At 35.9% G+C, this 60,948-nt stretch overlaps 4 protein-coding genes, 1 long non-coding RNA gene and 1 other non-coding gene across 7 annotated transcripts; 3 read left to right on the top strand and 3 right to left on the bottom strand.

Annotated features, from left to right (window-relative positions):
- Positions 1-909: 909 nt before the first annotated feature.
- Positions 910-5,665, bottom strand: LOC110682422 (formin-like protein 6). Its single transcript, XM_021858754.1, has 4 exons — positions 3,482-5,665; positions 3,182-3,384; positions 2,195-2,436; positions 910-2,120 (listed from the first exon to the last, which is right to left on the bottom strand). Exons 1-4 carry the CDS (start codon positions 5,041-5,043, stop codon positions 1,329-1,331), a joined length of 2,799 nt encoding a protein of 932 aa, XP_021714446.1. The 5' UTR covers positions 5,044-5,665; the 3' UTR covers positions 910-1,328.
- On the top strand, positions 4,909-14,485 carry LOC110682423 (glucan endo-1,3-beta-glucosidase 12-like). Of its 2 annotated transcripts, none has more exons than XM_021858756.1 (3): positions 4,909-4,999; positions 12,904-14,022; positions 14,119-14,485. In XM_021858756.1, the coding sequence occupies exons 2-3, from the start codon at positions 12,978-12,980 to the stop codon at positions 14,148-14,150; spliced, it is 1,077 nt and encodes a 358-aa protein (XP_021714448.1). In that variant the 5' UTR covers positions 4,909-4,999; positions 12,904-12,977; the 3' UTR covers positions 14,151-14,485. The 2 variants fall into 2 exon arrangements, with proteins under 2 accessions (XP_021714448.1, XP_021714447.1); XM_021858755.1 differs by lacking the exon at positions 4,909-4,999 and adding an exon at positions 12,487-12,812.
- Positions 14,486-14,681: 196 nt separating this feature from the next.
- On the bottom strand, positions 14,682-14,753 carry TRNAM-CAU. Its single transcript has one exon. It is a non-coding gene; the product is annotated as a tRNA-Met (tRNA).
- Positions 14,754-16,607: 1,854 nt separating this feature from the next.
- On the top strand, positions 16,608-17,530 carry LOC110681720. Its single transcript, XR_002503342.1, has 2 exons — positions 16,608-16,838; positions 17,303-17,530. It is a non-coding gene; the product is annotated as an uncharacterized LOC110681720 (long non-coding RNA).
- A 2,699-nt stretch (positions 17,531-20,229) lies between these two features.
- Positions 20,230-23,671, bottom strand: LOC110682421 (protein YIF1B-A-like). Its single transcript, XM_021858753.1, has 5 exons — positions 23,560-23,671; positions 22,473-22,649; positions 21,918-22,016; positions 21,651-21,802; positions 20,230-20,865 (listed from the first exon to the last, which is right to left on the bottom strand). The coding sequence occupies exons 2-5, from the start codon at positions 22,638-22,640 to the stop codon at positions 20,478-20,480; spliced, it is 807 nt and encodes a 268-aa protein (XP_021714445.1). The 5' UTR covers positions 22,641-22,649; positions 23,560-23,671; the 3' UTR covers positions 20,230-20,477.
- Positions 23,672-31,324: 7,653 nt separating this feature from the next.
- On the top strand, positions 31,325-36,438 carry LOC110682420 (BTB/POZ domain-containing protein NPY4-like). The gene is made up of 4 exons (XM_021858751.1): positions 31,325-32,226; positions 33,731-33,800; positions 34,198-35,376; positions 35,556-36,438. The coding sequence occupies exons 1-4, from the start codon at positions 32,165-32,167 to the stop codon at positions 36,123-36,125; spliced, it is 1,881 nt and encodes a 626-aa protein (XP_021714443.1). The 5' UTR covers positions 31,325-32,164; the 3' UTR covers positions 36,126-36,438.
- Positions 36,439-60,948: the final 24,510 nt, after the last annotated feature.

Raw genomic sequence — 60,948 nt, 5'->3', positions numbered from 1 at the left:
CATTGACACATGAACATCATGCTAGCTGTTTTTTTCGGGTCGATTTAATAGCTTATTCATTATAGTAGCATATGCTTAATTTCATGAGTGATTTAAGAATAAAGCAAGTCCACAAGGTTGTTGTGCTCATTATTCCTAATAATGGGATAAACCAGCTAATTTCTTGAAAATAATTTTGCCCAATAATAATTCCTTCCTCTTTTCATTTTCTTCCAATAATTATGCAATGTACTGTATACTATAAATGTAATAAATTGATAGAAAAAGAAAGCAAGTAACCAGACAAATCAACAACAAAGATAATCTTTAATACACTCACCCCATTCGTCAGAACATCTATTATACACTCGGGTATACTTAGATTTAACAATTAACATCTTACTCCGTGTTTCCCTAATGCATGTACCATGTAATCCCAAAATAAATGGAAATTCGTTAATGACACAAAAGACTTCATCAATTCATACCTAGAAAGCCAATCAAAGTGAAATCAATTGCTTTCATTTCCAAATCAAACCACTAAAATACGAGTATACAAACCCTAAATTTTCCGGTTTCTTTTCGAAAATCCAAACACAATTCAAAAAGAAGTTGAACTTGAAATCTCCCGCTAATCGGATCCATCTGTCACCGCCAAATTCCGCAGTTTCCGTCGCTATTTTGGTAAGCATTTTAACCTAAATTTCCTTAATTATCGTTAAACTTTAATTTTCTGGGTTGAAATTTACAGTGTCTAATATCAGAATGCAAATTTTCCAACTTTATTATGGTTACTTTCATATCTTTTGATTCACTGCTCATTCAGTCATTTTCACAAACATGTGGTGTGCACTTCTTTTAATCCCATCAATCATTGTTCATAAATTGCACTTCTTTATGAACAACTTTAGTGTAATATTGTACAAATTGTAACAAATCATGCTTCATTTATTAAGATATTTTGGTAGAATAAAATTAATAATAATTTTACATGGAATAGGAAGCAAACCTATTTTCAAAGTAGGCTGTAGAAAAAACACTAATTAACCTGACTACTGTATAATTCCTCCATTAAAAGCTCAAAAAATCTGAAATTATTGAGCCTTTGATTGCTGGGTCTTTTCAGAAGATGCTATATAATTATGTATTTTCAATAGATTCTTGTCAATGCTCCTGAAGAATCGATTTGTCGACCGACTTTTTTTGTTGTATATTGTTGCTTGCCTCTCAAATGGAAATAAATGAATGGCTTCTTAGGCATGATTGCCTCGTTTTTATATTCCAATTTGATTATCTGACTCATATACAACCTGTGGTTGTGTAGACTGTGGAGGCATTGTTCTCTTGTATCATGAGGACATGCTTTCGTCTCCTGAACTGTCATCTCGTCGAACATTATACTTTGTGGGGACTGGTGCTGTTGCATATGCTGATATTCGAAATGATCTAGCCGTTCCCATTACACTTCTGCTTTCCATTGTTCCAACTTCCTTGCACACATTGTCTAGTACGGCAAGGAAGTCTCTCACAATTAGAAAGATTCTGAATGGGTGTGCTTCTTCCTTTGCTGTGTCACCGTGGAAGTATTCAGTCACTTCTCTGACATGAGCCAATGCTCTCCTTTCGTGAGCCTTGACTCGTGCAATTTGTTCTTCGGATTCCTTAAGAAATTTCTTCATTGACTCGAAGAATTTTCCTTGCATATCTGGTGTTTCAAGTTGCAAAACTAGCTTGATCTTTTGGAGCCCCATTTCTAGCTTTGACACATAGCTACTTAGGACATCTGAGTCCATCCCAGCTGCACCTCTAACACTTCCTAGCTCTCTACTTAGTCCTGACACAATCTGCAATCCTTGCTTTCTGAATGCTTCTTCCTTCTTTGTGGAGCTCAATTGATCAGCTGTCTGAGGATTGACTTCAGAGCCAATGCCTTCAGACTTTATGATTTCTTGGACGACAAAGTGGAGCAATGTGGTCTTTCCATCCGTTCCCTTGATGTCTACTAATTTTAGGAGTGTATCAAGTTTAAAGGCCTTCACATCTCCACGATTTGTTCCTGCATTCATTCTGTTCCCTGTTTGCAGAACAGCTTCGAGGAGTTTAAGGAAGAGTCTGCTACTTTTCAATTCATCACTTGCTACCTGTAACATGTCATTTACTTAGGGCATTTGTAAAAAGGAGTCAAACTAGAGGATAGGGATTTCTGGCACTTTACCTCAAGGGTTTCAAATGACTTTGTTAGGTACTTCACTTCTGAGTCAAAGTTAGCTCTGTAAAGCATAGCTTCAACTCTTTTGAAGGCAAATGGTATCTCAAGTATACCCTTGAGAAATCTCTCAGCAGCACCTAATTTTGAGATGTCGCCATTGTAGTCTTTTAGTTTTATTTCTTCTTCCTTCGTAGGTGCCATCTTGACCAATGTCTCAAAAAGCTCTGCACCCAAGCCTTCTAAATTGCCTGCTCCAAGAAATGCAGAGTTAGTGTTATAAGGAAGTTGTTACAAGAGTCAACTTATTCATGTAAATTAGTCAATTAATTAATAATAGATTGCCATAGAATTTATTGGTTTAGTCATTTGCTTTGTTGGGTATATCCTGCACCTATTGATTGGATTTTGCTGTAATTTTCTTATTTTAACCTCCCAAAGCTATATAATTAATGCATAAATCACGCATCTAAGAGATTTCTCTATACACCACGGGTAATTCTCTATTTATGTGTCAAATCATCTGGGAGAACTTCAGCACTATAGGCTTAAACAGTAAACAATTTGCAAAGTTTACTTGTTGAACTAGGAGATGCTACGTATTTCGAATGACTTTTGAATGTTCAGCATTCTCTAAGACAAGTGATCCCTTTAGGCTTAGTTAGAAAGGATCTCAATTGAAAGAGCATATATATATATATATATCAAGGTTGAGCTCTTCCACTTCTACGAGTATCAACAAATTCTGGCCCCTATATCTTAATCTGTGCGATTTAGCTAATGTAATCAAGGAACGGAGTTTTTTCGACTGTCTCAGAAAAAAAGTAACTTAAATCATGTATGTGTTTCAGACAATTTCCTTACACAATCCTATATGATCTAGATTATTCCACTTATACTACGGGAAAGAACAAAAAATAAATTAAGGTCTGTAAATAAAGCATGAAGGAATTATCCCAGGGATTATTAAGAAGAGACTCAGAGAGTTATGCATACCGTCCATAAGTGCTTCAGCAACCTCATCCCGAGTCACATTCAATGCTCTTAATAAAATGGCAATGTTCTGGGACTTCTTTGGGTCTAAAACTCGGTTCTCTTTCTCAACAGGAGGGAGAACTGATCTTCTACCTGTCTCTTTCTTAACCGTCGTAGGGGCTGTATTGCAGCCAAATAAACTTTCCATCATATCCTCGTTTAATCTGCAATGAATTGGCAAGATAGTGAAATCTGTAAACTTAGGAGTCAGTCATAAGTTATTTTGGAACCAATACACAAAAATTGTTCTGGTGGCCTTACTGAAAGGAGCTTGATTTCAGCTGGTCCCAAACAGTAGCTCGATCAGAGGTTGCCCTTACTTTATCCCAATGCAAGGGCTTCAGCCTTGGTCTTCTCTCATCTAAGTCGTCTCCATTAGGCCTTCCAGTAGAACTGCACTCATTATCAAGCTCTTCATCTGTTTTTATTGTTCCTTTTCTAAGGCCATCTCTTGAGTTAGGACTTTCCAATTGTGCCTTCGGTGACACTTGAGAAGCCCCAGTAGACCCATTTTCCATCTTATTAGATACTTTCTTCGGTGTCAGTAATGGTGCCCGTGGAGGAGGTGGTGGTGGAGGGGGTGGTGGCGGCGGAGGTGGTGGATTAGCATTCTGATGAAATGGACTATTACTGCTGAATTTTCGGAGGAGTGCTAAATTCGGTGGTGGTGGAGGAGCTGCAAATTTAGCCCTCTTGGGTATATTTGACCTTGATTCCTCCTTCCCTTGAGTCTCATACTCTTTTTCATAATCTGACTCCATCTCTGCTCGCGGCAGGGGTGGTGGTGGAGGGGGCGGAGGTGGGGCAGTGGCCTTAATAGATGGAATGATAGCATGCTTGATAACATCAGGAGATGATGAAGCTAAACCCCTTGATTTAGGTGAAGTCCTCTTAGAATGAGGGAAGGAACTTCCACCATTGGTTCTACTATTTGAACGTGTAGCCTGAGTCCAATACCCATCATCACCACTAGCAACCGAGCCATGAAATGAGCCATGGATCGAGCCGTATGGAGTATAAAACAGAGTATCACTTCTGTCCTCATCAGAAGAAGACATAGTAGCCGTTGGGGAACCCCTCTGTGGCACACTCCTTGGAGGAGCTCTATTCAATGGCGGCAATGGCTGCAAATCAGGACTAGGCCTATACCGATCTGACCTCTTCATTGAACTATCATTATTAATACTATTACTATTATTCAGCTTATGGTAAGGTGATCCATTGGCTATGTTATTCTCATTGATTGGTACTGATCTCTGATTTGATGGCTCTACTGTCCCTATATACAGGAAATTTGAAGGGGGCACTCTTGGTTCTTCTGTATGCCTTGTCGAGTTATTCGCACCACGGCCACCACCACCACCACCAACCAATTTCTGAGTCTCAACAGGGTTCTTCACCCTGTGTTTATACAAAAAGAACGCCAATGCTGATAGCATTCCTAATGTTACTATTACCACTGAGACTGCAATTGCCACTTTCTTGGTAGGCTTTGCAGCTGGCTGTGTCGCGGTTGGTATCGGACTTACCCCATTTGACGTCACAGGAGGTGGCGGTGGTGGGTTCTGAGTTGGGGTTGATCCTGCTGGCACCTCCGGGAAGAAGGGCTGGTCCGGTGTGTCCCCGGAATTATCAGCTGAAGGCGGAGGAGGTGCCAATGATGACGAATCATCGAGCCCGGGTGGAGGCGATGAGCTTTCTGGGAACAATGGTTGATGCAGGATTCTTCTGATGACTTCAACATTCCTTAATTTCTCACCATTGGCTACAACAGATAAGGTTAGTGAAATGATCAATATTAAGTTTAAAGAATGGTTTTTCATTGTGAATTTTGGTAGGATTGTTTTATTATGTGTATATTATCCCACCAATTCATGTCTAAATTCATTGGCTATTTGGCTTTCCAATAATCTTGGTTTGTGGAGAAAGAAGAGAGAGAAAAGAGTATGTGTGGAGGGAACCTTCTTTAGGCTGCAAGATCTGGATGCCCAGAACTCTGTACTGAAGTGAAATGATGTCATCAACTTAGCCGCATTCCTTTTTTTTTTTTTCTTTTCTTTTTTAAATTAATAAGCATCTAAATCACGGTCTAAAAACATACGGAGTAATAATCATGTACTCGTATACTTGTATTATTTTATATCATACAGAGTTAAAAACTAAAAAAGTTGTCACATTATTTATTACACCTTAATCAGGATTTCCAAATGGATTATTATTATTCAACGTTTTTATTTTAAGATCGATTTCATTAAATTTACTCTTTATGTCACATCCTTAATTATAAAAGTTCAACAATGGGGTATATTTTTTTCATGATTTTTGTTACTGATCTAACGTAGATTAGTGGGATTGCTGATTTGCTGTTCTAAAGAGAGATCTACTGCCAAGTGGAAAAAGGAAGAGAATCTACTTTTTTTTTTTTTTTTTTTCTTTCTTTTTATTTATTAAATGGGTTTCTTTTTCTTATTTTTCTGCATTGAAAGGAAGATAGTGAGAAGATAGTGCTAAAATATTTAAAGAAGCAATTTTGCTTGGTTGGTAGAACTGCTAAATTCGAAAAATAAATAAAGTTTATTCGTCCTTGCTGTGTAAAATATCCTTTAAAAAACTAATTTGTCTCTTTCCTTATTTTCTCATTTAGTTATTCTTTCTTTAGAGCCATTAAATGCTTCGGGATCACTTCTTCATAGTATTCCTTGTATACTTTCAGTGGGGCGGCAATCTCCTGTTTTTCATGCCTAGAGCTTCTAAACTTTTCCTTGACCTTCATTTCCTTTGATATGAGATAACCCCTCATCATCATGTTTTACCATCGGTCGAATAGTCATAAACCAACATGATTCTACAAAATTGGCCATCCAATTCGAATGTCCCAATGTGAGGTTGTGATGGTGGAGTAGTGATATCGCTCTCCACCTTATATCCTGTGGTTAAAGGATCAAATCTCATAGGAATAGTGATGAGAATCGATACCATTATCACTTGGAATTAGGAGGGGGGTTCTAACCACTTGAGCAGTTGAGCTGTTCCTTACTCTCTAAGTGACTATTAATGTTAAGTATACGTAATTACATATCAGTTTATCTTTGGGTTGTGTTCTATAGCAAAAAGGTTAAGAGCATGTTTTATACTCCTAATTTAGATATAAAAACAATTCTCCATGTTTATACATAAATAGTTTGTTTGTGCTTTAGTAATACACCGTATAATCTTCCAATCTACTGTCACTAACATGATTGAGATCCTGTCATATTGGACCCTAGTTATAGAAGTGAGGGGAAAATTAAATCAAAGAATAAGAACAAAGGAAATTTGGCCACGTGGTATGGCAAAACGTCAAATATTAATACGAGTACTAATCAAAATTGATGCCCTACTTCCTTCTCCCACCCTAAGTGCTTGAGATCTAGCTGTTGTTAGTACACTGTCGCAGGTGGTAAAAAGGCTTTTGTACCATTAAATGTGGGAGGTTTTAGGGCTTAGATGAATTCCAATTATTAGGCCCATGAATTTATTTATGGCCGAAAAAGCCAAAGAATCAAGGCCATTTCTTAATATACTCGAGTACGGAGTATTTCTTTCAACACATGAGAAGTCGTTTCTAACTGACCTTCGGTCTTTAAATTTGAGAGAAACATCGATCTTTCTCTAGATCAATTAAATCAATGTAACGTATGTAGATGATGTTTGACAATTCTCTACACGACCTGTCTAAACCGCTGATTGTATAATTGTAAAGACGTAATTGTCAAATTCTTTGTAGAAAAAAAATAAAGGGTTGATGTGTAATGTTGAACATTATTTATGCCTTTTGATTTGATACCCTGCCTGGTCCAGTGAACCACCAAGTCACCGACTCATAAGACAGTATGACAAGATTAAGAGCATATGCTTTCTTTAGACGTACAGTACATAATTCTTGCTTTAAACTTTTACTTTTGTTGGTGTTGTTGGTATTTGGGTGAGTGTGTAGCTCAGTGTTCAATTCCAAAGTAGAGTGTAAAGACAATGCTATCCTTTTCCAACCCTTTAGGTTTAGGATCCTTAATTCTTTTTTAATCGTTTAATAAAATCAATCTTTACTCTTTTAATATTGCGTGTTTGTATGACTAACTTTAATCATTCTAAAGCTTTTTATTGCGTTTCATCATACAACTTCTAGCTACATAATGACCGTTTTTAGATCAGGGTTTTAATTCTCCCTTTGCTTATCTGGAAAGTTGTTGCTCATTATGAATGTTTGCTACTACTTGTTCTTTTTACTTGTTTTTCTTAGCTTAACTAATCTATTTATGAAGGTGGTTAACATGATCTACTTGTAGCTTTACCGGATATTACACGTTTTCTTGGAATGTGTCATACTGAAGCTTTATAGCTAGATAAAATTATCTTTCAATTTACTTCCTCCGTCCATAAATAAAAGAAAAGTTATGTGAAATTTAGGTAGTACTCTTTTCGAATGTTTATAAGTAAAAGATGTCATTATGAGATAAAACAACATTTTTTAATTAACTCTCAACTAAGGATGAAAGGATAGTGATCCCATTTTCGGAGATAATTGTGCAAGTTCCACCTTTCTTGTTACTTGTTTTTGCTGAAATAATGAAGGTAGTTAATCTACTTGTAGCTTTTCCTGTAAGGAGTATTACACTTATTCTCGGATCGGAATGTATCAATATCATACTGAAGCATTAAAGCTAGATAAAATGATCTTTTACTTCCTCCGTCCATAAATAAAAGTTGTGCAATATGGCTAATGTTTAGGTAGTAGTCGTAGCACAGAGTCTGCATATAAGAGTTTTTTTAACTAATTGCCATTTCAAATGAAGGAATATTAATTTATAAACTCTCAACCAAGGATGAAAAAATAGTGTGATCATATGGACAAAAATGTACAAGTTCCAACTTTTTTTTGGGGATTTCTTAAGCTTTTGTATCTGTGCTTGATTTGTCCTTTAGGTATAGACATAGTTTGAATTACTTCCCAAACATGAACATAGGTCGAATCTTTTCAACGGGTAGAAATCGGGCTTTTGATATAAAATACTTCGTGTATGTATACATATTGTATAATTTTGTTAAGGTTTTTATAACTAGTTGAGGTCATTTACATTACGCACATGCGGCTGGTTAAGGAGTTTCTATTAGACTATTAGATGTATATTCCAAATAAGGATTATTAGTGAGTCTAATCTCTTAAAAAAATAAAATAAGTTGGGGCCAATTTCAATAGAAAAAACCGAAATTGGATTGTCATCATAATTAATTAGAATGGGTGGTTTTCATGATTAGTACATTATTAATGGGTGATAGTGGCATGTTAAGTAGTAATTCTGAAGCCCCAAAGAGCAACATTAGAAGTGGTAGAGATTTTATGTCCATCACTAATAATAGTGGCATGTCAAAACCAATTTCTGCCTTTTCATGATTGATTTTTAGCAGGCTCTCAACTACTCGTACTATTTTACATTTGCTGTACAAATATAATTGCAGTACACTTTCATTAATAAATAAAGTTTGACAGTTAGGAAGCATTTTATGTAGAAATTAACCTTACAGGCTATCAATCCTTAATTGTTTCAGATATAAATGGATATCAGTAATCTTGTACAACTGAAAGTCAACTGTCAAAAAACTTCTGGATTTAATAGATGAACAATTTGGTTGTCAGAAAATAATTTAATAAAATTTGGATGAACAAGAGGTCAAGAGACAAGAGCTGGTGAGTGTTGATAATATGTAAACAGTGTTTTAGGAAATTTAGTTTAGTTGTAACAAATTTATCATACTCAATATTCTATTGCAAGGAGTTATGCATGAGTGTCAATATGTTTCTTAGTCCTTGTTAGTTATTACTATTACAATATGTCCCTTGGCTCCTCCTTTGGCCTCTTAGCTTCTTATAGTGAAGCATTGTTTTGTTTTGTTTTTTTTTTCTTTTTTATTTTCTTATGTTTGGTTCTAACTATTGGTGAAACGCCTAAAACAGAGGGACTTTTAGCTGCGTCTAAAACCTGTTAGAAGTGTCTCGTGTTAGACATTTGTTTGGCTAGACTTTTATGTCCTGACCAACATGGTTTGTGTACCACCATTTGTATTGTTTAACGACTAGAAATTGTGTTCAGCCTAGATTTTATACTATTGATGTGTTTAGTTGATATATGTTTACTAAGACGTACTTATCATAATTAATATTTATCTTTGAGATGCCAATTTGCATCCAAAAAAAAAAAGGAAAATAAAATTTTTCACTTTTTAAATGTGAATTAGAGTACCCCATACGTTAATTTCATGCCGCACCTATTCTTACTCCTTTTGATCAAGTTTTATTAAAGTTGTGAAACATGCCCCGTACTTCTCCATCTGTCAAAGAAAAAATGATAGTCCAAAATCTTATAAAAATGTAATCTTGTGATAATGTTCCATGATTGTGTCTTACGCATTATTGGTTAAAAGCTTGACAAATAAAAGACATGATAGAAATTGTAGTAAACACCACCAATTAATAAATATTAACACGTCAAGTATCATAAACCTTACTTTGTAACCATGCAACCAACATTTGCCACACTTCACTTCTATTTCATCTTCTACATTACACCTACAATACAATACTAGGAAAATTTAATACAAGTACGATGTATAATTACGCAACAACCCGGAATCGGCTATGTAAATCAAAAGTTTATTTCTTTTAGTCATGATACTTTATTTTTCATTTCTTAAAAATAGTGCGTGGACATTTATATCCCTAAACATATTTGTTTACTTATTTTCTCATTTATTTATGTATTGTCAACAACTAAATTTGTAATTTAAGACTAAATCAAAAGAGTTACGAATATGGTTAACAATGGCTCGCTCATCGAGCTTGTTAGTTGGCCCGGCCTAGTAATAATAATAATTTCTATATAAGGACATTAGAAGGTGTAGAATCAGCCCACTATCTTTGTCTCTACGTAGACTATAGGCTATATTAGAATAGAATGCCTGATTCACCCCACTATGAATCTAGTACGTACTTTGTATTATTCATCTTCCACCGACACTATAAGCCAAAATTTCAACATGACTTTCATGAGGGTTCATCTCTTATTTTAGTACCTGCCCTGGGTTGTTGATCACGTAAATAGCTGACCATAATCTTATTATGGATTTCACGTAAATAGCTGACCATAATCTTATCAATTTAATATGGATTTGTCCGTTGCTGCTTACTTTTTTATCTTCTTTGTTTTCATATTGGACATGTTCTCGTTATTTGAATTTAGTAGTCACGTTGATGATATATATATCGTAAATAATGACTACTTTCATTAATTTAAGACGTCTTAAGAAAAGTTCTCTTCATACACTTTAATGGTTTGTAATTGATTTTTCTAAATTTCCTTACCAAGAACATCATAGAGGCTATTTGAATGATTACATTATACGATTATTACATAAACTCCAACTTATTTTCCCGTGTTCGGTCAAAGACTGGCCTTCTTAGAGTCATAGATCAGCTAATCAACATAATTGAGAGGGAATAAAGCTTAATTAATACGCCCTAATATAGTGTTGCTAGCTTGTTACACGTTGGCTAATTTTGTAATAACAGCCTTAATGTGGTCTTAGAGTAAAATAATAAGGGGTACTGGCTAATAAGATATGGTTCATATGGAATATTACATGCAAACTCTGGAAATCGACAAATGTACAGAACAAGGCAGGGGAACAATTTCAGACCACTAAACTAAAGAAAGTGAGTTAAATATTCAACAACTCATATTAGTATAATACTACGTCGTATTAACTGTATTATACATTTGCCTAATTTTCTGTTTACAATTGGACATTTTTCTGTGTGGCAGCATCCTATGCTGCATTATTCATGTGCCACCTTATGACCATCAAGTTTAGACCATTAGAGGTGTCCTTTCTTATTCATATGAATAGTATTGAAAAAGTTGAATTTGATTACTAAAGAGAAACATGAGGCATATTTAGTGATTAGAACTGTATTGGACTTATTCCAACCTTGCCTGATTGTTTCTCTCACCACATGCCTCCTCTGTCCCTAATTGTTTGCGTCCATAAGAAATGAAGATAAAAATCTATTTTGTGGTTTTATCTCATACCTGTACATACTGCTCATACATAAAAAAAAGACGGATAAATCTTTAAATACTGGAGGGAATTTTGTATACAAGCTCTCACATTAAAATTGATTTTGGCACACTTTTTATACGAGCTCTCGCATAGATTTGTGCCTAAATCAATTAGTGATGTGCTAAACTGAGAATAGTACTCTGCGTTAGTAGCTGGGAATTAGGGCCAGCAGACCCACCCATGAGGCCATTACACTGCGAATATTCAGAGGATACTGTTGATTGTTCTGGTACTAGTCAAATCCTTTTATATTTGACACCAATTAAGGCCCGTGACCCATATTACCAAACTTCCACGTTTGAATAGTTAGCTAAATTGGGTTACTACATTATTAACTAAAAATAGTCAAAAATCACAAATGGGCTCCACAATTTAAAAGTCATAATGGACAGGTTTGTTCCTTAGTCCATTAGCACAATCGCCACAATGGGTTGCTGTAGCCTATTGTGAAAACTAACTATGGTCCAATATATTGTCTGGGCTCTTGGCCTGTTTATTGATGTATCAGCCCGTTCACCGTATAACCGGGTCCATATGATTAACAAGTTGGTCAAGCTCATTAAGGACCTGGCATGATTGTTGACTGGTGAGGGTGTTTGACTGTTTGGTGTATGTAAATTGAGGATGTAACATAACCTATGTTTGTTACTTTTATGATCATAGGATTATAGAATAAACTGGATCTGTTTCTGCTATTTTAATAATATGTACTCGTAGTATATATGGATGATGGGAATTTTTTTTTTTTTTTTTTTTGCTGCTTGCTGCAAATGATGGGAATTGTTTGATATGGGTTGACAACATATTTTGCCATTAATGAAAGGAATGTCGGAATAAATATTACCAAATATTAAGTATCAAAGATGAGTAACTATTATCCCTTGCATTTACAAAGCTAGGGTGCATCCCTATTTTTTTTGGTATTTTGATAATTGCTCCGTATACTTGTTTTATATGTCATACATCTATTCTCATTTCTCACGTATTATATGACCTAATATTTGGTATTTTCTAAATTGCTATCTATGGAGTATTGTATATTTGTATGAGCTGAAAAAAGATTTTAAAAAAATATTACTACGTATGTAAAATAAAAATTAAAAAAAAAAATTACAGCCACAGTAAAACAACTATAGGAAAGGACATTTAGAGCCGTTGGTAAAATAGTAACTTGGGTAAAAGGACTACAGAAATGGACAGAAGGAAAATGACAGGGGAGAACCAAAAACGGTTGGCCCATTCTATGCATTACTCTACATATTTCAATGCTCACTTCTTCACACTTTCACAAAGCCTTGACCAAGGCCAACACTACACTACTCAAGATTCTCACACACACTTAGTGAGTGAGAGTAAATGCATCATAGCACCTCAACAATGGTGTTCAAAATGGCATGCCAATTCCTCACTTTCTCTCTCCTCTTCCTCTGTTTTACTGGTAAATTTTCTTGCTTTCCTCTCAATTTCTTACAATTTTATGTTCTTTTCATGCACTTTATGTTTTTTTTTTCTTTTGGTTTTTTCTGCAGTTGCAACCATAACTTCTGCTGAAATCCTGACAGTCCACTCAGACCTCAGTACTGCTGCTTCTGCTGCAACTTCCATGGCTGTTTCAGTCCACAACCAAGACCTCACTGAGGTTTCTAACAGTGTTTTAATGGCGGAAACTTGGCTCAGAAACCATGTCCTGCAATTTTACCCTGCTTATAACATTACCCACATTGTTGTTGGACATAATCTCCTCTGTTCTTCCAAAACCCAGCAACAAAATCACCATCTTTTTTTACCTGCTCTCAAAAATCTTCACCATTCTCTCACTAGATGGGGTTTACACTTAGAAATTAAGGTTTCCCCTTCTTTTTCTTCTCATTGTCTGGAACTACCCTCTGATTCTGCTTTCTCTCTCCTCCAACCTCTTCTACAGTTTATCCATTCCACTAATTCTTCTTATATGATTAACCCATCTTCTGATGAAACCCCAATTTTTTACCCAAAGTTTGAATCTTTAGCTTTATCCCACTTGAAATCTTTGAAAAAGTTTGGATTTTTAAACTCAGAAGACCTCAATTTTATGGTGGTTTCTAACAACCAAACTCAAATTTTCAACCCTACAATGAGAAAATTGACATACATTCTTCCAACTCCATCACCAGATGAACTACCCACTGCCAGAGGACCAGGTTCACTTCCTCCTCTAGTTGGAGTTGGGCCTACAATCTCCCAACCAAGCCCAATCCCTGGTACCCCACATTTTGGGCTTAGCCCAACCCAATCCCTAACCCCTCCACCTCACCCCCACCACCACCACCACTACATACCACCCTGCTACCCAGCACCACCGCAGGCGGAAGCACCACCAGCACCGCCTCAGGCTTCGGCGCCATCTCCGGCTTTCGAGCCGAGAGAGAAACTGTGGTGTGTAGCAAAGCCAAGTGTTCCTGCAGAGACATTGCAGGAAGCAATGGATTATGCTTGTGGTGAAGGTGGAGCAGAATGTGATGAAATTCAACCAAATGGGAATTGTTATTTTCCTGATTCTCTTGTTTCTCATGCTTCTTATGCTTTCAATAGTTATTGGCAGAAGAACAAGATTAATGGTGGTACTTGTGACTTTGGTGGCACTGCCATGCTCATCAATTCTGATCCTAGTATGTTCGAGTTTTTTTATTTATCAAAGTATTACATTAGTTTCTTTTAATCTTTATGATGTTAACTTTAAATTATTTTGTTTCTTCTTTTTGCAGGTTTTCTTCAGTGTAAGTTTATTATGGTGTGATTTCAAGGAGCTTTATTGGTATGTCAGTGAAATATGAATGCCAAAGATGAACAGTTCTAATGATGGTAGCATTATCATGATTATTATAGTTTTAAGTAGAAAGTATGGGTTAATTTATATCGATTAGGGTAGGAATTAGGATTAAGAAGGGGCCTTTTTTTGGTTAATTTGAAGGTTACTAAAGCTTTGTACTTTAGCAATGTTAAATTAAATGTATGGCGCTTGATGGACAAAAACTTTAGTGCCCTTTGATTTGTATGGGAACAAAAGGAGAATTAAGAGTATCTAATTATATAGTATCTGCGTATCTAATTATATAGAGTATCTATTTGCTATACTTTTTGGCTCTTTGTTGTTTATTGTTCTTAATTATGGGGTTTGTGTCGTTGGAATTAGGAAGCATTCACCTGAAAGGTTCCTTGAATCCAGAGTATCCAAGACTAATGTATAATGAAAAAGGTAAAGTTGATTGGAAGACACCACCCAAAAAAAAAATGGAAAAAAAAGGATTGCGGGAAGCTTTCTCTAATTTATCAGAGCCAGGTTTCGATCCTGGGACCTGTGGGTTATGGGCCCACCACGCTTCCGCTGCGCCACTCTGATATATTTTAATCAACTTGAAATTAAAATATTTGTAGATCATATAAACGCCCATTGGTATGATAATCAACTTCATTACGGAGTACTATAATCTATGTGATACGGAGTTCGGAATTTAAAATTGCTGCATAAAGCTTATGATTTCCACAAATTTATATTTTAGGGTTTTTTTTTATACTCTGTACTATTTAATTTAGATGATGGGATTCACATCAACTTTACAACTTTAGGCTCAATCATGTAGATATAGAGCTGTCAAAAGTTGACCTAATCTGAAATACCGACTCAAATCGGATTATTAAACGAACCATCTGAACCTGAAAAAATGGTGACCAAAATCGGACCTAAAACCAACCCTAAACCCGAGTATGTGAGACCCAAACCCGAATATGAACTTACTTGGAGATGACCCGACCCGAATGTAACTCGTAAATTATTGACTTGAACCGAACCTGACTTGAACCGAAATAGACCCAAACCCGTTTTAACCCGTCAAAACCCAAATTTAACCCGACTTGTTACTAACCTGACCTGAATTCAACCCGACCCGTACCTAACCCGACCCGAATTTAACCCAACCTGTTACAAACCCGACCCGAAATCAATTCGACTTGTTATTAACCTGACCCAAATTCAACCTAACTTGTTATTGACCCGACCCGAATTTTACCAGACCTATTACTAACCCGATCAAAAAATTCAACCCGATCTGTTACTAACCAGACTCTATTTCAAATCACCTTAAATGCAATTTAGACCACTTTATTATTGTTGATCAAAGCATTTTGTCTAGGGAGACCAAGTCGGTCCAAGCAAGCAAAAGAAAAGAGCATCATCTTTAAATTTAAAATTTAAATATAGTATACATATTTGTTGTATGATCAAAGGAGATAATTATCTTCCAAAATTATAGACTATAATTCCCTAGTATATTGTCATATATATTATAGTCAAAGGAAATAATTGGCTTGGTAAAAATGATAATTATCTATTTATAGTTAGTTGGACCCGAATATGACCTGACTTGGAAATAACCCGACCTGATTGTAACCTGCAAAATATTGACTTGAACATAACCCGACTTGGATCCGAGAATGAAAAGACTTGGAAATGACCCAACGTGATTATAACCCGCAAATTATTGACTTGAACCGAACCCGACTTGAACCTGAGAAAGACCCGACCTGATTATAACCCACAAATTATTGACTTGAATCGAACCCGACTCAAACCCGAGAATGACCTGACCAGATTCTAACCCGTAAATTATTGACTTGAACCAAACCCAACTCGAACCCGAAAATTACCCTTACTCGTGAAAACCCGAATTTGAACCGACCTATTATTCACCCGACCCGAATGTAACCCGACCTGTTATTAACCCGAGCCAAACCCGATAAGAAGTATGACCCGACCTGACAAGCATGATCCAACCCAAACCTGACCGGCATAGGTTATGGAATTAATTCGAATTGACCCGACCCACTTTTACCGACCTAAAGTTGACCCTTTTACCCGAATTGAAAGCTCTACCCCAAAGCTCCAAATTTTTTCAAAAACTGAGGATTTTAGCCTTCAATTTTGGAATTTTTTGACTTTTTTTCGTTCGAAAATAAAAATTGCCAAAATGTTTACTATGGTCCCTAATACTTTCCGGAATTCCATTTGGTTGGGTGGAACTAGGGATGGCAGTGGATCTGGACTCGACCCGGATCCGTGGATCCAGTTCCGTTTTTCACGGGTCCTCAAATTTTAGACCCGACGGATCCGGGTCGGATTCGGGTCCTGCTTGAAAAAACGGATCTGGGTCCGGGTCTAACTTTCAGACCCGGATCCGTGGATCCGTTTTAAAATTTTAATTTTTAAAAAAATAATAAAAATTTTAATACAAAACTCACAAGTCTCACAACTTTCGGCCCATATCAATTCAGAAACAAAAATCAAAACTATTTACAAACCCTAACTTTCTCTCTCTAGTTTCCATTATCCACTACCACTACTCAGCCTACTCTCTAATGTCCACCGACCAACGGACTCCCAGTCATATCGCCGGCAAACAAAACGGCATCAAAGACCTCGCCCAGATCTGTAAGTCGTACAACCCGTACTCCCTTCTCTTTTATTTATTTATTTATTTATTTTTTTTGTTTACTTTTTATGAACAAATAAATTAAGGTAGTAGTTCATATTATCTTTGATGTTTCTGTTCAAGTTTGCATGCACTTGATTTGATGGGTTTAGTTTTAGCAATTTTGTGGGTTTATTTGATTTCGTGGGTTTATTTCGTGGATTTGGTGGGTGCATTTGATTTGATGGGTATTTTTGGTGGGTTTGCTGCAAATTCGTGGGATTATTTTTACTTGTTATTTGTACATGTTTTTGCTACCATCTTGTTTGTTTAATTGTATATTTGTATGTATTTATGCTTGCAATATGTGTAATTTATGTAATATTTGTGTATTTGTTTGATTTATTTGTAAGGTCCAACTGTGAGTTTAGTTTTTGCCAATTACTAATTCTTTTCTTTCTTTTGTTTTGTTTCTTTGTTTTAGGATGTTGATGATATTATTAGTGATGAAGATTAGTCCTTTCGGAATATGGATATTGGATGCTCAAATCGGATACATCTGTTATTTTTTTGTTTGTTTGGTCATTTGTAACATCGTACTTTTTTTTATGTTAGGATTTTTTTTTTCAAAGACAATATGTGTGTTACACTGTATTTTTAGTTGTATAACTCTAATTTATGCATTAAACTTGGTTGAAATGCGTTTTTATTACATTTGTTTGAAAACATTAGGCAAAACGTGCAAGACCCGTTTCGGACCCGGATTTGGACCCGGATCCGTTGGATCCGTCGGATCTGGATCTGGGTCCTCATTTTATGGGCCCGACGGATCCGGGGCGGATCTGGATCCAAGGCTGAAAAACGGATCTGGATCCGGGTCCATTCAGACCCGGTCCAGATCCGACCCATTGCCATCCCTAAGTGGAACCATCCAATTCGTCTTTAAACGGTCAATTTACCAGTTTACAACTTGTACCGATTTCATCAACTCAAGCCTACCACGAACACTTTTGACAACAATTTATGATCATATATGGTTCCAAATGACATTATATGATCTCGAGATGCATTCCCGAAAATTTCAAGACTTTTTAACACCAGGCCTCAAAACCTTCAATATTTCTCAAAAAGCGTGGATATAAGACTTCAATTTTGGAATTTTTAGACGTTTTTTCGCTCGAAAATAAAAATTGACGAAATGTTTACCATGGTCCCTAATACACTTCGGGAGTCCAATTAGGTGGGTGGAACCATCCAATTTGACTTTAAACGACCAATATACTTATTTACAACTTGCAATGATTTCATTAACTTAAGCCTACCACGGACATTTATGACAACATATAATGATCATATATGTTTCCTAACGGCATTATATGACCCCGAGATTTATCCCCTATAATTTCAAGATTTTTTGACACTGAGCCCCAAAACCTCTAAAATTTCGCAAAATGCGTGGATATTAGACTTTAATTTTGGAATTTTTTGACATTTTTTCGCCCGAAAATAAAAATTGTTGTAATGTTTATAATGTTCCCTTGTACCCTCCGGGAGTCCACCTGATTAGGTTTAACCATCCAATTTGCCTTTAAACAACCGGGTTACCGGTTTACAACTTGCACCGATTTCATTAACTCAAGCCTACAACGAATATTTATAACAACAAATAATGATTACATATGGTTTCAAACGACATTGTACAACTCCGAAATGTATTCCCTTGAATTTGAAGACTTTTGGACATCGGGTCCCGAAGACTCCAAAATTTTTCAACAATGTGGATATTAGCCTTTAGTTTTTGAATTTTTTTTACTTTTTTCGCCCAGAACAAAAATTGCCGAAATGTTTATCATGGTCCCTAATACCCTCCGGGAGTCCAATTGGTGGGTGGAACCTTCCAATTTGCTTTTAAAAGACCAATTTACTGGTTTATAACTTGCACCGATTTACCGGTTTACAACGACCAATTTAACTAACTTGCACCGAACCCGACTTGAACCGAAATTGACCCAAAATTGTCAAATCGAATTTAACCCAACTTGTTACTAACCTGACCTGAATTCAACCCGACCTGTTCCTAACCCGTCCCGAATTTAACCCAACCTGTTACAAACCTGACCCGAAATCAATTCGACTTGTTATTGACCTGACCCAAATTAAATCCAACTTGTTATTGACCCATCCCGAATTTTACCAGACCTATTACTTAACCGACCAAAAAATTCTATTCAATCTGTTACTAACTCGACTCGAAATTAACACGACTTGTTATTGACCTGACCTAAATTCAACCCAAATTATTCCTGAACCGATTTCAAATCACCTTAAATTCAATTTAGACCACCTTATTATTGTTGATTAAAGTATTTTGTCTAGGGAGACCAAATCGTTCCAGACCAGTAAAAGAAAGGAGTATTATCCTCAAATTTAAGAGTTAAATATAATATATATTTGTTGTATTGTCAAAGGAGATAATTATGTTCATAAATTATAGACAATAGTTTCCTAGTATATTGCCATATATATTATAGTCAAAGGAAATAATTAGCTTGATAAAAATGATAATTATCTATTTATATTTAGTTGAACCCGAATATGACCTGACTTGGAAATTACTCGACCTTATTGTAATCTGCAAATTATTGACTTGAACATAAACGACTTGAATCCGAGAATGACCCGACTTGGAAATGACCCAACTTGATTATAATCCGCAAATTATTGGCTTGACCAAACCCGACTCAAACCCGACAATGACCTGATCTGATTCTAACCCGCAAATTATTGACTTGAACCGAACCTGATTCAAACCCGAGAGTTGCCCTAACCTGTTTTAACCTGTGAAAACCCGAATTAAACCCGACCTATTTTTCACCCAACCTGAATGTGACTCAACCTGTTATTAACCCGACCTAAACCCGACAACAAATATGACCCGACGTGACCCGACTCAAGCATGACCCATCCCAAACCCGACCCGCATAGATTGTGGAATTAATCCGAATTGACCCGAACCAAACCTAACCCGTTTACCCGAATTGACAGCTCTATGTACATATATAAGAGCCACATAGGATATGAAGACAGCCAAAGATTGTTAAATTTCACTTCAATGTGCCAGCAACTACCACCTCTGAACTTGAAAGTGGTAAAGATAATGAAACATCGGCAAACATACTACTCATGTGACTAGTAGTCGGTATAATAGGTAAAGAGAAACCATGCCGTCTAAAAGACAATCTGTTGCAAACCATACGAAGCGATTTGGCATAACGTCCGGAGTACCTAACCTAGGAAGTCCCTCCATTGATGGGAAACAGTACTTCCAACAACAACGTTGCACTTCTTGTCATCTTGTGCTATTGCTAAACAAACTGCATATATTTCTACTTATAAAGTAACAATTTAACATTCCTTAAAAAAAAAGGTAACTATTTAACTTTAATATGGATCACAAATCAAATCGATGTTAGGACATTAGAAGCTAAAAGTTTAAATTTTACAGACAATGAATAAATCTCTCCTATAGTACCTGTTGAGTTCCGTGACTTCACAAGGAGTTAGTATGCACCTACGCCTATACAGGAAGCAAAGGGATTTTTTTTAATTAATTTATTTATTTTTTTTGTTGGGGGGGGGGGGGGAGGGGTTGGGGTTCTCTAAAATATCCAGTTGATGGTAATGTTGCCAAGCCACAAGAAGAGCGGAAACTGAGCTAATGTAATAAAGAGCAAAAGAACATGATGCTTGCCTGAGTTGTGACTCCTCACCTCTGCATACAAAACTCTCTTCATCGTCTTCACTAAGAAGATTCCCATGCTAAGGCAGCTCAGGAGTAACACTATATAATAAGAATGTCTCCAGAATAGTTTCCCAAAAAGCGCCAGAGATATACCCGTAAATGCATAACCAGCGTATGCCACAATATCTAACAATGGTGTTTCCCCAATGCTGAGTGACATTAATGACACTTTGAGACCTACAACCTGAAAAATCCAGCCTACCAATCCTTTCATAAGCAGCCAATTCACCGTCTCTGGGTTAAACCTGGAAGATTTGGAAAAACAATTCTTCAGAAAAGTCTTCTACAAAAGAGTACAGTTACAGAGAACAGCAGTTTTACCAGTTAAATTATCAACATGTGTATAAACTAAACACAGGCCTGAGGCCTCCATTACAATCAAGATATATGTCAGTCAACTCAACAAGTATATAAGAAAACTAGTCTCACACTCTCACTCACAGTTTATAAGATACCTCCAGCCCACGTTCCGAAGCTATAACTTCTACAAGAGATGTTATAAATACAAGCACTCTCCTTGTTCCCCCTTTCATCAACCTGGAAGGCTAGGTCACTAATGACCTAACTAGTTGGGTTGTTACTTGCCAGGAAGTCATACAATCTTAAGGTGAAAACAATCTCAATACACTGATTCAAAATGAAAACTTCCAGATACTTTCTGAACTTTGGTACATAAAATATATAAAGAATCAATATGTTGGCCATCTCAAGTTGTTCCCAGAAGTACCATATCAGAAATGAACCAATTTTTCTTCTTTAATAGGAAGGATTTGTGCTTCTATGCACAGGAGAAGGGACCAGCCAACACATAGAACTCCCACCTCACAGAATCCGCAATAACCCCCATCTTACATCATATGATTCGATTTGATTGTGGATCCCAAACAATCATATCATATTCAATTATTTTGAAACATCAATAACCAATTATATCATATCCAATGCTTTTACAGCAATTATACCGCATTAAGTAGGAGTCAAAACCTGGAATAGCAAACAACCATTGATCCAAAGCAAACTAAGTACTTACTTTCCACTCAGTCCCAGGGAAAAACCAGCAAGCACAACGTAGGAAAGAAAGGCCATCATAGGAATGTACAGATCTGGTGCGTTAATGTCATAGATTGGGGGTTTGTAGGAAATTTTGCCTGCCAAAGGCTCAGTTATCCTTGTCCAGTGTCCCTACAGCAAAAAAGAGATTCAAAGAAACATAATATAAACTATATTGCTGGACTAGAATTCCACAAGACAAAATTAAAAAAAAAAATAAATAAATAAAAATGTGAGGAATGCTTACCCGATGCAGAAAAGGAGCCAGAACAATCTTTAACTTGTTCCTCACATAGTCATCATTCACTTGGAAATAATATTGGGGGTCAGCAAAATACCTACTTATCTGTGAAATTTCATAATCACGGAGAATAAAAATTCTTTAATTTTAGTGCCACAAAATCAACTCATAAAAAAAGGACTACTACAATGTATTAGGGATGAGCCACGAGCCACCAAAATGAATATGGCACTATGAATTACTAGTCATTAGGCAGCACATGTAAGAAAGAAATCAAAGCTGAGTAAAACGATAGTTGACAAACCCATAAACTTGTACTTGCTTCCTTCAATTTAATCTTAAAAACAATAATGTCAGGAACTACTTAGATTGCCTAAACCAAGAGAATTTAGAATTCTGTTTCTGTAGCCAACGATTTTTAAGAAATTTGGATGCCAAATTATTACAATTAAAAAATCACGTACATTTATAGGAAGTAGAAAAATTCTAATAAGGATGGTAATATCCATTTCAAGCACAGCAGATCTATAAGATGACAGAATATTGGTATAGGGTACTTACATTGCTTTGCACATACTCAGAACTCGAACCGAATATTTTCTCCCCGTATGCACTCAATCCGCTACTAATCAACCCAGAAGTTGCCCCAGAGAATGCATTACCAAATGGAATAGCTTGAGGAAAAGAAGTTTCTTGACCCCCAGGCTGAGCTCCCACATTATTGTACATATTGATTATCTGGAATATTTTTGGCCAAAAACCATCATGAATAACATGGACAGTAATGCAAGCAACATATTCCTATTTTCTAAGCCATTCTAACATCAAACTAATTCCTCAAGCGATTAAGCAAATACAACAAAAAAATCAAAAAACGCTCCTCACTGAAATGTATTTTACTATGCAATCTCGTAAGTAACTATCTAATTCGATGTGTTATCAGTCTCCTAATAAATGTATTGTCCTTCGTCAATAGCAATACAAGGAGTGTTACTCGAGTTTCGAGCATCACTCCAACAACTAAATCAATTTGAAACCCTTTAAAAGACACTAATCAAGCAAAGTAGACTTAAAGAACTTAGATAAACCAACCCCATGTTCAATCTAACTAATCCAGGTGACTGCCAATTGCAAATATTTATCAAACAACAAACGATCACCTAAATTTATACATTACATTAGTGGCGGATCCAGAAATTTGGACGTAAATACAAGATCAATATGAACATATACAAAATGCAGAGTCCAAAATCATAGTAAAATCAACAATTTGAATTACAAACAAATTTCTTCATATACAACATCCAAACATTTCAGCATTTATAACAACAATCCTATATAATACGGAGCATTGGTAATTCGATGATTATTAAACCCTAATATAATTACATTCAGTAGCCGAAATTAACAGCACCCATTAAGTTGAATTGTTGAAACTTAACACAATTACACGTGATAACCCACATTCAAAACCAAGACAATCCAAATGTGAGTGAAATTCAATACTAGTTGCACATATTTATACAATTAGACGTGATAACCTCTTTTTTTTTTTTTAGCAATCAATCAAGATCCCAACTCATGAATTCAAATAGAAAAAGCAATGAAATAGATTTTAGGTTGCAGAAAATAAAAATGTAAGCTTTACCTAAATGAAGAGGAATCCCAGAAACCTGGAATTTCCGGCGGGGGAAGCGGCGGTCGGCTAGCAGCATGTAAGAGAGATGGAGAGTCGGGCGAAGGTGAGGCCGGAATGTCAAGGAAGAACCATTATTTCCTTTTTAAAATAAATAAATTAATTAAAAATAGTAATACTAGTATTTTCTCTGTTCTTTTTTACTTGACCTGTTTCTTTTATCACGCTTGTCAATACACAAGTTTGGGCTAATCCGGATTTCGGGATCAGTTCTGGGTGGTTAGGTTCCAGTCCCCTCCCAAATGTTGTTGCGGGGGATCGAACACAGGTCCTCCCTACCAAGTGTAGTCCCAATCACCACTACACTAATACCCAATTGGTTATAAAAGTTATATATTGTGATAGTACTTATTTAGACGATTCTAACAAGATTCTACATGAATATGTATTTCTTTACCTATAATTCACAAAAAACGGTCAAAGGTGGGTTGGTGAATAGTGTAAAAGTCAAATCGGGTCAAGTAAAAAAGAACGGAGGAAGTATTAATTACTGTATTTAATTTTAATATTTTTGGTCAAGAGTCATATCAAGAATTACCACATGCCAAGAGGCCCAACCCATATAAGCTTAGCAAATATGGGCCTTGTGATCTTCTTACTGGATTTCATGGGCCACTAGCCTATTAAGGTCTTTTTTTTTCCTTCCTTTTTTAAAGAGATAGAGAATGAGTGAACTAGATTGCACGAGAACGGGTACTAACACGGATGCGAGTACGAAACAAATACGGGAAAACGACAATCTAAAAATAAGGGACATGGGTATAGGATGTTAAAACTCATACATGACTGACCTACATTTAGAATCATTAATGCAAACGTTACAAAATTATCAAATAAATCAGCGTAAAGTACTTGTCTAATTGATTTCGTTTTCCACTCTAGTTCTATCATTCAGTCCTTTTATTATATCACACTGTATCATATTAACAATATCGTAATGTTCTTTTAAGTCGCATATAACAATGAGCTATATTTATGAAGGCACTCCTATTGTGTAACTATTACCTAATCTATCGTACTTAAATTTCTCATTTTATCCTTCAAAAAAAACTCATAGTGTAGAACACGGTCCAAGACGTAAAGACGTATTATCATATGTCCAACGAGTATGAGTGTCTGACACAATATCTGACATGAACACCATAGTTGGATGAACTCTCCATGCATCTTGGTGAGTGAACGAGGGTGTCAGCCGTGGAACCTTAACTATCTCTTTGAAGAGGAAACAAGTTTCCAGAGAGTTGTAGTTAGATTTGAAAAGTAGTTGTACATGTCCCTTCAAAATGGCAAAGCTGGCCCATTTCCTATACAATCAGACCTAACTTTAGCTTAGCTTCCCTACTTTCCACTTCCTTGCCTTTCAACACTTATTTCACACTTCAAATATAGACGTGGATGTTTTTGTAACATAATAAAGTTCATTGTACTGCATTCAACTTGGTTGTCATTGGATCCGGAATACTTCAATTTCTTGGTCGCTCAAAATTATTATTTATAAGGATAAATGATATAGGCGAGATATAATTTCAGGTCTTGAATGTCATTCCTTAAAATTTAAACTAATAAAACTTATTGATTATTCACAAACAAAGTGATACATATTGGATATCCACACTAATTATACTCTAGACTTCTTGTTTTTTTTGTTTCTTTTTTTCGGTTGTTGTTGTTGTTTATAGAGACAATAGGACGGGTGATGAGAATCAATCCCATGATCTCCTGAAATCGGAATGGAAGATCTAACCACCTAAGTAGTTCCTCACTCTCGTACTCTAGACTTCCTAATAGCATCTAAAGAATGTATTGATAACGTATTATTTTATTTTGATGGGCACTTATCAAGTACTTGTGACATAAAATCTTTGCTAATCTTTGGCAATAGCATACAATTTTGTGAATGAATGATTGGAGAGGAGACCGTATCTTCTTCCTATCATTTTGGAAAATTTTACCATACTTTGCTAAAATATATTTTTATTATAAGGAATGAATAAAGATACCCCATATAAATAAAGGCAAGCAAAATTAAAGTGAAAAAAAGGTCATGCTGTCGGGAGTTTCCAACAATAAGCCAAACGAAATATGGAACAACCACCTTCTACCGTTGGACATTGTTTTTGACTTCTTCCTTTACTCATTTTTATTCCCTCATTCATCAAAACATTCATTATCTAGTTATTTTCCACATTATATCTTAGAAGAAATATAATTTCAAGTATTGCAAGATCAAGTATATATTATATATATTGTTGGTAGGTTGATAAATTGTTAAATATGTGTCCATCTAATTCTATGAAAAAAATAAAATAAAAAATAAAAATAAAATAAAATTACAAAATATTATCGTCCTCTATATTGGATAAATAATTTGACTTCTTTAGAAAAATAGAGATGGTTAATATTGGATTTTTGTTTGTCACATGACATGCATGCGTAAAATTAAATGGTTTCTAAGATGCGGGTCAGATTACGCACTTGTAAATTATGTTGTAAGGTCACATAGAAGCCATACAACAACATCAATGCACATAATGTATTTAATTGAAGTATATATGATATGCGATTAGTATTAGTCAAGGTTATGTTAATATCTTCAATTCAAATTACTTTGATCAAACAAAAAGGTTGAATGCTAATAAATGCAATGATGGGATTTTCGTGCTGTTAATTGGGTAGGAAGAAGAATGGGAGCATCTCATGTGAACTTTGATACGAGTATAAGAAAAAGATTTGATTGAAGGAAATCGAGGAGATTACTATAATAGTTTATAATATTAATTATTACTAGCTTGATGTGGTTATAATTTGTCCATTAGGTAATGAAAAGATATACTTCGTAGCATATAGTTTAATTTGGATTACGTATAATATTATTTAGATTTGGACGAGTCAAATTAAGATATGTGAACATCAAAACCAACCGGCCATGCATGTTTCTCTTTCAATTAGATGAAGGCAATCTTATATATTGATTTTGTAATTGCGCCCACATTAGTAAAACACCAAAGATTTGTGGATGCTAGTTGCTTGTCTTGGACGTCAAGTGTCATTTAGTTTTTGTATCATTGTGTGTCATTCAATTAGAAAGGCCTAAATAATGTCTAAAGGGGCCGATGAGATATATTTTTGAGATCGTATTGTATGCAAGAATTAAGGTATATAAGTTTCAATGATTAAGTAGATGTCTGATACAAAATCATAATATGTTGTTAAATTTAACTCAAATAGAGTTTATAGTATGACTCAAAGTGGATAATAAGATGCGGTATGTTTATATATACTTGTTCGAGTATGACATAAAATATAAAATATATAAGTAATTAAAGTAATGTTTGTTATTAATCATTGATTAACTTGAATCAAGTGGACCACTTTTTAAATTTTTAGGTATAATGCATATATGTTTCAATTCCAAATCTTGGTAACTTTTAATTTACTGGCAAGTAAATTTATATAATTACTAACTAAATCTCCATGTCAAATATTTGTTATTATGTAAGTAATTATTTGATGTCTGGACATTGTCTCCATTTTGCCATAATCACCTTTGACTAATAGATGTGAAACCATTTTTTCTTACTGAAATGGATAGAAACTAGATATGGATGCTGTGTAGGCAACAATATGTAGGCTTGAAATTTTCGTTTTCTAAAACTTAATGTAATATTATTATATATTAAACAAATGAATTTTGCACGTTTTATATGCATGCAAAAGCTTTAGTAAATCATAAATTGTAGAATAGTTGTTCGTAAAAAAAGCTAGCTATTCATCATATTAACACACTTTTATAGAAGAAAAATCAATTATCTAAAAGTAATGTTCTCACTATGAGCTAATTAAATTGTGATGAGTTTAATCCAAAATTGATTTATAAGGAATTAATAGAGTGATGCATTTTAAGGGGATGTCGTTATAGTTTTTTTTTTTTTTTTTTTTTTTTTTTTTTTAAAGGGTTATAGAGTAATTAATTAAATAAGTTTAAGAGATAGATCAGACGTGTAGCATATAATTATATTCAATGTATAAAATGCATGCAAATTTACAAAATAAACCTCTTGATTATGTTTTAATAGAGTACTGAAAATTTTTAATCTTTTTTCTACCTTGTATAATTATTGTAACTTTTGGTACATCTTAATTGAGTATGCATACATTATACTTAATCATGTCATTTAGTCATAGTAAGATTTTACTTTTTAGGTACATCTAAAAGATAATCTATTATATTGAGATTAAGCTTGTTTTCCTTTGCCTAAAAGTTTAGATAATTAGCTTAGGTTCATAGCCCATAAAATTTCAATTCAAAGATACACTAAACATAGGTTTAAAGATATTGCAATTAAAGGTTAATATAGTTGAAATAAAAGTGAAGTTTATGCTCTTTTCTAAACTAACTTAATCATTTTAATTTTTTTTTAATTTTTTAATTTATTTATTTTTTTGTAAAAATAATCTTAGATATGTTGAATTGAACACATCCTTCATCCTTTTTAAATCACTTGAGAGTTGTTACAAATTAAATAGAGTAGTAAAAAGTGAAGGAGAAGGATGAATAAATACCAGCAAATGATGAAATGGAGGAAGGTGGTCATTTAAAGGTTTTGTTCAATGGGGAAAGTATGGTGGTAGGCCATGTGACACCTACACAAAGTATTATGGTGTATACCAAAAAAAAGTGTTTTAATAAGTCAATTTATCCTCTATGTTACACCTCTAACCTCTTGTTTAATAGTGAATCAATATTTGGTTAAGGACTCGAAACATTTGTTAGTTTTAAAAGTTATTTCTTAATTAGGTTATTGTCTCACACAAAAAGTCAAGACAAAGACTTCTAAAGACGAATGAAATATACGAAATGTTTAAATAAATTTGAAACGTAATAACTAACAAATCGTGAGTTGCTCGACTTGATTCGAAACTCAAATGAGCACGAGTTAAGCAGGTTTTATTGGCTCGAAATTTTAGCGAGCACAAATTGAGCACATGTAAAAAGTTTTCGACTCGGGTCAACCACTATTCAACTTGTGACCGACTCGCTTGATTAGCACTCCTAATCTGATATATCACTGATGTTGTAAATCAACAACAAAATTAGTCGTTTACTCCAGAGTAATTCCCGCTTATTAAGACTTGAGTACTTGTTTTTCCATCTAACCATTCTCGTTAATTATTCCCGTTTTTCCTTTTAACCACTCCATTAATTATTCCCGTTTTTACTTTCTTCTTAAAAAAATCCAAAAACAGAAACAGTTTCTCAGAATAAAATTTAATTTAACGAGTACAAATAGTAAAAAATGGCCAAAAGGGGGGAAATACGAGATGGATTCCAGCAATAAAAATTATCAAAGTAAGAGAGATGAGTCATTTTCTTTGAGTTCCATAAATCTAATTCACTAATTAAAAAAAAAATCAAGCATTATTCTAATATTAATTAATAAAAATAAAAAGAAAATGTATTTGTGAGAGGGAGCAGCCATGTTGATAATGTCAGGTTGGCGTGCCTATCACTGTGACTCTTCTTAGGAGAGAGAAATTATTTAGAGTGGGTATCTTCCATTTTTGCCCACTTCTCCTCTTTTTCCTTTTATTTCAATCAACCAATTATTTTCCTATTTCTTTTCCTAAATTTTGCTTCAAGTTTACATTTTTTTTAGAGAGATATTCATATTTTTTAAAAGAAAAAAAAAACATTCTTAAACATAGCTTTTCGTGTAGTTAAGGTGGCTGACAAAAGCTTAAAAAAACAACAGCTCATTGTTCTGATTTATGGAATGGTATACCATTTTTAATTTCTTTCTACCATAATCTTTTGTTTCCTCTTTCTTGATTTTTTTTTCTAGTGTTTTATACCATATGTTGTTTTTTGTTCTTTAATTGTCGCTCGAATAGACATTCGAGTTGGAATTGTTCTTCGTGTCTTTACTTATGTTCGCTTAATCGATCATACAAGTTCACTACGAAAAAAAACCAGGCCGACAACTTGAATCGTGTTAAATTAGTAAAATTACCATACAAAGATTGATTCTTTATAAAGCTAATGTTGGTTATTGGCATTCACAAAGAAGGAAAATTTCTCTCTCTAAAGGTCAGTTTCAAACACACTTCACTAGGCTAGTAGCCTTAGACCCTCTGCTTCTAATGATTACTACTATTTCCTCTCAGTTTTCTTCTTTTTCTTTTCCTCTGTTTTTCTGGGTTTAACTTTTTTTTTTCTTTCTCTAATAAGTTTAATATTTTTGGTAGAGTTGTATTAAAAAACCAATATTTTTAAGTACAACATTTTTAATGGGTTTCCATGAAAATTCGTGTCATACGAATATTCTCTTCCAAATCTAATTCCAATATAAAAAAAATTATACAATAAAGTACTCATTTAGAGCATCTTTATTGGTGAACCCAAATAAATGATTCATGGGTCACTATCACCATTTCTCTCTCATCCACATCAATCCAACAAACCATTTACAATATTCACTCTTAACAATGAACACTAAACAATGGTTCATCATCAATACTCCCTACCCCACCTTATTTTATTTTTGTAAATATAATTTTTTTTGTTTCATAATTATAATTTATTAACCCGATGTCAATGTAATTAATTGACGTATTTAATATTTTAATCGTGATAACTAATTAAGAAATTATCGCATTTTTTTATCAGCTTTTTAAAAAACTAATTCTTGTGATTAATATTTTTTAAACAACAACGCAGCTAATTTTAATTAACAAAAAAAAAAGAGGTACAAATCGTGATTACAGTTCTACAACTATAATCTAGTACATTTTATTTAAAAAAAAAAAAAAAACAACTACACATCGTTTTGTAAGATGTCCTTAGGAATAACCATTTGTTGTAAACCTAGTTGCCTAAGTTTTGGTTGTTACCAAATTTATTCCATATATGTTCGACCAAGTCGTTTTTTAGCTGCAAATGAGTCTGTTGATCCTCAATCTCTGTTCTACGAGACAAGTATAAGTCGATATCCACAATACGATCAGTACGGTACTCGGTAGTGTCCTCATTAGCGTTGCCTCCAGCATTCATAAACTCATTGGTATTAACGTTATTTTGATACGTCTCTCGTTCATCTTCAACGATCATATTATGTATTATGATGTAGGCGAGCATGATATTGTGGAGTATGTCGGTATCCCACGCCAAAGACGGCTTTTTAATAATGGCAAAACGAGCTTGAAGAATCATATTTTGACCCAAATTTATTTTCTTCTTTCTATTTGTTTTGGGGTTGGTATTAGCATCCATAATTATAATTTATATTTGGAAAAAATAAAAATTTAATAATAATAATAATGACAATAATAATAATAATAATAATAATAATAATAATAAAGGAAATAATAATAATAACGATAATAATAATAAAAATGATAATAATAACGATGATAATAATAATAATAATAATAATAATAATAATAATAATATTGGTAATTATAGAGGGGATTTTTGAAGAGAAAAATATAGTAGAAAGAAATGGATTTTCAAAGTTGAAGAAAGTATAGCAATATGGGTGTCTATTTATAGAGGGGAAAAAAATAGAGCCGTTGGTAATTTTTTTTTTTTTTTTTTATTTGTGTTTTGTAAAATATATCCGTTGCAAAATTACAACGGATTTATTTAAAACAGTGACACGTGTCAAGCAGCGGCTGGGCCAAGTGGCGCGCTCCCAGCCACTGCTTTCTATTTTTTTTCCTGAAATAAAAATAAAAATGGGTGGAGCCCACAATCCATAAATTCGTCCAAATGCTTGCAGCAGCAATCGATCCCACAACCATTCACTATGAACAATTATAGAGATCACCATTAAACCACCCATTCACTTGTTCACTCATTGTGAACTATTTTGTTCACCCTTAAGGCTGCCCTTATATTTATAAAAACTGCAAAATCCTTTTATTAAAAACCTGCACATTATCAGTGAAACAACTTTGTTGGTAAGAGAGATTGTTTGTCCACATGAAAAAAGTGTGGGAGATGCTGATTGTCCACCCTATGTTTTGTGCATTTTATGCAGGGCTTCAATTTCAATCTCAACAACAAAAAAGGGGTTTTTTCTTCAATCTAGGGTTTTTCTGTAACCCTAATTTGATTTTTTAATTTCTGGGTTTTTTTCCCTTTCTAATTCCCCTTTTAATTGGGGGGTAATTAATGAAAAAGGCGGTGTAATCTTTGAAGCAAGTGGAGGAGAGAGAAAATAATGTTATGGGTATGTAAAAATGTTACCTTGGGTTCCCAAATTATGTCCTGGCTCAGTGCACTGTGCTGCTGAGTAAGGAAGCATAATCAACTTAACCTCCACCCTTTTCTTCATCAATTACTATACTTTTGTTTTCTCTCTCTTCATTTTCACTTTCACTTTCTCTCTCTTAAACTTTTGCTTGGAGGAAAGAAGAAGGTGTTTGAAGGAGGGTCATTTTTAGTTTTTTACTTTGATATTTTAGTTTGTTTTTCCATTTTTTCCCAGATTTCTGTTTCTGGGTTTTTAATTTTAGTTGTTTTTAGTTGGTGGGTGTTGTTTAATTCTGGGTAAAGATGAAGTTTATGAAGCTTGGATCTAAACCTGATTCATTTCAGACTGATGGTGATAATATCAGGTCAGTTTTTTTTTTTTTTTTTTCTTTCTCCTCTCTTTTTGATTATTAAGCTGTTGCTGTTATTACTGTTTGATTAGAAAGCTTTGATTTTTGTTATTTCTTGTTTCAATTTGTACTGTAATTTCTTGATGTAGTACTATGGATTCTAACTTTCTAATTATAGATAAACTTCATTATCAAGGAGTACACCAAGGTTTAGTCTTGTTACAAAAATGGGGCTGAGTTATTAACTTATTTGTGTCAAATGAAATTAATGGGTATGTATGTGTTTCGGGTATTTATGACATTTTAGAGGCGAAAGTTGGTAGTATAGTATTGATGTTTGTTATTACTAATAAGCTGCCTACACTAATTTATGTCGATTGTTCCTTGATTTGGAGGTTTGGTCTGACATTGTGAGCTGGATTTTGTAAATTTGTGGGGTCCGTGGGGTCGTTCTTGTAGCTAACTAATGAACATGAGTTGAAGATCATTCAATGGATTTTACCGCGCTTCATAATAATAGTCTTGTCCCTTTGCCATTCATAGAGACATTGAATGAGGTTTGAAAACACTAATTGCTCTGTTATCTGGTCTCCTTGTCTCTGCTTAGCTAGCTTTGTGTTATTCATACTCCCTTATATTCCAATACGGGTTGGGAGCAATGATATATCTATCTCTGAGATGCGACGAAAAGGTCCGCATAGGTGCCATTACGTTTTTATATATCTAGTGTATTAATTACTGATATTTATATTGATGTTTTCCGGGTTTTCTTGAGTGATTAGGGGGCGCTTTTGTAATAGAAAACTACGAGATTGGATTAATTCAAATCAATCACCAATATAGGACTCTAATGTTTGTCTGGGATGTTAATATAAAAATAAAGTTTTATACTTGTATAATCGCAGTGAAATTAAATTTGGGGTCGAAATAACATTTTCCGACTTCTATTACTGTCTAACTGATTCTGTACCTGTGGTTTTTGCCTATGGAGTAGTTGATATTGTTAAGCTTTTCTGCTTATATGGACTACTTTTGGTATTGTCATAATGGAAACACAAGTCTCACTCTGAACACTGGAATGTTGGATGCTAATCTCATTTGAGTTACTAAATTTACATTGACATACCAAGGCAATATATGGAAAGTTCCCTGCTTTGATGCGATCTTTCTGTCACTCATTTGTGTGTGTGTGTGTGTTGGGGGGTGGGGGTGGGGGGGGGGGGGGGGGGGGGAAGGGATGAATCCGGGTGATGGGGCAAATTGCTTTTCTGCAATGAATGCTAAGATAAAATGATCAATTGATATATGATTAGAGTCGATCAGACATTAGTATGTAAATATGTACTGTATCATGTGGAGTTCATGACTGTTAGCTAGCTTTATGATATTGTGTGCATCGTTTTATAGAACTTTTTATTTTTGTTGTTGTGCTTGTCCGAAAAGCTTACCCTTTAATATTATTTAGATTGGAATTTATATTCTATTACCATGGCTTAAACTTGAGAATCATCGCTTTCAGGTTTGTGGCAACTGAGTTGTCAACCGACATAGTTGTCAATGTTGCGGACGTCAAATTCTATCTACATAAGGTATGAGAATCTTAAAAGTTTCACATTTGTAAAACATAAGATTGTATAGTAATACAATGGTGCTATATATCCTCTCTTCCTAGCTACGTTGCTTGTTTCCCTTTTTTCCTCTGACTTTTTGGCCTCATTACTAAAAAAAAAGAGGTTGGCATATGAAATTTTTGCCAGTTAATTATTTCTTTTCTTATGTTATCAGTACATGTCTTAAACATATTACATGCTTTGTTTGTTTAGATGACAGGAAGTAGCAAGGTGATTTTTTTTTTAATCCATAAAGATGTCCCAAAACAAACAACCTTGAAAGCATTACTTACACAATGGAATACATTACCTATAACCTTCCAATTTGCTTCTATTGTAATGCTTATATTATGTGCTATTTTTTTTTGTTTCCCAGTTTCCCCTACTGTCCAAGAGCGCTCGTTTGCAAAAGCTTGTTGCCGTGGCAAGTCAAGAAAGTCAGGACGAAATATTCATCGAGGATATTCCTGGGGGACCTGCTGCCTTCGAAATATGTGCAAAATACTGTTATGGGATGACTGTCACACTAAACGCCTACAATGTGGTTGCAGCTCGATGTGCAGCTGAATTTCTAGAAATGTACGATACAGTTGAGAAGGGAAATCTCATTTACAAAATTGATGTCTTTCTCAACTCTAGTATCTTCCGAGGTTGGAAAGACTCCATCATCGTTCTCCAAACAACTAAGTCTCTACTTCCATGGTCCGAAGAGCTCAAAATAGTTAGCCACTGCCTCGATGCAATAGCTTCTAAAGCATCCATGGATACATCCAAAGTTGAGTGGTCGTACACCTATAACAGGAAGAAGAACCCATTGGAGAACGGAGGGGAACAACATTACAATGGTGTGAGGAAACAGCTTACAGTTCCTAAAGACTGGTGGGTAGAAGACTTATCAGACCTTGATATGGATCTGTATAAGCGGGTAATAATTACAATTAAGGCGAAAGGAAGGGTTTCAAGTGATGTCATTGGTGAAGCCTTGAAAACTTATACATTGAGAAAGTTGCCTGGATTCAGCAAGGGTTTGGTTCAAGGTGGTGATATGCAGAAGAACCAATCATTAGTTGAGACTATAGTTAGACTTCTTCCAAAAGACAAAGGCAGTGTCTCTTCTAGTTTTATGCTTCGATTGTTGAGAGCATCAATGTCTTTAGGTTGTGGGGAAATGGTTAGGATGGAGTTACTGAGAAGAATTGGGTTGCAGTTGGACGAGGCTTCAGTGGCAGATTTGTTGATCCGAGCACCGCCTGGTGAAACTACTGTTTATGACATTGATTTGGTGGAGAATCTGGTTAAGGAGTTTGTGATGCAGGAACGTGTTGTTCAGAGTAATTCTCACAGTGAGATAGATTTTCAGGAGCTTAAGAAGCCTGTGGCCGTATCAGATGCTTCCAAGGGAATGGTTGCTAAGCTAGTTGACAGCTACCTGGCCGAAGTTTCAAGGGACCCCAATCTACCACTGTCTAAATTCATTGGTATATCAGAGCTTGTTTCGGGATTTCCAAGATCAACCCATGATGGAATATACCGTGCTATTGATATGTACTTGAAGGTAAAGTCAGTGCTGTTTAACCAGTTTCATTCGAGAATGTTTGTACATGTTAGTTTAGAGAACTTTCTAAAACAACTGAATCACCAATATCAGTTTGTTGAAATTGACAACACTCCTGATTTTCAATTCTTTATTTTTTTGTGCTATTTGTTACTCAAATGAAATTTGAAATTCTGCAGGAACATCCCGGTATAAGTAAGAGTGAGAGGAAGAAAATATGCAAACTGATGGATTGCAGAAAGCTCTCAGTAGAGGCATGTGCACACGCTGTGCAAAACGAACGCCTTCCCTTGCGAGTTGTGGTTCAGGTACTCTTCTTTGAGCAAGCTCGGGCCACATCATCGTCCCCAGGAAATCGGACCCCAGACTTGCAGCGTCCTGCCCGAGCATCCCTTCCTGGTGGATCACACGGAAGCTCAAGGTCTGCAACCACAAATACGGAGGATGACTGGGATGGGGTCCCCACAACAGAAGAGCTGAGGGCTCTGAAAGGTGAAATAGCCAACCTTAGACTAGGGGGTGGTGAAGGAACTAGCGGTGATGGCCCTAAGAACGATATCGAGAAAGCTGCTGCCAACAAGGTCCGAGGCTTGCTAATGTCAAAGAGGCTATTCTCAAAGCTGTGGTCCAGCAAAGAGAGAGACGGAGAGAACAGCAGTTCTGATACCTCTGAAAGCCCTGCATCGACGAATAATGCTGAAGAAACTATATCTACCCCTACCAGAAATAGGAGGCATTCACAACCTTAATCACAATCTTGTTCAAGGTTTACAGTCAAGAGAATAACGGTGCATTTTAGTGTGCCCCAACAATGTAAAATCAGCTCATTTTTTTAAAAATTTCCTATGTAGGAATAGGTAGGTCTGACTGACAAATTCTATCTCGCCATGTACAAATCCGATGATCCAAAGTGTTAGAGGTTGCCCCTCTGGTTCGTCGGTATAGGAGCTAAGGCTCGATGCAGGTGTCAAGGTATTCGAGTTTAGGTAATGTGTCAGTTTTAGGTTCTAACACGAGATTTTTCCCTATATATGAAAGCGGAAATGTATTTCCCTTCTATCAGTTCGTTTTTTTGTTGGCTACTTTAAGCAACAAATGAAATCTTATTGTAGATGCTGAAATTTAGATAGTTTAGGATGACTGAGTTGTAATAACAGTAGTAAAATGTTTGCTACTCAATCACTCGTATATCATATGGAGCCGCTGTTACAACTTACAAGATTTGAGTTGTTTAAAGCGCTATATTTAGGTGATACTTTTTACGAATAATTTTTTATGAATTGCAGAGAAATGGTCTTCAGCTCTCAAAGTGTAGTTTCTTATGCATATTCATAAATATCAAATATGTTAATGTTGTGTTCCCTCTGTTTCAAAATAATACGTTGTACGGATTATTGACATTTATTATTTGTTCGTACAAAATATTTCTCCTGTCCAGCTTAAACTTTTAAAGCCAGACAGCAAGTAGGCTTGGAGTAAAGGCAGTGAGTAAAATGTGCATAAACTCAAATGCACTTTTTTTTTTTATTTATATATTTTTTAATTACGTATTTCCTCTGTTTTTATTAAAGGCATCTGTTTGACTCTTGCACTATTCACTTATCATGCTTGACTTAATTTTTTTGCTATTATAAAATAAATTAATGTTATAATATGATATATCATTAGATTCCTTACAATGTTACTTATATAATGTAATTTTGTTATAATTTTAACTAATAAATAATTAAAGATATTAATAGTCAAAATTATATTTTGGCAAATATATCAGTCAAACTGTTACATTAAAACAAAACAAAAGAGAGTATTTTAGGGTAGTAGTAGTTGAAGGTCTTGAAGCTTCAACCAAATTCAGTGGGCCCAACCTGTCTTGTCTTTTATGTGTAAAAAGATTAGAGGCCCAATCCATTCTGTCCATTGGTGTGGCCCATCTAAATATTTGGACTCGTCGGTCGGTCTTGGAACCCCTGTTCAAAATCAGGTCTCGACATGAAACACAAGATTGAATCTCGACCATTTATGAAAAGTTTGATACCATAAATTAGCCCAACATAAGCAAGCCCAGTTAGACCCACCAACTAAAGGTACCACAACTCATTTTGCAACCTTCCATTGGTTGCTTAACGTAAAGAGTATTAGTTAAACCTTGTTTTTCAAAAAATTAATTGATGATTATTTTTGAAGTAATTTGCCACAATCTTACTTATATACTCGCTTCAATATTTGTGTTTCCGACAAACATTTGTCTATATTTATCAGTCAATGTGTTCCATACTCATATAAAGTGAGCAAATAAATAAAAACATATACTAAGCGATCCTATGAGTTAAAATTTTGGATATAGTTATGTCCGTCAAGAGCATAACGCTTATATTCCAATTGATATTCTATATGGAGATCAATAGATAATAAATACTCGAAGTAATTTTTATCAAGGCTAACTTACAGGAGGAATAATTACACATACAATAACTAACTATAAATTTCAATCCTGCTATTGTACTTATGCTAAACTTCAATTGTTAAGTTATCTTCCTTTTAGGCTTTTATTACCACGTCATCTCATACGTACAATGAGGGCAATTGTTGAAGTGTGCATGATGCAAAACAACCATTTTAATTAAAAATCGCAAAGTTTAATTAATCATTCATTATACATATATAAAAAAATGTATAATTAATCATTTTGTCTCCAACTAAATAGTTGATTGATTTGTTACAAATTTAAAAATGCGTGGCACTTTATTATCCTTGATTAATTGATTTGATCAATATAAACAAGAGTGATTAACAGAAGTGATTAACAATAATACAAGTGCGAAAAGACTAGCTTTAATTATGGAGTATATGACATTTACCTACTTAATTTTGCTTAATATGACAGAAAATTAGGCTTAGAAATGTTACCAATTAAAGAGGTGCAATTCATTCCCAGATTTTTTGGGATAGGAGGGGTAATGTTACCAACAAAGAAAGGTAGAGACCACTAAACTTTGTTCATTAAACATGTAGCGCAGACAATACATTAGTTAAATGGTCCCCTTAGATTGGTTCTTTTAATTATTTAATTTTTGTATTTTTGTTAGCATCATGTCTTGATAATGAGATTTCAACTTTAATCCCAAAGCTAGCACCATTAAGTGCAAAGTGACTTGTCCTTTTGCATATCATATTTTAGAGTTCTTCCATTTATAACTACCCAAGTGGAGCTCATTAATCATTATCATCACCACTCAAACATCATTATAATTGAGATTACTCACACTTAATTATGGTAAGTGATTAAGAATTCATTTACAATACATAATTAATATCTATTAATAACAGAAAATTTAATTTTTATATTTAATTTGAAAAATGATTTTAACACACTATAAGTTGATTTTGGCACACTCTATGTGAGAGCACATTTTTTATACTCCCCTCACATGGAGGTGTGTCACTATCAATTAAAGGTGTGCCAAAATCAATTTTCTTTTTGTTTTTGATCAATAATACAAATAAAATTGCAAAGAGAAATGAGACAATACAAAGTTGATCACTTTCTACTTTGAACAACACAAAAGCTAGGGAATGCACAATGGTATAACTTGGAAATAATTAACGTTATATTGATTAAACAGAAGCAAAATCAATACATATCAATTACAAAGTATGTGACAAGTGTATCTTATTTATATATATTCTTATTGAATAAGAAAACATAGCATGGACACATTAAGGTGTTTTATTTACCTCAATATAATAATTATCTATTAATAGATAATCAAATGATTGTATCAATACTCAAATAGTTAGTACACAAAACAATTAAGAGAGTCAATGTCAAACAATAACTTTTTGACACTGAGACCTGAAACCTCCAAAATTTCTCAAAAAGCGTGCATATTAGACTTTAATTTTGGAATTTTTTTAACCTTTTTTCGCCTGGAAATAAAAATTGACGAAATGTTTACCATGATCCCTAATACCCTCTAGGAGACCAATTGGGTGGGTGGAACCATCCAATTTGCCTTTAAACAGTCAATTTACCGATTTACAACTTGCAACGATTTCATCAACTCAAGCCTACCACGAACATTTATTGCAACATATAATGATCATATATGGTTCCAAACAGCATTATATGACCCGAGATTTATCCCCTAGAATTTTAAGACTTTTCGAAACCGGGCACCAAAACCTCCAAAATTCCACAAAATGCGCGGATATTAAACTTCAATTTTGAAATTTTTTGACTTTTTTTGCTCGTAAATATAAATTTCCATAATGTTTACAATGGTCCCTAATACCCTCTGGGAGTCCACTTGGCTAGGTGCAACCATTCAATTTGTCTTTAAACAGCCGAGTTAACGGTTTACAACTTGCACCGATTTTATTAACTCAAGCCTACAACAAACTTTTATGACAACAAATAATCATCAAATATGGTTCCAAATGGCATTACATGACCCCTAAATGTGTTCTTTAACATCTCAATGCTTTTCAACAACGGGCCCTGAAACCTTTAAAATTTCTAAAAAAGCGTGGATATTCGACTTCAATTTTGGAATTATTTTTAACTTTCTTTCGCCCAGATATAAAAATAGCCGAAATATTTACCATGGTCCCTAATAAATTCCGGGAGTCCAATTGGGTGGGTGGAAGCATCCAATTTGCCTTAAAACGGTCAATTTACCAATTCGCAACCTACACCGATTTTGTGAACTCAAGCCTACCACAGACATTTATGACATCATTTAATGATCATATATGGTTCCAAACGGCATTATATGACCCTAAGATGTATCTCCTAGGGTCTCAACATTTTTCTCCACCAAGCCCCGTAACTTCAAAAGTTCCTCAAAAAGCATGGATAATAGCCTTCAATTTTGGAATTTTTTTTGACTTTTTTCACCCGGAAATAAAAATTCCCGAGATTTTAACTATGGTCCCTAATACCCTCCGTTATTCCAATTGGGTAAGTAGAACCATCCAATTTGCCTTAAAACGGTCAATTTACCAATTCGCAACTTGCACCGATTTTGTGAACTCAAGCCTACCACGGACATTTATGACATCATTTAATAGTCATATATGGTTCCAAACGACATTATATGACCCTAAAATGTATCCCTCAGGGGTCTCAACACTTTTCGCCACCGGGCTCGTAACCTCAAAAATTCCTCAAAAAACGTGCATAACCTCCAATTTTGGAATTTTTTGACCAATTTTCGCCCGGAAATAAAAATTACCGAGATGTTTAACATGGTCCCTAATACCCTCCGGGAGTCCAATTGGGTAGGTGGAACCATCCAATTTTCCTTTAAACGGTCAATTTATTAATTCGCAACTTGCACCGATTTTTTGAACTCAAACCTACCACGAACATTTATGACATCATTTAATGGTCATATATGGTTCCAAACGGCATTACATGACCCAATGATTTATCCCATAGGGTCTCAAAACTTTTCGCCACCGGGCCCGTAACGTCAAAAATTCCACAAAAAACGTGGATAATAGCCTTCAATTTTGGAATTTTTTGACTTTTTTCGCCCGGAATCAAAAATTGCTGAGATGTTTACCATGGTCCCTAATACCCTCCGGGATTCCAATTAGGTGGGTGGAACCATCTAATTTTCCTTAAAACATTCAATTTACCAATTCGCAACTTGCACCGATTTTGTGAACTCAAGCCTACCACGGACATTTATGACATCATTTAATGGTCATATATGGTTCCAAACGACTTTATATGACCCTAAGATGTATTTCCTAGGGTCTCAACACTTTTCGCCATCGGGCCCCGTAACCTAGAAAATTCCTCAAAAAGCATGGATAATAGCCTTCAATTTTTGAATTTTTTGACCTTCTTTTGCCCGGAAATAAAAATTGCCTAGTTGTTTACTATGGTCCCTAATACCCTCCGGGATTCCAATTAGGTGGGTGGAACCATCCAATTTGCCTTAAAACGGTCAATTTACCAATTCGCAACGTGCACCGATTTTGTGAACTCAAGCCTACCACGGACATTTATGACATCATTTAATGGTCATATATGGTTCCAAACGACATTTTATGACCCTATGATATATATCCCCTAGGGTCTCAACACGTTTTTCTACCGGCACAAATAAACTCAAAAATTCCTCAAAAAGCGTGGATGCCTTCAATTTTGGAATTTTTTTTACCTTTTTTCGCCCGAAAAAAAAATTTGCCGAGATGTTTACTATGGTCCCTAATATCCTCCGGGAGTCCAATTGAGTTGGTGGAACCTTCTGACAGGGTAAAGTCGTATCCCCTAATAAAAAATAATTACCTAAATCACTAACTAAGGTAGATAGGGAAGTAGGGTCGATCTCCACAGAGAAACTAGTCTTTTTACTCCTAATTTATTATTATAATCTAAACTATTCAAGTAACCAATATTTATAGTTGAATAAGAAGCTAAACTAAAGAGAGTAGGAAAAGGGAGAAATAATATATAAAAGGATCTAGGGCATAGGTTCACCAATAAACAATACTCCGGGGTAAAATAGGGTAATCAATCATTAACATTGCATAAATAAAATGATTAACAGGCTCTCGCAATTTATTAATCAACATAGATCTAACAGGCTCTCGCAATTTACTAGATCTAAGTTCTCATTGAAAATAGCCTTTAATATCAAATTAACATCTGCTCGATTCATCAATTTAATATTGCTACACTTTTACAAGCCGCAATTGTAAAACATTAAAACAATCCGATAAGAAATTATCATGCAATACCAATAATCAATAGTAGTCAATCATCAATGCATCAATTAATTAGATTGTAAAGGGCTCTCGCTACTTATTACAATCACACAATTAATCTATCGGTATTAAACCTCATCTCTCGAATCTTGACTTAACCATTTATAAATTAACTTGCCTATTGAAACTAGACCTGAACATTAATTCTCATCTCTCGATTCTTGAATCAATATTGTCAAACTCATGCATAAAAGATAGGCCTAATCTAGTCACAGAGCATTAAATCAATCAATAGGAAATTAATCTAGCATTGATAATTAACAACAATAATTTACCCCTTCATATTATTTATTAGGTCCCCATAAACCCTAGTAATTAAACTACTCACACATATTAAAAACTAAACTAATCAAAATAATAGAATAAATCATGATCAAAGGAATAAAATAAAATAACTAAGATTAAGGGAAGAGAAATCGTTACCAAAATAAATCTGGAATTAATCAAAGGATTAAGAACAAAAGTTTAGAGAGAGATTAAGAGAGAGAAAACTAAGTAGAGAGAGAAAGTCTAAGAGAAAGGATTAAGAGAAAAAGAAAAAGGTAAAAAAAAGGAGAAGAAGAAGAAGTCCTAAAATCGTATTACGGAGGAGTATTTACACTTCGTACAAAAATCCTAAACTAAAACAAATTAAAACGACGCTAATCGTCTCCTAAATACACACGCGCTCGATCGGGCGAGGCACCGCCCGATCGGGCGCGCCTTTTTTCACCTCTAATAGCAATCTCGCGCCCGGCCGGGCGCGTCACCGGGCGCTTCTCCCGCCCGGCCGGGCGCGCCTTCGGGCGCCAGCCTTTTTGGCCGGGCGGATCATTTGGGCCACTATTTGGACTTCGATTGGGCTCCAATTCTTCGGACCAATCTGAGTTTCCTCTTTGGGTCTTGAATACTCAGTCCAAACGCCCCGGTATCACCTATACCAAGCCCTTAATCACCGGTTCGATGACTCTAACCGGCCCTGGGCTATAAAATCTGGTCGTGCTTTTCCAATGCTCGTGATTGCTCCTAAATATCTCGGGAAAATACTCCAAAAGCATAATTCCCTACAAAAGTCAACCAAATCTACGAAAACACTAGAAAACACCAATTAGTAATAAAAGTGGCTCTAAAGAGCCAAAAACACTACTAACTACGACCAAGGGACGGGGGTAAAATACAATATAAAATAGACACATCAAACTCCCCCAAGCCAAACCTTTGCTTGTCCCTAAGCAAAGATCTCACCAATGAATCAATAAATATGCTTCACCCCAATAAGTAAAAATCAAGCACAAACGATCCAGGGTAAGTCAAATAAACACGCTTCAGAGTCAACCAATCAAATCCATCCTATCACCTTTCTTCCCTAACAATTTTCAAACAGAGCAAACCACAAGAGCATATAGAATTCAAGACTAGTGCTCACACACTCTACTCTCATTTATGTGGCGAGTAAAAGATGTACTCGGTCGCTCTCCATCCAACCCCTTTATGTGAACAATGCCCTCCCAACTCACACTCTCGCGTGTATAAACAATGAACGCTCAATCCTACTAGTCGACTCGAAATATGCCAAATCATAACTTGCATTGATAAACAACACTTTCACATTCATACAATTCTACGCACAAAGGTCGAAAGGTCTTTAAAGCTTGTAATGTAAGGCTAGGGTAAAAGGTAGGAATCATTTGGGAACAAGTGAGAGAAAAGCTATTCTTAAGGGAGCAAATCCTAATAAAGCCCATGATCAAAATAAATAATGATCAACATCTCCTACATAACCAACTCTAACATCAACCAAATATACTCCAATCATAATAAATAATCCCAACTCTTACAACTTCACTCATAAGATATAATAATGAAGAAGTAGAGTGAATAAACAAACTTTATTTTTCAAACTTGAATATTTCATTGAGGCTCAAAATTATTTTTCTTTTGATCACCCTCCAACTAGAACATTTGAACATTTTTTTCTCTTGAAGTTCACTTATTTTTTCACAATTTTTTTTTCTTTGAACTTCTATTTTTTTTTCATAACATCATGCTTTATTTTTTTCAAGAAAATATAACTCTCAAACTCATCAAAAATAAACATGAATAACAACAAAACAACTTCTCAAAGTCCTACCCAAGTTGTGCAAATAATAAGCACACTACAAACTCCCTCACCTCACTCACTAATAGCTCCCCCAAGCCAAGCTTGGGACTAGTAACCAATAGGGAAAAATAGGCTTGTAATGCGGCTAATAAACAATAAAAGGTCAAGGCAACAACATGGGTAGCAAGAAGGGAACAAATGTATCTACAATCATCTGGAGGCTACCTAAAAGAACAAATGCCTTCGTCCTCCACAATGTGCATTTTAATGAATCATATAAACATTACTTATAGTTGCAAACCAATACTCAAATTCATTGACATACCAGGAACTATGGAACTATCACACATTTCCTAACCAAATCAACTAGTCAAGCACTATATTCACAAGTAATTGGACAAAATTGACGCATGTAAAGGTTTCAAGCAATCAAACATCATGTCATGATCAACTAATCCACAATGCCTATCATCAAATACCAAGGATCAAAACAAATTTCTAAAGTAAGGGGTACAGGGAAGCATAATTTATAATTCATTGGAATATATTTTTGGATTTTTTATTTATTTTTTTTTATTTTTGAAAGCAATAAAACTAACCTAAGAAAGCAATAAAATCTACTAAGCACACCAAAATAAAAATAAATAAATAAATAAAATAAAATAAAATAAAAAGAGAGAGGGTGAAAGATATACCAAGCGCACACGAGAACCTCCCCCCAAGCTAAATTAGACAATGTCCTCATTGTCTTAAAGGGAAGCTAGTAGTCAAGGTGACTACTCCTCATCATCACCACATCAATTTCACCAAAGCCTCGAGGATTGAAATGCGTCTCTTTGGAAAAAAAATTGGGCAAGAAAGAAACAAAGTGTTAGTGGGAAAAAGTTCAAATTTGAGTCAGGTGCACTATTCTGATCATAACTTTTGATATATAAATGATAATACAGTGATTCTAATTGCATTGGAAACTAGACTTGAAGAGCTTTCCAACTACAGGTCACACGCAAAAATCGGATAAGAAACGCAAAAGTTATGGCCTGTCTAATTTGACAAAGTTTGCAGACGCGTACACGCGCCCGATCGGGCGAGCTCTGCCCGATCGAATACGAGTGTAGTTCCAGCGTGAATGAAGCCTTCTCTAGATCAAAATCTGCACAAAAACAAACTCCCACAAGCATTAGTTACACTCTCCTTACCTCTCTAAAAAAAATAAAACACACACACGAAAAAAAAATAAGGAAAAACTAAACTAAAAAGCAAATTAAACTACGGGTTGCCTCCCGCAAAGCGCAAGTTTATCAAGGTCCCGCTCGACCATACTCCTTCTCTGAATCGGAAGAATTCAATGCCTTGAGTAACTTATCAAACGCTCATGCAAACATTTCATTAAGCACTATATAGGGCTTAATAGCAAGCACATTTATCCCTACAAAGAAAAAGTCAGGAGCACATAAAGAGAACTCAAGGTAGAAGGAAAAATAAAAAGGGGGAGATGAAAATACACCACAACCTTATACTTCCTCCGTTAAAAATTTAGAATTAATAGAACGAACATGGAGGTAGTCATTGTCCTTATCATCCAATAATGACTTGAAAATTCCACCCTTACGAATAACCTCATTATCAACAAAGGAATTTTCAACCACCGTTTCTACAACTAATGATTTTTCAATCACCGATTCGTCAACCAATGATTTTTCAACCACAAATTCTATAACTGATGGTTCTTCATCCTCAATAACATTCATATTATTATAGTGCTCATACACTTTTTCATCAAGAGCCTTCCAATAACTTTCATTAGCAACTAATCGTTTCCGAATATGATCATATGTATATGGAAAGACTCTAAAATCATCCGGAGCACGCACAAAAAACTCACTATAAGGGCATTTAGGATTTTCATGACAAAGACGTTGACAACTACAGTAGTTAGGTGCTGCATAAAAATTATATAACTCTTGTAGTGACATAAGCATGGATATTTTCAACTCATAAAAAAATAATTAAATAATAATAATAAAAAAAAAATAATCTAGACTCTAATAATAATTAGAAATAAAAATAAAACCGTTTCCCCGGCAACGGCGCCAAATTTGACAGGGTAAAGTCGTATCCCCTAATAAAAAATAATTACCTAAATCACTAACTAAGGTAGATAGGGAAGTAGGGTCGATCTCCACAGGGAAACTAGTCTTTTTACTCCTAATTTATTATTATAATCTAAACTATTCAAGTAACCAATATTTATAGTTGAATAAGAATCTAAACTAAAGAGAGTAGGAAAAGGGAGAAAATAATATATAAAAGGATCTAGGGCATAGGTTCACCAATAAACAATACTCCGGGGTAAAATAGGGTAATCAATCATTAACATTGCATAAATAACATGATTAACAGGCTCTCGCAATTTATTAATCAACATAGATCTAACAGGCTCTCGCAATTTACTAGATCTAAGTTCTCATTGAAAATAGCCTTTAATATCAAATTAACATCTGCTCGATTCATCAATTTAATATTGCTACACTTTTACAAGCCGCAATTGTAAAACATTAAAACAATCCAATAAGAAATTATCATGCAATACCAATAATCAATAGTAGTCAATCATCAATGCATCAATTAATTAGATTGTAAAGGGCTCTCGCTACTTATTACAATCACACAATTAATCTATCGGTATTAAACCTCATCTCTCGAATCTTGACTTAACCATTTATAAATTAACTTGCCTATTGAAACTAGACCTGAACATTAATTCTCATCTCTCGATTCTTGAATCAATATTGTCAAACTCATGCATAAAAGATAGGCCTAATCTAGTCACAGAGCATTAAATCAATCAATAGGAAATTAATCTAGCATTGATAATTAACAACAATAATTTACCCCTTCATATTATTTATTAGGTCCCCATAAACCCTAGAAATTAAACTACTCACACATATTAAAAACTAAACTAATCAAAATAAAAGAAAAAATCATGATCAAAGGAATAAAATAAAATAACTAAGATTAAGGGAAGAGAAATCGTTACCAAAATAAATATGGAATTAATCAAAGGATTAAGAACAAAAGTTTAGAGAGAGATTAAGAGAGAGAAAACTAAGTAGAGAGAGAAAGTCTAAGAGAAAGGATTAAGAGAAAAAGAAAAAGGTAAAAAAAAGGAGAAGAAGAAGAAGTCCTAAAATCGTATTACGGAGGAGTATTTATACTTCGTACAAAAATCCTAAACTAAAACAAATTAAAACGACGCTAATCGTCTCCTAAATACACACGCGCCCGATCGGGCGAGGCACCGCCCGATCGGGCGCGCCTTTTTTCACCTCTAATAGCAATCTCGCGCCCGGCCGGGCGCGTCACCGGGCGCTTCTCCCGCCCGGCCGGGCGCGCCTTCGGGCGCCAGCCTTTTTGGCCGGGCGGATCATTTGGGCCACTATTTGGACTTCGATTGGGCTCCAATTCTTCAGACCAATCTGTGTTTCCTCTTTGGGTCTTGAATACTCAGTCCAAACGCCCCGGTATCACCTATACCAAGCCCTTAATCACCGGTTCGATGACTCTAACCGGCCCTGGGCTATAAAATCTGGTCGTGCTTTTCCAATGCTCGTGATTGCTCCTAAATATCTCGGGAAAATACTCCAAAAGCATAATTCCCTGCAAAAGTCAACCAAAACTACGAAAACACTAGAAAACACCAATTAGTAATAAAAGTGGCTCTAAAGAGCCAAAAACACTACTAATTAAGACCAAGGGACGGGGGTAAAATACAATATAAAATAGACACATCACCTTCCAATTTGCCTTAAAACGATCAATTTACCAATTCACAACTCTCACCGATTTTGTGAACTCAAGCCTACCACGGACATTTCAGACATCATATAATGGTCATATATGGTTCCAAACGGCATTATATGACCCTAAGATGTATCCCCTAGGGTCTTAACACATTTCGCCACCGGGCCCCTTAACCTAAAAAATTCCTCAAAAAGCGTGGATAATATAGCCTTCAATTTTTGAATTTTTTGACCTTTTTTTGCCCGGATATAAAAATTGCCGAGATGTTTACCATGGTCCCTAATACCCTCCGGAATTCCTATTAGGTAGGTGGTACAATCCAATTTGCCTTAAAACAGTCAATTTACCAATTCGCAACTTGCACCGATTTTGTGAACTCAAGCCTACCACGGACATTTATGACATCATTTAATGGTCATATATGTTTCCAAACGACCTTATATGACCCTAAGATGTATCCCCTAGGGTCTCAATATTTTTCGCCAACGGCCCAAATAAACTCAAAAATTCCTCAAAAAGCCTTGATAAATTTTTTTGAATTTTTTAACCTTTTTTCGCCCGGAAATAAAAATTTCGGAGAAGTATACTATGGTCACTAATATCTTCCGGGAGTCCAATTGAGTGGGTGGAACCATCCAATTTGCCTTAAAACGATCAATTTACTAATTCGCAACTCTCATCGATTTTGTGAACTCAAGCCTACCATGGACATTTCAGACATCATATAAAGGTCATATATGGTTCCAAACGACATTATATGACCCTAATATGTATCCCCTCGGGTCTTAAAACTTTTCGCCACCGGACCCCTTAACCTAAAAAATTCCTCAAAAAGCATAGATAGCCTTCAATTTTGGGATTTTTTGACCTTTTTTCGCCCAAAAATAAAAATTGCCGAGATGTTTACCATGGTATCTAATATTCTTCGGGATTCCAATTGAGTGGGTGGAACCATCCAATTTGCCTTAAAACGATCAATTTACTAATTCGCAACTTTCACCGATTTTCTGAACTCCAGCGTACCACTAACATTTATGACATTATGTACTCGTCATATATGGTTCCAAACGTAATTATTTGATCCTAAGATGTATCGCCTAGGGTCTTAATACTTTTCGCCACCGGGCCCCATAACCTCAAAAATTCCTCAAAAAGCGTGAATTGTTTACCATAGCCTTCAATTTTGGAATTTTTTGACCTTTTTTTGCCCAGAAATAAAAATTGTCGAGTTGTTTACCATAGTCCCTAATACCTTTCGGGAGTCCAATTGAGTGGGTGGAACCATCCATTTTGCCTTAAAACGGTCAATTTATTAATTCGCAACTTGCACCGATTTTGTGAACTCAAGCCTACCATGGACATTTCTGACATCATTTAATGGTCATATATGGTTCCAAACGACATTATATGACCCTAAGATGTATTCCCTAGGGTCTCAACACTTTTCGCCACCGAGCCCCGTAACCTCAAAAATTACTCAAAAAGCATGAATAATAGCCTTTAATTTTGGAATTTATTGACCTTTTTTTGCCCATAAATAAAAATTGCCGAGTTGTTTACCATGGTCCTTAATACCCTTCGGGAGTCTATTTGAGTGGGTGGAACCATCCAATTTGCCTTCAAACGGTCAATTTATTAATTCGCAACTTACACCGATTTTGTGTACTCAAGCCTACCATGGACATTTATGACATCAATTTATGGTCATATATGGTTCCAAACGAAATTATATGACCCTAAAATGTATTCCCTAGGGTCTCAACACTTTTCGCCACCGGGCCCCTTAACCTCAAAAATTCCTCAAAAAGCGTGGATAATAGCCTTCAATTTTGGAATATTTTGATCTTTTTTTGCCCGGAATTATAAATTTCCGAGATGTTTACCATGGTCCCTAATACCCTCCATGAGTCCAATTAGGTGGGTGGAACCATGCTATTTTCCTTAAAACGGTCAATTTACTAATTCGCAACTTGCACCGATTTTGTGAACTCAAGCCTACCATGGACATTTATGACATAATTTAATGGTCATTTATGGTTCCAAACGGCATTATATGACTCTAAGATGTATCCCCTAGGGTCTCGACACTTTTCGCCAACGACCCAAATAAACTCTAAAATTCCTCAAAAAGCGTGGATAATAGCCTTCAATTTTTGAATTTTTTGACCTTTTTTTGCCCGGAAATAAAAATTGCCGAGATGTTTATGTAATACCCCGTATTTTTAAGCCATTTACTAATTATTAATTATGGATTTTTCCGAAATATTTTATTATACAAAAAAAAAATATTTATTTAAGTTCATATATGATTTTAGAAAAATATAATTTTATTACGCGTTGTAATTATATGAGTCGACTCAAAGTTGTCGGAATTTCAGCCTTCAGTATTTTACTTCCGAGTCAAACTACCAAGTACCAAATTATTCCTCCTCCCGTAATCAAGGTCAACCCTTACTACTCATATCTACAACATTTATTAGGTCGGCTGCATTTATTGGGTCAGCAACATTTATTGGGTCAGCTGCATTTATTAGGTCAGCAGCATTTATTAGGTTGGCCGCATTAATTGGGTGGGCAGCATTTATGAAATCGGTTAGAATAGTGCCTAAGTTGGGGCTATATATAGCCATGAAACATGAGCTATTCCATCACACCTCCTACTTCTCTTCTTACTTTCCTTCTCCTTTCTCCTTCCTCCTCCATTTTCACCTCCTTTTTAAGCTTTCATTTTGTAGTCTTGAGCTCCTCACGAGCACCTCCTCGCCGCCACCTTATTACCACCATTTGGCCACCACCTTGCCGCCACCTCCTTCCTTGCGTTGCACCATAAGTAAGCCATATATTTCTCATTTTAGTACTACTACTAAGTACTAGTAATACTACTACTACTACTACTAAGCACTAGTAGTACTACTACTACATCTACATATTACTACTACTTCCTATATTATTATAATTATTATTACTACCATTATCATTGTTATTAATATGACTACTACTACTACTACTCACATGTACTACTACTACTTACGTAGCATTACTACTACCTTATTATTATTATTATTATTATTATTATTATTATTATTATTATTATTATTATTATTATTATTATGAATTATTAAAGATTATTTTATAAATACAAGTGTTAATTTTATAAAAGGGTTATAATAATAAGTTGTTCATGCACAACTAGTCAAAGTCAATAGTCTAAATCCTTGTATCTATGGGTTGAAAAGTATTTGATTAGGATTATTGGTTTGTTGTAGGAGGTATTTCCGGTTCGTAACTAGGAACCCCGTGTTTGTTTTGCAAAGATCAAGGTACGTACACGTGGCTAGATCTTTTAGAAAGTGGCTTTTATATGCAACGTGTTTTACATGTTAAGTGATTTCGAACCATGTTTAAATAATTGTGAAATATATTTCGGTGAAGCATGTTTTAATCATTTAATCTCAAATGTTAAAATATTTTATATGGTTGATTATAAACTTGTATTGATATTCAAGGAAGTTTTATTGTTTTAATCTATCCCGAGTATGGGATATTGGAAAATTTATTTATCAGGATTTATGCCTTGGATCTTTGGATTTTTAACTCCCACTATGCGGAGTAAGTTGAAGACTATGGACTTTGTATGACCCAGTCTTTCCCCTTGATAGCACTATGTAAAGGAGTTACTAGTTTGGGGGGTGTGCACACTTAGGTGGTAAAATGATTTACGAAAATGAGGATTGATCCATCCTGTTCAGAATTATCTTTGGAAAGTTGGTTGTTTCGAAAATTGGTTCTTTTGACAAGTTTTTATACATGAATTTCTATTCATGAATGGTTTGGATAAATTATGATTTATTTAAGTTAAATCTCTCTTTGAAAACATGTTTAATTAATTAAATTGATTTTACATGACTAGCATTTGTATGCACTTAGCATTTTGGCTAATACGTATTTGTTTTGTTTTGGCTTGGCCCTACTTATCATTTTGATAAGTAGATAGGTGATGGCGATCGGACAACGTGAACTATATGCTGCATTGGGAATGAAGGGCGGTGATCACCTAGTTTAATTTAGTATACATAGTATTAGTGGTGTAGCTACTTTGAAAGTGTACCAAACTATTATTATTACTATTATTATTAATGAAAGTTAAGCACTATTTTCCGCTGCAAAACTCTGTTAAGCCTTACGTAATCACGTGGCGGTAATACTCCCATGTTACTCCCTAAAGTTGGATACTATTGTTAATATTAGAGAGTAATTTGGGGGGTTACAGTTTACCATGGTCCCTAATACCCTCCGGGAATCCAAGGGGCCCGGTGGCGGAAAGTGTTAAGACCCTAGGGGATACATCTTAGGGTCATATAATGCCGTTTGGAACCATATATGACCATTATATGATGTCTAAAATGTCCGTGGTAGGCTTGAGTTCACAAAATCGGTGAGAGTTGCGAATTGGTAAATTGATCATTTTGACACTGGATGGTTCCACCTACTCAATTGGACACCCGGAGGATATTAGGGACCATAGTAAACATCTCGGCAATTTTTATTTCCGGGCGAAAAAAGGTTAAAAAATTCCAAAATTGAAGGCTATTAGCCACGCTTTTTGAAGAATTTTTGAGTTTATTTGGGTCGGTGGCGAAAAGTGTTGAGACCCTATGGGATACATCTTAGGGTCATATAATGCCGTTTGGAAACATTATGACCATTAAATGATGTCATAAATGTCCGTGGTAGGCTTGATTTCACAAAATCGGTGCAAGTTGCGAATTGGTAAATTGACCGTTTTAAGGCAAATTGGATGGTTCCACCAACCTAATTGGACTCTCGGAGGGTATTAGGGACCATGGTAAACATCTCGGCAATTTTTATTTCTGGGCTAAAAAATATCAAAATATTCCAAAATTGAAGGCTATATTCCACGCTTTTTGAGGAATTTTTGAGGTTACGGGGCCCGGTGGCGAAAAGTGTTGAGACCCTAGGGAATATATCTTAGGGTCATATAATGTCGTTTGGAACCATATATGACCATTAAATGATGTCATAAATGTCCATGGTAGGCTTGATTTCACAAAATCGGTACAAGTTGCGAATTAGTAAATTGACCGTTTTAAGGTAAATTGGATGGTTCCACCCACCTAATTGGACTCCCGTAGGGTATTAGGGACCATGGTAAACATCTCGGCAATTTTTATTTCCGGGCAAAAAAAGGTCAAAAAATTCCAAAATTGAAGGCTATTATACACGCTTTTTGAGGAATTTTTGAGGTTAAGGGGCCCGGTGGCGAAAATTGTTGAGACCCTAGGGAATACATCTTATCACTAGTAGAAAAATACAAAAAGGCACCGCTCTATGGCCACCGGTTTTTGAAGACCGGTGGCTTAAAAAATGGGCGGGATAGGCTAATTCACATTGCCACTGGTTCAAACGGAACTGGTGGCAATGGTAAAGGCCACCTGTTTGAACCCATGGCAATAATCAATTAAAAAAAAACGCCCCCCTTATAAACCCTAAACCCTACCTCATTTCCCTCTCAGTCGCTCTTTCTCTCTCCCGCTCTTCCCTCTCCTCTTTCTCTCTCCTGCTCTCCCCTCTCTTCTTTCTCTTTCAATTCGTCTTCACTATTCTCATCTCCTTTTCTTCGATCTCCTTCTTCAATCTCCTCCTTCTCCTTCTCATCTTCTTCTCTTGCTCTTCTCCTTCGTCTCCTTCTCCTTCGATCTCCTTCTCCCTCTTCTCCTTTGATCTCCTCGTCTCCTTCTCTTTCATTTCCACTATCACCAAGACCACCACGAAGACATGCACGAAGTTTGTGTTTGATTAATCGATTTTTCTTGGTTAATTAATCGGATTTTGTTGGGTTTAATTGATTGATTTTCTAAGTTTAATTAATCGTTTTTGGAATTGTTTGAGTTTCTTAATCGATTTTAATTTAGTTTTTAATCGATTTTAATTAATTAATTCTTGGTTTTTGTTTTTTGAGTTCGTGAATCAATTTCTTGGTTTTTTTCCTCAGTTTTTTTAACTTATTTCTGGGATTTTGTTTTTATTTTTGTTTAATTTTTTTTTTCTGGGATTTCTTCTGGGTTTTTGTTTCATTACTAGTTATTGATTTTCCTGTGTTAATTAGTCGATTTTGGATTTTTTTGAGTGTTTTCATCGATTTTAATTCGATTCTTAATTGATTTTAATCGATTCTAAGTCGATCTCCTTCTGGGTTCTATTCGATTTAATTCTGGGTTTTTTTTCTTTTTTTTTTTGAGTTCATGAAAATCAATTTGTTTTTTTGAGTTCAATTTAATTCTCATTTTTTTTTTCATTCTCGTTTTGAAAGTCAATTCGATTTTTTTTAGTTCGATTTAATTCTCGGGTTTTCACTAATTTCTGGGAATTTTGTTTAATTTTTTTTTTTGGGTTTTTTTTTTTCTTTTTTTCTGGGTTTTAGTTTTTTAGGTTATTTTTCTGGGTTTTTGTTTAATTTATGGGTTTAAAAAGCGTGGATAATAGCCTTCAATCAATTAATTTTTTGACCTTTTTTTACCCGGAAATAAAAATTGCCGAGATGTTTAACATGGTCCCTAATACCCTCCGGGAGTCCAATTAGGTGGGTGGAACCATCCAATTTTCCTTAAAACGGTCAATTTACCAATTCGCAACTCTCACCGATTTTGTGAACTCAAGCCTACCACGGACATTTCAGACATCATATAATGATCATATATGGTTCCAAACGGCATTATATGACCCTAAGATGTATCTCTAGGGTCTCAACACTTTTCGCCACCGGGCCCCTTAACCTAAAAAATTCCTCAAAAAGCGTGGATAGTAGCCTTCAATTTTGGAATTTTTTTGACCTTTTTTCGCCCAAAAATAAAAATTGTCGAGTTGTTTACTATGGTCCCTAATACCCTCCGGGAGTCCAATTGAGTGGGTGGAACCATCCATTTTGCCTTAAAACGGTCAATTTATTAATTCGCAACTTGCACCGATTTTCTGAACTCATGCCTACTATGGACATTTATAACATCATTTAATGGTCATATATGGTTCCAAACGGCATTATATGACCCTAAGATGTTTTCCCTAGGGTTTCAACACTTTTTGACACCGGGCCCCGTAACCTCAAAAATTCCTTAAAAAGCATGGATAATAGCTTTCAATTTTGGAAAATTTTGACATTTTTTCTCCAGAAAATAAAAATTACCGAGATGTTTATAATGGTCCTAATACCCTTTGAGAATCCAAATGGGTGGGTGGAACCATCCAATTTTCCTTAAAACGACCAATTTTCACGTTTTCGTACACTCCTCCTGTATTGGCTATAAGCTTTCACGGGGCTTGTACGTAGTCGAATAGTGGTCATATATGGGTCGAAACAATATTATATGTCCCCGGGATGTATCCCGTAATGTTTTGTGAAATTCCCACACCAGGTCCCGACACATCTTAAATTGTTCCGATTTCGTGTTTTATAGCCTTTATATTTGGCTTCCGTGTATCATTTTTTCACCCGGCGAGATTATGCATCTAAGTACTTCCTTGGGTTCCCAAAGGCCCTTGGGAGTCATAAACAGTGTCCGGAACCATCTAATTCATTCTTAAACGTCATGTCTTAAGGGCCTTGGGAGTCATAAATAGTGTTCGGAACCCGGTATGCCTTGTCCTTGGGTGCACATGTCTTATGCACATGCCACACGGCTCCTTGCCCACTTGTACCATCCAAAATCCCAACACTTAGGCTTTGTGACACCTCTTAATCCCATACTTAGCCTTTTTTAGCATACGAGATGCATCGCTAACCTCGTTTTCTAAAATATAGGTGTTTTTAGGGAATAGGGTGGGGGGAGGGACGAATCGAAGTGACATAGGGATGAATCTCAGTATCCACCGCGCGAGCTTAGCCTACGACACGTTCCGAAACCCCTACCGTAGGACGGCATCGGGCGGTGGGCGCATGCGTCACTTCTGGCCCGGATTTTGAGTTAGAGGCATTCAGTCATAATCCAGCACACAGTAGTTTCGCGCCACTGGCTTTTCAACCAGGCGGCGCATGCGCCACACGGCCCCTTGCCCACGCCCAAGAAAGAAATCCAACGTCCTAGGAGAAACCTCACGCCCATCATGAAACCCCACGCCCTAGGAGAAACCCCACGCCGAAGCTCAAACCCCACGCCCAAGGAAGAACCCCACGCCCATCATGAAACCCCACACCCTAGGAGAAACCCCACGCGTACTGTATCAACCCTACGCCCAATGAAGAACCCCACGCCCTAGAAAGAAACCCCATAACCAATGAAGAAACTTCACGCCCAAGGTCAAACCCCTCGCCCATGATGAAACCCCACGCCCTAGGAGAAACCCCACGCCGAAGCTCAAACCCCACGCCAATCATGAAACCCTACGCCCTAGGAGAAACCCCACGCCTAATGTATCAACCCTACGCCCAAGATGAAACCCCACGCCCTAGGAGAAACCCCACGTCGAAGCTCAAACCCCACGCCCAAGGAAGAACCCCACGCCCATCATGAAACCCCACGCCCTAGGAGAAACCCCACGCCTAATGTATCAACCCTACGCCCAAAACTCAAACCCTACGCCGAAGCTCACCCCACGCCATAGGAAGAAACCCCACGCCGAAGCTCAAACCCCACGCCCAAGGAAGAACCCCACGCCCATCATGAAACCCCACGCCCTAAGAGAAACCCTACGCCTACTGTATCAACCCTACGCCCAAAACTCAAACCCCACGCCTACTGTATCAACCCCATGCCCAATGAAGAACCCCACGCCTTAGAAAGAAACCCCACGCCCAATGAAGAAACTCCACGCCTAAGGTCAAATCCCACGCCCAAGATCAAACTCCACGCCCAAGCTCAAACCCCACGCCCAAGATGAAACCCCAAGCCCAAACTCCAACCCCACGCCTAATCTCATACCCCACGCCTTAGGAAGAAACCCCACGCCGTTACTCAAACCCCAAGCCTAAAGAGAGGACCCCACGCCCAAGGAAGAACCCCACGCCTAAGAGGGACCCACGCCTAAACTCAAACCCCACGCCCATCCTGATACCCCACGCCTAATGTATCAACCCTACGCCCATCCTGAAACCCCACGCCTAAGCTCAAAACCCACGCTTAAATAGAGACCCCACGACCAAGGAAGAACCCCACTCCCAAGGAAGAAACCCCATGCCCAAGGAAGAACCCACGCCCAAGGAAGAACCCCACGCCCAAGGATAAACCCTAAACAAACCAACCTCACGCCAACAAACCAACCCCACGCCCAACTAATAAGCCCCACGCCTTAGGGAGGACCCCATGCCCGAGGGACACCACGCTTATATAGGGGCGGGGCCCACACCCAAGGAAACCCCACGCTTATAGAGGGACCCCACGCCTAAGGAAACCCCACGCTCATAGAGGGACCCTACGCAATACTTCTTTTGGGGTGCTCAAAGTTTCCGAGGATAGTAATCTTCATGCCCTAGCTGAACAGAACAATATCTTCTGGTCAAATAATTCAGTAGCTCAACTTTTAGACATTTTGCTTTCAAATGCTATTGGGGAGACAATCTAGCAGAGTTTGGAACATCCTTCACACAGCTTTAGTGTCGAAAAGTATTGTGATTTTAGGTGATATATCTCGGGTTCATATAATGCCGTTTGGAAACATATATGATCATTATATGTTGTCATAAATGTTCGTGGTAGGCTTGAGTTAATGAAATCGGTGCAAGTTGTAAACTAGTAAATTGGTCTCTTAAAGGCAAATTGGATGGTTTGACCCAGCCAATTGGACTCCCGGAAGGTATTAGGGACCGTAATAAACATTTCAGCGTTTTTTACTTACCGGTTGAAAAAAGGTCAAAAAATTCCAAAATTAAAGGCTAATATCCACGTTTTTTGAGAAATTTTGGAGGCTTCAGGTAGAGCTTTCAATTCTCGAACTCAGGTCATGCTTGAGTCGGGTCACGTCGGGTCATACTTCTTATCGGGTTTGGGTCGAATTTAGGTCGGGTTAATAACAGGTCGGGTTACATTTGGGTCGGGTGAATGATAGGTCGGGTTTAATTTGGCTTTTGACGGGTTAAAACGGGTTAGGGTAATTCTCGAGTTCGAGTTGTGTTCAGTTCAAGTCAATAATTTGCTGGTTAGAATCAGGTTGGGTCATTCTCGGGTTTGAGTCGGGTTCGATTCAAGTCAATAATTTGCGTATTATAATCAGGTCGGGTCATACTCGGATTCAAGTCGGGTTCGGTTCAAGTCAATAATTTGCGGGTTATAATCAGGTAGGGTCATTTTCAAGTCGGATCATTCTCGGATTCAAGTCGGGTTATGTTCAAGTCAATAATTTGCAAATTACAATCAGGTCGGGTCATTTCCAAGTCAGGTTATGTTCGGATTCAACTAACTATAAATAGATGATTATCATTTTTATCAAGCTAATTAATTTCTTTGACTATAATATATATGGCAATATACTAGGGAACTATATTATAAATTTTAGGAAGATAATTATCTCGTTTGACCATACAACAAATATATACTATATTTAATTCTTAAATTTGAGGATGATACTCCTTTCTTTTGTTGGCCTGGACCAACTTGGTCTCCCTAGACAAAATGCTTTGATCAACAATAATAAGGTGGTCTAAATTGCATTTAAGGTGATTTGAAATCGGGTCAGGAAAAATTTAGGTTGAATTTAGGTCAGGTCAATAATAAGTCGTGTTGATTTCGAGTCTTGTTAGTAATAGACCGGGTTGAATTTTTTGGTCAGGTTAGTAATTGGTATGGGAAAATTCGGGTCGGGTCAATAACAAATCGGGTTGAATTTGGGTCAGGTTAATAACAAGTCGGGTTGATTTCGGGTCGGGTTTGTAACAGGTTGGGTTAAATTCGGGTCGGGTTAGGAACGGGTCGGGTTGAATTTATGTCAGGTTGGTTACAAGTCGAGTTAAATTCGGGTTTTGATGGCTTAAAACGGGTTTGGGTCAATTTCGATTCAAATCGGGTTTGGTTCAGGTCAATAACTTACACGTTACATTCGGGTCGGGTCATCTCCAGGTCAGTTCATGTTCGGGTTCGGGTCATATAAACTCGGGTCAACTCGGGTCCAGGGTTGGTTTCATGTCGGGTCAGGTCGAGTTTGGGTCACCATTTTTTCGGATTCAGATGATTCGGTTAATAATCGGATTTAAGTCGGTATTTCGGGTCGGGTCAACTTTTGACAGCTGTAGTCGTATGAGTCTAAAGTTGGAAAACACTATAGTGTAATTAACCGACTTATGAGGGCCCAAATACAAAAGGGGCAAGCTTAGGGCTGAAAAAGGTGAGTTTGTGGGAGGTAAATGGGGCCCACAAGGCCCACATTAAGTAACCTGACTCACAAATCCAAGATGAACTAAAAATATGTGGGACCTAGCTTTAAAAGAAGAATATAGATTTACATAAACTGACCGTACCAAAGTTTAATTTGCCATTTAGTGATGGCATAGTATTATAACACTTTGATCATCACCTGCACAAACTTTGTTCCTCGACGTGAGCCTTCCATTTTGTCTCATGTATGATTCATACTATGAAAAATCCCCCTATATAAATTTATATTATAATTACAATACTTGGTATCGACCTACTAATAATTGGTGGGTTTAATAAGGAGCTTGAATGACACATGTTCCATCATTTTACAAATAAGAACTGTTTCTAATATTAAAAAAAAAAAAAAAAAAAAAAAAAAAAAAAAAAAAAAAAAAAAAATTCATATAAAGTTAGATATGCCAATTGCAAAATTAGTTTGTTTCATCGATTTAATAATCCTATATTCATCTTCATTGTTACTCCTTATAATTTTTATCAAGTGCTCTATATTTGTAAATCTTTGCATCAATAAGCATCATGCATGTACACCATATACTTCATGGACAATATGGTGCATATAATCATACATTCATATGTTATCATCCCACCTATTGTAGCAACTCAGTGCTTCATCCATGCATTAATTTAACTGCGTTTACTTCGTTTAATTGTATACATCATGCCTACCCACTTTCTTAAAAGATAATAGGCCCGACCTCTCCAAATTTAATTGTAAGGCCCAAACTTTATTTTATCATAAAGGTATATTCTACTTTCTAATCTCTTACTATTTGACATAATTTATAGAATATAGACTAACCAGTGTAATAGTACAATACTTTTTCTATTACATACAAAGTTTGATTACATAACTTTGCAACAAAAAAAGATTGATTATATATATTAACTTGGATTGTCATAAATACGTATATGTTAGGAATGAATGTGTTTGGGTCCAATTTAGTCCAATTGGGCTTAGGCATTAAATGATCCAATTAAAAGCCCAAGGTCAAGGTTCATCTCTCCAATTGTGCTAAAGTCAAAGATCAGTCCTCAAGGCAAGCCAATTGGGCTAAGGCCCAACTTCTCCATGTATGAAGAGGTATAAAAGCCATCAATATTACATTTGTACATTCATTCAAGCAAAGCCTCAAGCAATTAATTCTCTTGCATAGTGTCTCTTTCCACGCACTGTACTGACTTTAGCATCGGAGGGGCCTTCCTCGGCAACACCCCCGAGGCTAGTTTACGTGTGTTTACTGTGCAGGAAACCTTCGGCCCAACATTACTTGGATCGAATCTAGTCTTCTCCACTTCATCGGACCTTCGGCAAGGTCCCATTGTTTTCACCCGAAACAATTTGGCGCCGTCTGTGGGGAAAACTTTCAAAAATCTTTAAGCCAAATTTCTAACCAAGATCATCTTGCAATTATCTTAGTAGCAATGGCTAAGAACCGCAAGAGCAAAGGCCCCCGTCAAGGAGCGGGCGAAAAGCCTAAAACCCCTACACCATCACCCTCGCCGGACCGGAACTCTCCCAAGGGTGCC

This window comes from Chenopodium quinoa, unplaced genomic scaffold (genome assembly GCF_001683475.1).
Source record: "Chenopodium quinoa cultivar QQ74 unplaced genomic scaffold, ASM168347v1, whole genome shotgun sequence".
Taxonomy (NCBI): domain Eukaryota; kingdom Viridiplantae; phylum Streptophyta; class Magnoliopsida; order Caryophyllales; family Amaranthaceae; genus Chenopodium; species Chenopodium quinoa.
Note: the sequence above shows the minus strand (reverse complement) of the source record. Positions and strands in the feature narration are given on the sequence as shown.

Coding starts and splice junctions, on each gene's coding strand:
- LOC110682421 (XM_021858753.1), bottom strand. CDS start 22,640: ATGTACAATAATGTGGGAGCTCAGCCTGGGGGTCAAGAAACTTCTTTT. Junction 21,803..21,917: donor TGGCTCCTTTTCTGCATCGG/GTAAGCATTCCT, acceptor TTTTTGCTGTAG/GGACACTGGACAAGGATAAC. Junction 20,866..21,650: donor TCCCTGGGACTGAGTGGAAA/GTAAGTACTTAG, acceptor CAAATCTTCCAG/GTTTAACCCAGAGACGGTGA.
- LOC110682423 (XM_021858755.1), top strand. CDS start 12,731: ATGCATCATAGCACCTCAACAATGGTGTTCAAAATGGCATGCCAATTC. Junction 12,813..12,903: donor CCTCTTCCTCTGTTTTACTG/GTAAATTTTCTT, acceptor TTTTTTCTGCAG/TTGCAACCATAACTTCTGCT. Junction 14,023..14,118: donor GCTCATCAATTCTGATCCTA/GTATGTTCGAGT, acceptor TTCTTTTTGCAG/GTTTTCTTCAGTGTAAGTTT.
- LOC110682420 (XM_021858751.1), top strand. CDS start 32,165: ATGAAGTTTATGAAGCTTGGATCTAAACCTGATTCATTTCAGACTGAT. Junction 33,801..34,197: donor TCAAATTCTATCTACATAAG/GTATGAGAATCT, acceptor TTTGTTTCCCAG/TTTCCCCTACTGTCCAAGAG. Junction 35,377..35,555: donor CTATTGATATGTACTTGAAG/GTAAAGTCAGTG, acceptor GAAATTCTGCAG/GAACATCCCGGTATAAGTAA.
- LOC110682422 (XM_021858754.1), bottom strand. CDS start 5,043: ATGAAAAACCATTCTTTAAACTTAATATTGATCATTTCACTAACCTTA. Junction 3,385..3,481: donor CTGAAATCAAGCTCCTTTCA/GTAAGGCCACCA, acceptor AATTCATTGCAG/ATTAAACGAGGATATGATGG. Junction 2,121..2,194: donor AGTCATTTGAAACCCTTGAG/GTAAAGTGCCAG, acceptor GACATGTTACAG/GTAGCAAGTGATGAATTGAA.